Source organism: Puma concolor, chromosome B1 (genome assembly GCF_028749965.1).
Source record: "Puma concolor isolate L17-30 chromosome B1, mPumCon1.1.hap2, whole genome shotgun sequence".
NCBI classification, from domain to species: Eukaryota; Metazoa; Chordata; class Mammalia; order Carnivora; family Felidae; genus Puma; species Puma concolor.
In genome coordinates, this window is record NC_141670.1 from 149,134,045 (window position 1) to 149,206,133 (window position 72,089).

Here is a 72,089-nt window from a genome sequence, read left to right on the forward strand (position 1 = left end):
TAGCAACGTGGATGGAACTGGAGAGTGTGATGCTAAGTGAAATAAGTCATACAGAGAAAGACAGATACCATATGTTTTCACTCTTATGTGAATCCTGAGAAACTTAAAAGACCAAGGGGGAGGGGAAGGAAAAAAAAAAGGTTAGAGAGGGAGGGAGCCAAAACATAAGAGACTCTTAAAAACTGAGAACTGAGGGTTGATAGGGGGTGGGAGGGAGGGGAGGGTGGGTGATAGGCATTGAGGAGGGCACCCGTTGGGATGAGCACTCGGTGTTGTATGGAAACCAATTTGACAATAAATTTCATAATAAAGATATTGGACATAAAAAAATAAAAAATAAATGCCTGGTAGAATTCACCTGGGAAGCCATCTGGCCTAGGACTCTTGTTGGGAAATTTTTGATTGCTGATTCAATGTCTTTGCTGGTTATGGGTCTGTTCAAATTTCTGTGTTCCCTTCTCTTTTTGATAAGGCTGGCTAGGGGTTTATCAATTTTATTTATTCTTTCAAAGAACCAGCTCTTAGTGTCACTGATCTGTTCTACTGTGTTGTTTCCATACCATTTCTTTCTCCCCTAATCTTTATTAGGTCCCTTATGCTGGCTTTAGGCTTTATCTGCTATTCTTTTCTAGCTCCTTTAGGTGTAAGGTTAGATTGTATATTTGGGACCTTTTTTGTTTAAGTTTATTTTTAAAGAGAGAGAATACCAGCAGGGGAGGTGCAGAGAGACAAGGAGAGAGAGAATCCCAAGCAGGCTGCATACTATTAGTGCAGAACCTGATGCAAAGCTCAGACTCACCAACTGTGAGATCATAACCCTGAGCTGAAACCAAGAGCCAAAAGCTTAAATGGCTGAGCCACCCAGGAGGCTGGGACCTTTCTTAAGATAGACATGAATTGTAATATAATTTCCTCTTAGGACTGTCTTTGCTGCATTACAAAGGGTTTGGTTTGTCATGTTTTCATTTTCATTTGCTTCCATGTATTTTTTATTTCTTCTTAATATCCTGGTAACCCATTCATTCTTTAACAGGACACTCTTCAACCTACAATATTTGAGGGCTTTCCAAATTTTTCTTGCAGTTGACTACAAGTTTTATAGTGTTGTGATCTGAAAATATGCATGGTATGATCTTGATCTTTTTGTACTTGTTAAGGGCTGATTTGTGACCCAGTATGTGATTCTATTATGCAGAATATTCTATGGGCACTCAAAAAGAATGTGTATTCTTCTGCTTTAGGATGAAATGTTCTGAATATATTTGTTAAGACCACCCAGTTCAGTGTCATTCAAAGCCATTGTTTCCTTATTTTCTGCTTAATCTTTCCATTGTTGTAAGTAAGGTGTTAAAATCCCTTACTATTGGGGCGCCTGGGTGGCGCGTCGGTTGAGCGTCCGACTTCAGCCAGGTCACGATCTCGCGGTCCGTGGGTTCGAGCCCCGCGTCGGGCTCTGGGCTGATGGCTCAGAGCCTGGAGCCTGTTTCCAATTCTGTGTCTCCCTCTCTCTCTCTGCCCCTCCCCTGTTCACACTCTGTCTCTCTCTGTCCCAAAAATAAATAAACATTGAAAAAAATAAATAAATAAAATCCCTTACTATTATTGTATTAATGAGTTCATGTTTGTGATGGGATGATATATTCGGGTACTCTCAAGTTGGGGGCACAAGTATTTACAATTGTTAGATCGTCTTGATGCATAGACCCCTTCATCATGATATAATCCCTTTCTTCACCCCTTGTTCTGTACCCTAGGACTTTTGATTGGATCATTTAGTCTATTTACACTCAGTGATTATTACAAGCTATGACTTTAATGCCACTGTATTACCTGTGGAGTTGGTCTTTCTGGTGCTATTTTGTGGTCCCTTCTTGTCTTTGTTACTTTGGCCTTTTTTTTCTTTTCCTCCAAGAAGTTCTCCTTAAATTTTCTTGCAGGGCTAGTTTAGTGGTCATGAACTCTTTTAGTTTTTGCTGGTCTTGGAAACTCTAGCTCTCTTTCTATTCTGAATTATAGCCTTGCTGTATAGCCATTCTTGGCTGCATATTTTTCCATTTCAGCACATTGAGTATTTCCTACCACTCCCTTCTGGCCTGCTCAGTTCCAGTGCACAGGTCTGCTGCTTACCTTATTTGTCTGCCCTTGTAGGTTAAGGATCTTTTGTCCCTAGCTGCTTTCAGAATTCTGTTTTGCCATTTTCACTATGATACATCATGGTGTTGACCTGTTTCTGTTGATATTGAGGGGAGTTCTCTGTGCCTCTTGGACTTGAATACTTGTTTCCTTCCCCAGATTAGGGAAGTTCTCAGATAAAATTTGTTCAAATAAACCTTCTTCTTCCCCTTTTTCCCTGCTCTTCTTCTGCCACTCCTAGGATATGGATACTGTTTTTGCTTTATGGAATCACTGGGGTCCCTAAGTCTTCTTTTGTGATCTAATAATTTTCTTTCCCTCTTCTTTTCAGCTTCATTATTTTCCTTAGTTTTATCTTCTAGATCACTTATTTTTCTCCTCTGCTTCTTCAATCCTCATGGTCACTGTATCCAGTCATTTTTGCATCCCAACCCTACATTTTTGCATTTTATTTCAACCCGACTACTTTTTAGTCTTTGATCTCTGTAACAAGGGTTTCTCTGGTATCTTCTATGCTTTTTTCAAGCCCAGCTAGTGGTCTTCTGACTCTTGTTCTAAATTCTTGTTCAGATCTATTGCTTCTATCTGCTTTGAGCAAGTCCCTAGCTGTGATTTCTCCTTGGCCTTTCTTTTGAGGAGAATTCCTCTGTCATTTTGGCCAAGTTTCTGTCTTTTGAGTGGTTTGAAAGCTAGGTTTCCTGTACCTGAGAATAATTCTGTATTAAAAAGGGGTTACACACTGTCCAGGACCTGGCACTTCAGGAAGTGTTTCAGGTATATGCTGCGTGCACTCTGCTTCTTCATTTTGACTGCTCGTTTCACTAGTCAGCCCTCTAAAGAGCTCCTCCTTGCTTGCAGTGGAGAGTGTTTGGACCTTTAACCAGGTGTGCTTTGATCTGTTACAATAAGCTTCACACCTGCTATGCTGCCTCCTTTCGATAGGAGAGATCCTTCTGCCAATCCTAAGATCAATTTCCTGGGTGTTCCAAGTGATCTGATGTCAATACAGCTGTGTTTGAGAGACAAGGAAATCCCAGGGTCCCCCTACTTTCCTGCCATCTTAACTTCTCCTCAAGTTTCACAAATTTGATGAAAAAACATTGACAAAGATACAAGAAGCTCAATGAAACCTTATTCAGGTATAACAAGAACCACCCTGTGCACAAAAACTAGTGAAAACCAAAAACAGAGTACTAATATAGGATAGCAATGAAAAGAGCTACCATTGAGTACTTAGAAGTCAATGAGATAACATGTGTAAAGTGCTAACTAAGGCAAGAATAATTTTGAAAGGAAAGTTTATGAAACATGAATACAAAGTATGACAAAAATAGCACAAAAGTTGGTATGGGTAAAGGGTATTCTACTGTGTAACATTTTTAATTTTTAAATGTATGAAGTGGGAAGTGAAAACATGAAATGAGAAGTGGGAAAGTGTGAAATATGAACTCTCATGTTAAATGGGAAGTGTGACCTAGAAAGTGTGAAGTGTTGGATGTAAAACCAATGAACTTTGATATATTAAAGATAATGTTAGTCCTAGAGAAACCATTAAAGAAATAGTTAAGAAGCTGAAAAATAAAAATATTCAATTGACAAAGAAGAGAGGCAAGAACAAACCAACAAAATATACCAAAGAGAGGGGCACCTGGGTGGCACAGTTGGTTAATCATCTGACTCTTGATCTTGGCTCCGGTCATGATCCCACATGAGGCTCTGAGCTGACAGCATGGAGCCTGCTTGGGATTCTCACTCTCCTCTCTCTCTGCCCCTCCCCTGCTCGTGCAGGTACTCTCTCACTCTCTCAAAAAATAAACTTTTAAAAAAATGCCAAAGAGAAAAATGGAAAAAGCACATAAGATGGTAGACTCCAACTCAATCATATCAATGATGACATCAATGAACTAAACCCTTCAATTGAAGAGATGATGTCTAAAAGAGATTAAATGCCCTTTTCAAGAGATTCACTTTAAATACAAAGACACAAATAGGCTAAAAGTAAAAAATATGATGGAAGTTAAACTATGTAAACATTAAGTGTAAGAAACCTGTCATGGCTATATTAGTATTAGGCAAAAGAGACTTCAAGACAAAGTATTACAGAAAAAAAGGACATACTGAGAAAGGACTAATTTATCAGAAGTAAAAATTATAAGTCTGTATGTATACAAAGCATTTTCAAATTTTAAGAAGCTAAACAAGCACAGAAATAAAGAAAATGGAAAATTTCTCAATTAGAACTGGAGATTGTAATATAACACCCCTCTGTTTTCTTGCCCCCTTTCCAATTTCTAGAGGCTGCCTGCATTTTGGGGTTCATCTATCTTTTCCATTTTGAAAGCCAACAATCACATCATTCCAGTTCTCACCCTCAAATCTCTTCCTAACCTTTTCTAACCTTTTTTATTCTGTTTAAGGGACTCTTGTGATTACATTGGGCCCATCCAGATAATCCAGAAAAATCAACATATTTTATTGTAATCTGATTAACAACCTTAATACTCCCCTTACCACCCTGGCATAACCTATTCACAGGTTCCAGGAATTAGGATGTGAGCATCTGGGGGGGGGGGGGGGAGGGTAGGTAGAAAAAGGGGTATTATAAGCATATCTTGTCTTATTGAGCTTTGCTTTATTGTGTTTCACAGATAACAGTTTTTGTAAACACAAATTTAAGGTTTGTGGCAACCCTACAGCAAGCAATTATGTCAGCACCATTTTTCAAACAGTATTTGCTTACTTTGTGCTTCTGTGTCATGTTTTGGTAATTCTCATAATTACCAGTTTCAAACTTTTCATTATTATATTTGTGATAGTGGTCTACAATCAGTGATTATAACCTGCTAAAAGTTCAGATGGTGGTTAGCATTTTTTTTTTTTTAGCAATAAGGTATTTTTAAAATTTTTAAGTGTTTATTTTGGAGAGAGAGAGAGAGAGAGACGGACAGAGTGCAAGCTGAGGAGAGGCAGAGAGAGAGAGAGAGAGAGAGAGAGAGAGAGAGAGAGAGAGAGAGAGAGAGAGAGAGAGAGATCTGAAGCAGACTCCTGGCTCTGAGCTGTCAGCACAGAGCCCCACACAGGCCTCAAACTCACAAACTACAAGATCATGGCCTGAGCTGAAGTCAGATGCTTAATCAACTGAGCTACCCAGGCACCCCAGCAACAAAGTATTTTTTACTTAAGGTAAATTCTTAGACATAATGCTATTATACACTTAATAGACTACAGTATAATGTAGACATTACTTTTATATGCAGAGGGAAAAATCATTTCATTTGTTTTATTGTGAGATTGGCTTTATTGAGGTGGTCTGGAACCAAACCTACATCTCAGAGATATCCCTATATACTGCCTATTATACTTTCTCAAAATTTCCTATTTCTTGACATTCTAGCCCCCACTATAAAGAAATTAATGAAAACCAAGATAATGTATTTTCCCCAAGTATAATCTATTAGGTTATCTAACATTTTTAATTGTTACAATATGATCCTGGAAATGTTAAACCCAGGTCATCTAATTTAAATATCACTTTAATTTATTCAAATTGTCAGCCTTTCCTTTTTAGAGTGCTGCTTATTAGAGAATGCCTGGAAGACAACATTAGAAGCTTTCAGTGAAGGTTAACACAGGCTATGAATATTAACACCTATTCTATTTTTGAGAACTCAATTCTGTTCTTAGAAAGCATTTAAAAATGTGGAAAAGAAATATGTACATTTTGGGCACATCAATCTGTACTGTTCACAATGGCCATTTGATTATAAATGGGCTAATTTTCTCACTATTTTCTTTCATCTTATTTTTCTCCTCCTGGTCTCATTTTCTCATTATCAACCCCTGCCTCTTCTACACTACCATTGCAAAGTTCTCCAGAAAGTAATTGCACAGTTTTAGTAATTAAGCCTGTTTTCACAAATTACTTGGCTCCACTATTGGAAAATAGTTGAGCAGGAAGTCACTGTAAAGTGGTTTCTTCTTTATTAACTGAACCTAGACATCATTTTTTCTTAGGAATTCTTAGCTGGCACTTCACTAGTTAGGACTATCACTGTAGCAGTGGTGACCACAGAAATCCTCATTCCACTGAGCAACAGAGTCACACAGTTGTAGCTCTTTGTCTAAGGTTGAGGCAATCTCCTATGAAACTTGTTCCTGAGACTTTTAATTCCTTTTTCTTTACTCTTTCAAGCAGAAGACCTTTTTTTTGCTTCTAGTCTGAATAAGCATTTCTCTTAAACATCTGGTGTTCTCTTCAGTGATATTTCATGAACATATTATTGGGAAAGTTATTATTTGCCAACTGACCATAGAAGACTTCTTAGACTACTTGTAGCCTTAGTAAAACCATGGTAGAATTTATCTCTAATTTCCACTCAAATTTTCCTTTTAAAATAAATGAAGCCATCTTGCTTAATAAACCCATATATATTTGTGAGATTTTCTAACTCCTTGTACTCTGTTGAATGTATATATATAATAGCCTCTTGTTCAAAATACAGAGGAGTCATTTTCAGATTCGCATGAAAGTGCAAGTAAAATTTAAAATGAATTGACTCATTCACATTTTACCTGAATTTCAATGAGTAAAAACAAATTATAGACTTTTATCGTATTCTTTAATTTTAAACACAGGGTTGACAAACTCACCAGATATTTAAATTCCTCCATTAAACTGATTATTATTGAGGATTTAGAACATTGAGTTTCTGTACTAGCTGTTGGGAACACTTAGGTGAACAAATCTCAGCTAGAGTAAGAACACTGTGGGTAAAGAGAGCAGTGCAGAAAGACTCAGTGCAGCCTGGAAATTCAGGTCTCTTCTGCACTCCAGAATAGTATATCCATGTGCCTACTCAGCACTTTGCAATTTTGTTTACACTATCTGCCTTCCTAACTAGATTAGAAGGTCCATGAGGACTATGGAGGTCTGCAGGTAATGGTAATACCAACAAGTTTTCATGATACCTTGCAAAAAGTGGTGTGAATTAAATATATGTTAAATAAAAAATTGCAGACACAAAGGAAAGTAAGGTTTCAAGAGCAGACACAAAGGAAAGTAAGGGCTCTTCCAATGAAAACAAAGGGAACAAAGACCTTTGGAGACCCAGCAATGCAATGTGCTCAGTAAACCACAAGCAGTTCAGCTGTACTAAATTTTAATATGCAAGGCAAAGAGTATCTTACAGAGGTGCATAGAATGTAGTCATGAACTTTAAACAGAGGCATTCAATGAAAGGGTTATAATTAGGCAATAATATGGTCTCATTTGCTTTTTAGATAAATAATAGCAACAGAGGGAGGATTGATCTAAAGATAGGTTAGAGAGCCTTGAATTGCAGATGACCGGAACTGCAGCTTGAGTCAACTTAAATAAAAAGGGAGATTGGATATTGGAATTTCTCATGGGAGTCAAGAACAGGAAAATTGTTTGGCTATGAAGACTACCCTGTATGAAAAACAGGGCTTTCCCTGTAAGGTTAGAAACAAGACCAGGATCACCACTCTTACAACTTTTATTCAACATAGTACTGGAAGTCCTAGCCACAGCAATCAGACAACAAAAAGAAAAGGCATCCAAATTGGCAAGGAGGAAGTTAAACTCTATTTGTAGAGGACATCATACTATATATATAGAAAACCCAGAATAATCCACATACACACACACACACACACACACACACACACACACACACACACCTACTAGAACTGATAAATTTAGTAAAATCGCAAGATACAAAATCAATGTACAGAAGTATGTTGCATTCCTATACACCAATAGTGAAGCAGCAGAGATAGAAATTAAGAAAACAATCCCAGGGGTACTAGGGTGACTCACTTGGTTAAGTGTCAGACTCTTAAATTCAGATCAAGTCATGATTACAGGGTTGTGGGATTGAGCCTCATGTCAGGGTCTGCACTGACTTTGGAGCCTGCTAAAGATTCTCTTTCTCTACTGCTCCCCACCATCCCCACTTACAGCACTCCCAAAAAAAAAAAAAAAAAAAAAATCAATCCCACTTACAATTACACTGAAAATATTAAGGTACCTAGGAATAAACCTAACCAAAGAGGTGAAAGATCTATACTCTGAAAACTATAAAATACTGATGAAAGAAATTGAAGAGGACACAAGGAAATGGAGACAATCCATACTCATGGATTGGAAGAAAAAAATTGTCAAACTGTGTATACTACCCCAGAATACTATACGGTTTTGTAATCCCTATCAAAATACCAGCAGCATTTTTCACAGAGCTAGAAAAATGCTCAAGTTTGTATGGAACCCAAACAGCTAAAGTAACTTTTACAAAGAAAAGCCAAGCTGGTAGTGTCAATTCCAGACTTCAAGTTACATTACAAAGCTGCAGTGATCAACACAGTATGGTGCTGACACATACATAGGCACATAGATCAAAGTAGAAAGAGTAGAAAACCCAGAACTAAGTCCACAATTACTTAGTCAATTAATCTTTGACAAAACAGGAAAGGACATCCAATGGGGGGGAAGAAAAATGAAAACAAGCAGTGTCTTCAACAAATGATATTGGGAAAACTGGTCAGCTACATGCAAAAGAATGAAACTGGACCACTTTCTTATACCACACACAAAAATAAACTCAAAAAGGAAGAAAGACCTAAATGTAAGACCTGAAACCATAAAAATCCTAAAAGAGAGCACAGAAAGAATGGTCTCTGACATCAGCCAGAGCAAAGGGTTTTAGATAGGTCTCCTGAGACAAGGGAAATCAAAGCAAAAATAAACTATTGGGAGTACATCAAAACAAAAAGCTTTTGCACAAAAGATTCAACAAAACTAAAAGGCAACCTGCTGAATGGGAGAAAATATTTGCAAATGACCTATCTGAAAAAGGGTTAGTATACAAAAAACCTACAAAACTCAATTAAAAAATGGGCAGAAGACATGAACAGACATTTCTCCAAAGACAACATACAGATAGCCAATAGATGCATGGAAAGATGCTCAACATCACTCGTCATCAGGGAAAGGCGAATCAAAAGTACCATGAGATGTCACCTCACACCTGTTGGAATGGCTAAAGTAAAAAATACAAGAAACCACAAGGTTTTGGCAAGGATGTAGACAAAGGGGAACCCTCTTGCACTGTTGGTAGGAATGCAAACTTGTATAGCCACTCTGGAGAACAGTACGGAGGTTCCTCAAAAAGTTAAAAACAGAACTACCCTATAATCCAGTAATCGTACTACTAGATATTTGTCCCCCAAAATACCAAAACACGAATTCAAAGGAATACATGTATTCCTATGTTTATAGCAGCATTATTTACAACAGATAAATTATGGAAGCAGCCCAGATATCCATCAATAGATAAATGGATAAAGAAGATGTAGTACATGTACACAAAAGGATATTACTCAGACATGAAAAAAAAAATGAAATCATGCCATTTCCTACAATATGGGTGGAGGTAGAGAATATCATGATAAGCAAAATAAGTTAGAGAAATACAAATACCATATGATTTCACTCATACGTGGAAGTTGAAAAACAAATGAACAAAGGGGGGAAAAAGAGACAAGCCAAGAAACAGACTCTTAACTACAGGGAACAAATTGATGGTTACCAGAAGGGAGGTGGGTGGAGGGATGGCTAAAATAGGTGATGAAGATTAAGGAGTACACTTCTGGTGATGGGCACTGGGTGATATATTGAATTGTTGGATCACTATATTGAACACCTGAAACTACTCTAATACTGTATTTATACTGAAATTAAAGAGCTTAATAAAAAAAAATACCCTGCAATCTAGGTTGTGTTCAATTCCTACTCTGCACATCAACTTTAAGGATAATACATACTTTATGCTACTAACATCCATCTCATCAGGCCATTCATCAGGGCAAGATACTGATAATGCACTTTATACTATTAAAGAGAATCTAAATGAAAAGAACACTCTGGGAAATGAAATCATTCTGAAGAAGGTCATTTGTACTATCATACTATACTGGGACAGTTTCTAAACAGCCTGTAGGATCATGAAAATGTTCAAGATACTGCTCTGGTAAAGAGTATATGGCCTAAGAGTTAGTAGAAGAGAATAATAGGTAAAGAAGCAAAGATGGGCTTTGTCTCACAATTTTGCCTAGAACTATTTTTTTTTTTTTTTTTTTTGGTGAAAAACCTACATTCCTTCTAAATCCAGTGACAAGATAAAAAAAAAAGTAGTGTTTAAGATTTTAAGTAGTTTCTATACCCACAATGTAGGGTTCAAACTTATGACCCTGAAATCAAAAGTCACATGCTCTACCAGCTGAGCCAGTCAAGTGCCCCAACCAATTCTTTATAGGCAAGACAACTACTGTAAAATTCTACTTAAATATTTAATAAATCTGTTTAAAAATATATTTCAATAATAAATTTAAGTGGCCACAACTGCTACTATAACACAGTAGCAGATTTCAGTTGGCTGTTTTCACCTTTTGTCCCCATCTGACTTACTAGTAGTCATTGTGACATGAGACTTCTCATTTAAGCCAATTATGATTATTTCTTCCCAGTTTTAGAATAGTTATAAGCAATGAACACTTGAAAGATTAAAAGAGTGATACAAATAATACTGAGCAAAGGCTCATATATTTAGCTATTAGCAGGTGAGAGCTAATTTTCAGTTAGAAAAAGAAACTCAACCAAGAGAATGCTTTTGGCAGCTTGTGTAGAGATTACTCAAGAGGACTCCTAAATGAGATGTTGCAATTCTTGTTACATGTAGTTTGTCATTAAACAGAAGTGATAGAGGTTATTGCAAAAGCAGAGATAAAGTTATTTTTTAAGTGAAAGAACAGGCTGATCTTAAACTCTGTGGCAAATTTAATAGGAAACAATATAGTTTATCTTTGAATGAATCAAAATTGAAATACTGTTAAAGTAAACTAAGAATGTATGTTGTGTTATCTTAATGGAACTTATCAGTTATTCTCAAGTCTGGGCTTCTCAGTTATTTTTAAACTCTTTGGCCCTAATTTAGAGTGGATTTCCAAATAATTCACAGTAAGACTAAAACATTTTTTAATTAACTTACAAAATAAACCAGTAGTTTAGCCAACAGAAAAGTTTAGAAGATTTTGAGGTGGCAGAAAATTCATCTTCCAACAGCATAGAGTTGGTTCTTGAAGTTCAAGACTATCTTCCCATATGGTCTCTAGCAAGGTTTGTAGTATCTTTTAATCTCCTTTACCACATAGATGTCCATTGGCCTTACAGCAGTAACTAAACAAGATCAAAGCAGAGATCTTTTTCCAACTAACAGGACTCCATTTTCTGAACCTAAAACCCTACTATTTTCAATATAGATGGTGGATCAGACTAAAAATGTAACTGTTTAGTGCAGTTTACCAAGATTTGGAAGGAATCTGCCCATGTAATTAATCCTTTGCTACTAAATCATTACTGAAATTCTAAATTACTTGTCTGTGATGGTCCTAAAGCCAAGATACAGTGTTGGCTTTAAAATATTCTGCTGAGTTCCAGTGATCTTCTCAGTTTGGAGAGCTCTGCCAGCAAAGAAATTGGACAACAGCTAAAATAAGAGTAATAGCTAATGTAAACAACAGTAATAGAGAACATTAATGTTATCACGGGTTTGATGTCATAGTAAACTCTGTACATGGATTATCTTCATTAAGCTCACAACAATCTTGTGACAAAGGTACTAAGAGTTATCACTACTTTGCATAGGAGAAAAAAATCAGGCTTAAACAAAACTTCCCAAGGCTATAGGGCCAATAGGAGCTGAGGGAGGATTTGATTTCATAGCTTATGTACCCAACCCTTACCTGACTCAGTTTCCTGAAAAGAGGGCTACTCCAAGACCCAGGGACTGACCTGATTCCAATGATGGGATAATGATAACTATGCCTTTCTGGGTAATTTACAAAACCTATCTGGGGCTTGGTTCCCTCTTCTGCATTCTACAAGGCCACTCTGAACTCTCAAGTTATATTATTCCCAAACATATTAATTGTAGAGTGTTTGTAGAAAGAACTTTAAATGAGCTCCAGGGAGTCCAACATTTGCCACTAACTTTTGTGATTTGGGGCATTTACCACCACCACCTCCATCACCCCTAGTTATTTGCCCTTCAAGGGTTATTTTTAATATGTAGGTCAGTGCTTTAAAAAGTGTAATATAGGACATGAAGTACTATCCCACCGTATTCAATAAAATTTTAAAACATTAAATTATGGAATGGGTGATAAGTTGGCTTCTCATTCTCTCCCTGCCCCCTTAGGACTTAAAAACAACTAGTCTGTGATATTTTAAAGATAATCCTTACTTGTAGTACATTTAAAGAAAGGCAGACCAATAGAGAGAAACCTCCAAGTTTCCATTTATACATGAGAAGGGTAGAGACAGTCCCAAGATGCTTAACTCACAGGGCAGGTGGGAAATGTGCCCATTAATACATTAAGTACATTTTAGTAAAAAGCAGCAGTGGGGGAAAAAATTCTATATATACCCTGACTCTTGCAGTTTGACAAAGTTAATGATTAAAATCTTCTACATTTTCCCCCAGGGTGTCTATTTGTCTTGATTGATATTATTTTATCTCTTATGGTCCAAGGATGACTGCCCTTGCTTCTGTGTAGAGATTAATAATTGATTGGTTCATAGTCAGGAATCTTAGTAAAAGGGAATTGGTTACTTTGGGCTGTCACTTTTACTGGGTGATGTACAGGAGACGAGGTGCTGCAGAACTCACCAGCAGAAAAATGAAGAGAATTCTGGTTCTTCTGCTTGCTGTAGCATTTGTGCATGCTCTAGAAAGAGGTAAGACTTCCATTGGTGTGATCATTTATAAAAACTCTTAGTAGTCTGATTTTCCATTACCCTTTTGAAAAGTTATACAAAAATTAGAGAACAGAGAGTTGGTATACAAGAACAGAGAGTTGGTAAACATGTTGAGAAAGGATAGAATCAAAAAGGCACTAATGTGAGCTCAAATGTGGCATATAGCATTTAATTGAAATAGACAAGAAATCAAGAATCTCAAAAGAAAATTGAAAAGATAATTGTCCTTCTTTGATTTTTTTGAGAGCCAAGATTTGGAGAGAATCACTTGAAATTAGAAATTCAGTTGTTAGAAGATAATGCAAATGGAAGCTGTGGTCAATCAATGAGCACTTTTCCCCCTAGACTTCAAAGATTTATGGTCTTTGAGAGCATAATACGTTCTATCAATGATGCATGAAGTCAGCAAAGATCCTAGATCCTCTTTAAGGAATTCTGTGTATGTTTAATATTTGAAAGTGCATTATAGTTTCTAAAACATCCACATGAAAGAATATAGCTTAATTATCTTGATAACCATGTTTTAGATTTTTCATTAATATTCTTTAAATGGGAGGGGCACCTAGATGGCTCAGTCAGTTAAACGTCTGACTCTTGGTATAGGCAAGGGTCATGATTCATGATTTGTGAGATCCAGGCCTGCATTGGGCTCTGCACAGAGATTCTCCCTCTCTCCCACTCTCTCTCTCTCTCTCTCTCTCTCTGCCCCTCCCCCAATTGCTGGCTCACTCTCAAAATAAACATTAAATTTTTTTTTAAATATTCTCCAAATGGCATCTCGTCTTTGAGCAATGTTTAAAAATGTTTTTAAATGATAGAAGCTGAAATAGAAGCATGCGACTTCATGAAAAGTTTCCAAGCTTCAAATTCATAATCCTTTCCAATTTCCTTCTCTGGCTGATTCTTTAGTGCTTCTAAGGAAATCTGCATTCATCTTGGAGAAGTGAAACTTACATTTAGTGCTATCCGTGAGCAGCCTCACTCAAGTCATGTGGTAGTATTCATATTAACAACATATCTAACCAATAGACAAAGATGTATAACCCAGAAATTACCAGTTACTGTGACATGAACAACTTTATTCCTCTTCTCTGTACATTCACTTTTCCTTGATCTTTTATCCAAGTTATTTTACATTTTAAGTTCTAGATAGATAGATAGATAGATAGATAGATAGATAGATAGATAGATAGATAGTTTATTTTTGAGAGTGGGATAGGAGAAAAGAGAGAGAGGGAAACACAGAATCTGAAACAGGCTCCAGGATCTGAGCTGTCAGCATAGAGCCCCACGTGGGACTTGAACCCAGAAGCCATGGGATCATGACCTGAGCTGAAGTCGGATGTTTAACCAACTGAGCCACCCAGGCACACCTCATTTATATATTTTTAAGTAAACTACAGATCCTATGCTCGACTACAAAGTCTGAGATCTCATGGGGTATAAATTGTGTCCTTTACAAGAGCCCTAAATAGGCCACGTCCCAGGAAACCCTGAAAGCTAACTCCTTTGCCTATGGTTTCCCTGGGGCATATACGAACCTGAGAAATCCTACTGAAATACGTTCACATCAAGATCTTCAAAACACAGAAGATCTAGTAATGGCTAGGTCCTGGGATTGTATGTGGATGCCCAGCATAGGGCAGGGGTCATCATTTTGGACTGCTGACTCTGAAAGTGCATATTGGCTTCCCAAAGGATCACAAATGTCCTCTGGAAAAGGACATTCTGCAACTTCTATTTTGACTTTCAGCACTCTCTCAGGCTCTAATGAAATGGATCCTGAGAACTTCAATTAAGTTCAGACCTTAAAGGAAGCTTAACAATGAACTTCAGATTACTTAGATTCCAAAGGTCAGATGATAACCCCCAAGACCTAAAATACATTTATAAGTAATAAATGTCCAATATTTGGAAATAGTACTCCTGACCCACCAGTCCTGAGCATGACCCAAATGACCAAGTCAATGATTTACCTGGGAGCTAGGTAGGCTCTCTTCTAGCAGAAAGTTACTATATTATATTATATATATACACACACATATATATATATACACACACACACATACACACACACACATACATATATATTTGTATGTATATAAAATAAATGGAGTTGAGAGGAGGCTTGGATAGTAGACAATAGGTATGTGTTGCAGTTCTATTATAGTTCTAGAGAGCTGATCAACAATCCACAACATGTATTTAGAAGACCTTTTTCCAAAGTATATTTCATTCAAGACTCATGTTAGGAAAAATTTTATGGCCAAACACATATAAGAAATAAGCCATACATTAGTCTTTCTTGGTTGGTTTACAATCCATGTCTTTGTTACCCTAAAGTTTCCAAGAAGTCATACAAGAAAGAAACCTTACTTCACCCAGTTTCCTAAACACACGGGCTCTTTCCTAAAGTGTCCAGACACCATGGAAGTATTCTTTGGGAAACCTCAGGTTTAAGATGGATACTGCTGCAGCTCAACATGAATAGCAGCTCCAGTCGGGCAAATCCTGTCCTATCAAATGGCCCTGGAGATTTAGTGCACAAGCCCTTGGGTACATCTTGGGAGAAAAGGGCTTACCAAGTATGCCAAATCCGGATGGAGTCATAAAAATACCTCCACATTAGCTACCCCATGAGAGGCAAGAAGTCTGTGTATGCCAATCACCTCTCCACTCAAGTTTCTTTCTTCAGGACTGAAATCTAAAATCTATCTCTCCCTCTCCCCAAGAAAGCAGCAGGAAGGCTGACATAGCTACACAATTACTAAGGAAATAATGCTACGGGAAATAAACCTCTGCATTTTATAGGAGCTGTTGGCAAGAGCGGGATCTATTATTACAAACATTTTCCTTTTTGCTTGAAGCATCTCATTCTCAACATATGTACTGTTACTAGATGGGGTATCAAATAGCAAGAAGAAAGTAAGTTCTTTGAGTTGTGGGGGAGCTGCATTTATCCTTCTCCCGCTTGCCTGTCAGAACACCCCTAGACAATGTGGGTTATCCCAATCTCCCAAATCAGCACTGAATCACCATTTCTCTTTTCCACAAGCTCAGCCTTCATCAGCAGCCATATTAAAAATAAGTTGCTCTAAGTTTGATTCAGGAGCATCGCTGCGCAGAATGTCAGAGAAGTAATTTAGGATACGTAGAGATCTTCTCTGTTTTCTCAGATAGGTCTTTGTATCCTCTCTGCAAAACCTACATAAATGGTTATTGAGGGGGTGACCCAGGATAGGAGGTCTACATGATGAAAAGGAGACAGCCATGAAAAGATCTAGAAGTGTGTTTCAAGGTGAAGGAACAGAGGTATAAAAGTCTTAGGAACAAGTATGGCCTGAATCAAGTTCACAAAGCAGCCAGAGAAAAAGCACAAAAGAGGCTTAGCTCTTTTTGAGGGAAAAGGAGGAGGAGCTGAAGTCAAAGAGGTAGCTAACTTTATCACAAAGGCACTGTTAACTTCCCTGGAAATTAATAGCAAAGTTACACTCCACTGTTGTTAGGTACAAAGCCAGGTACACACTCACCACCATATGGCTACTATAGGGAGAAGTATGTATGCTTTAAGCAGACATGAGGTTAATCTAGGAGGAAGAGATGAAGAATTTTTTTTAATGTTTATTCGTTTTTGAGAGAGAAAGCATGAGCGAGGTAGGGACACCAGATGGCAGAGGGGGATGGTGGCAGAGGATCCAAAGTGGTGTCTGAGAGGGCACCAGCGAGCCCAATGAGGGGCTTGAACTCACGAACCTAACCATGAGATCATGACCTTGGCCAAATTTGGACACTCAGCCAATTGAGCCACTCAGGTGCCCCAAGAGATGAACAATCCTTAATAGGCATCTATTACCCTTCTCCCTGGGTGTCTATGGCCACTTAACCTGTTTTTTTCTGCCCACCACTACACTGCTCTGTCCCCCACCGCTTCCAGTTCCTCTGCTAAAGTCACACTGACATCCACACTATCCCACACACTATGTGCTCTGCACCTAAGGAGCTTGTGCTAGCTCCCCCCCCTCCTCTTAGAACACTGATCCACCTGATATCCACATGGCTCCCTTCCTCACCTCCTTTCAAGTGTCTGCTCCAAGCTCATGTACATAAGCGGCTTCCCTGACCAACCTATCTCAAATAGCACTGACTATTCCATTTTTCCTTATCCCTTTACCTTGATTTCTTTTTAGTACTCCTTACCTTATCTCATCACCAGCTGTGTATTATAATAAATGTAAAATGTAGAACCCAACCTCTAGGAAATCAAGGAGTTTATTTTTGTTCCTTGCTTAATTCCAAGTTTTAGAAGACTACTTGACATGTAATATGTGTTCAACAGATTTTTTGCGTAAAATCAGAAAGTTAGGATTGTTAGGTAGTTTTGATTATTTAAGGAAAATTAAACGTCAACTAGGACATATCATAGATATCCTGGAAGTAGTAAACTCTGTAAAATTATAAGATTTATAAAGTATCCAATGTGAAACATTAGAGTCTATGCACTAAATATAGCCAATATTCATAATGTGTCAGCATGTTCAAAATCTTTTGAATACATTTCATCTTTACAACACCCTGATCAACTCAGTACTATTATCCCCACTTTGAAAGTGAGAGAAATTATCCAAGGAAAATAAGCTAATAAGTGGCAGAATCAGAATTTTACCTAGATTAGTTAGGTTTACAAAGATAATGCTTGAAATCATGGTTTTGTTGCCTCTCATGGGACAGATATCTGAACAATCACTAACCTAAGGACAAAAGAGAAAAACAGTTCATTAGCACCTGTTTAGGGGGAATTAAGTCAAATTCACTCTGCCTACTATGGTCATCCAGAACTGATCCAAACTCTAGTTCATCCATACTCCATAGGACTGGCTCTGTCTTCTAACTTCCCTGTTTTCCCAGTACCATAACCTTGGAATTGCTTGATGTCCAATCCTGCAGAGACTTCCTGAGTTTTGTTGTTTTCATTTTTGTTATCTATATTCAATCATGTCCATATTCTACCAATTTCAGCCCTGAAGTAAATCAGCCTTATACAGAGCATTCCACTATAGGAACCTCCTCCGTATTCCCTTTTGCCTCTCTTTTACCTCCTATGTGTATTTAAGCTCAAACCCTGTGAACACTACCTCTCATATCTACATTTCCATATACGGTCTTTGTCCAGGCCCTTGTTCCCCTTTGCATGGTTATTGTAATGGCTTCTGACCAAATCCCTACCTCTTATCTCTTCCCCACTTGGTTCATATTAGAATACAATACACAACCTGACAATCTGATAACTGGAGTCCAAAAGATGAATTACATAAAAGTCAGGATCACTACTGAGAGATTAATGAAATGATCAATTTGAGCTTGTACAGCCAGCTGGTAGGATTTCAGGGATCAGGCTATCTAATACAAATCCACCCCAATTCTAGTCTGTTTAAAGCCACCTAATGGTAAGTACAACTTCAGGCTGAAATAGGAGTGAGCAAATGGTAGGCAGAATGGAGCCCTCTAAAAATGTCTAGATCCTAAGGTCCAGAACCTGTGAGTAAATAGGTAGGTTATATCACAAAAGGGAATTAAGGTTGCAGATGGAAAAAAGGTTGCTAATCAGCTGACCTTCAAATAGAAAAATAATGCTGGATTACCCGGTGGGGTCAATGCAATCACAAGGTGCTTATGGTAGAAGAAAAGCAGAAGAGTCAGAGGAAGGGGTGACTAAGGAAAAAAAGATGCAGAATTCTAGCTTTGAAAATGGAGAGGACGGCCTGGTCCCAAGAAATGTTGACTGCCTCTTGAAGCCAGAATAGAAAAGGAAACAGATGATCTCCTTAAACCTCCAGGAAGAACATAGTCCTATTGACACTTTGATTTTAGCCCAAGGAGACCTTGGCCAGACTACCCAACAGAACTATAAGGCAGTAAGTTTGTGTTGATTAAACCACTAAATTTGTGGTAATTTGTTACAGTAGCAAAAGAAGTCTCATATAGCAGGTTTCTGGGCCCTGTGACGAGTTGAGACTTCCCAGAGAAAAGGAGAAGTGAGGCAAGGCATCTCACGGTTGATGAGCTACCATTTTATTTGTCAGATCCAGTGAAAGCTGGCCAGGAGATGACTGGGGTGCACGTTGACTCATTTCGCTGATTTCTTAGAGTTTCTATTTTTATCTTCTCTTTCATATTCCTTTTACCAGAAAGTAACTTAACCTATCTCCTGCAAGGAGGACTGGAACAAATCACAGAATATCTATATCACCAGAGTAGAGAATATCTGATAATATATACCATAATTGGATTTTGCTATGAAAAGTTGAATTTTGCTATAAAAAGTTTTTAACACTGAGCGTTTAACACATTAGGCAGGAGAGGTGCTAAGCATTTTTACATAGATTAATGTAGAAGAACCTTATGAAAAAGATACTATTGATTACCTTAAGCCCAAGATTACTCTTTCTTGAATTCCCCTACAGGAATAGATTTCAATGGATACCCCATACCTTAAAATTAAAACTTTGACTATTAAGTCTGTGTTTAAGTCTCATACTTCGGTTCTCTTATTGGACTATTCATTTTCCAAGTAGGATTTATGATTTTCTAACTTAAGACAGCTCTTCAAGTTGTACCCTCCACACAAATACTTCTCCCAATTCATTTACTCCTGTTAAAATCCTGCCTATTATTCATGATTCACTTCAGGTAATAGTTCCTTTCTTGAGGCTTTCTAAAAGCTCTCCCTTCCATTCTCAAGTTTCATAATGCTTTGTTTCAGTCTCTTCTTGGGCAATGATCACTACTGGTATGACATGCTTATCTCTACCACCAGACTTCAGTTCCTTAAGTATCGGGGTCTTCTGAGTTTTGGCATAGCACCTTTTTATTCCTGTAGGCTATACAATGCATTCCAAATTTCCACATCAAGATGTAGAACATATCGCCCTCAAGTATCCCAAAAGTAGGAATATGAAACTTGCTCCCTGATCTTCACCCCTGCAAAAGCATTTGTAGATGACAAGGTGCCCAACTTATAAAGGGAAGGGGCAGTGCAAGGAGATGTAGAAAGAATGCCCTCCTTTGAGACTTTGGTGAGACCACTACAGTAGACCCATGGACGTTAAATATGAGTGAAGTCCATGAGGCCACTCTCTACCACAACTGTCGTTTCTAGAGAACTGACTCACTGACCCCATATCTCCTACTGTTTAATTTTCAAAATATAAAATGAAGCTTTATTTGTTCTTCTGATGGCATCCTAAGAAGGACATTTCATTTCCTCTAAATTGTTTAATCTATAGAGGTCATGTAGAGTTCTAGGTTTAGTATTAGAAGGATTGAATTTCTTTCTATGGACTCAAACCCAGAAAACTGCACACTGGCCTATAATCATTATCAATGTGAAAGACCAGATCAGTGTTTTACGATTAAAAAAAGCCATAGAAATGAGAACCAAAAAAGCCTGAAAAAATGAAATCAAGTTTTAATTTGCCACTGCTTCATTAATAGGGATTCTAGCAATAAATCAGTAGTTTTATCTCCAATAACTAGGGAAGCTTCCTAAACCTGTCCAGCAAGGCTCAATTTCTCAAGTAAAATCACTATTCTGAAATCAATATATAGTCTGCTTAGTTTAAATAAATGCTACAAATCAGATTTCTAAGTTCACACTCACACACCTCCCTCCCCCCCCAAATATATGGACATTTTCTGACACCAATGAGTCTGTCAGTGCATGATGGAAATGAAAATGCCAAAGGAATAAAATTAAAACAATATATAATGCTCCATGGAGCTCTGAATACCTATGATTCTCCAAAACAAAAAAGGAAAATAGCAACATTAATACGGTTTCTAGCATCCTACATAAGCATTTATTCAATTCAATGTTATTTAGGGTACAGCCATTGCTCCTGGTATATAAATGGCTTTTATAGGGGACCGAATTTGTTTTAGAGAAATACTGTAGCAGTAGTTCAAGCATTCCAAGTACATTTTTTAGCAAAGTTTGTACCAGGACAGTAGTACCTTATGGTCTATTTTCAACTAGATTGAAAATTCCATGAGGGCAGAAGGAGTATTTTGCTCTCCATTGTATATTCACTACTGAATCCAACCACCTAGTACAGAGTAGGTCTTCAAAACATATCTGTTTCATTTATTAATACTATTAGCTCTGTTGAGAGAGAGGAGGTACATAAAGCAATACCAATTTCCTGAAAATAAATCAAGTTTTCAGAAGTCTAGATAGAATTAGACATAACTTACCAGAATATTTCACAATATAGAAAGAAATGGGACAGGCTATTGCAAAAAGCAAAAATTCCATTAATTTGTAAACATTTAGTACTTAGGGGTCACTTGATGTCAAAGTGATTTCACCAGAGTCACTGAGATTATGCCAATATTTACTGGGGCTGTATCAAAGTCCAGATTGCCTTCTTTATAACCACATGGAACATTCAAGAACAGACTGTCATTTATCATTCATTCTAGATAGTATTTAATTACATGAATCAAAGTGGGTTCAACTGGTATGAAAACATTTAGCAGCACTCCCTGGAGTAAGGAATCAATTTGTAATAATCATATTGCAAGTTAACTTCAGTATTTGTTTTTTTCAACCATTAGAAAATGATTAACATCTGCTTAGGCTTATAAGATATAGGTATTCTCTGGATAAATAAGTGAACAATTTTTTTTTTTAATCAGAAACATATTTTGAGTAGTCTATCTGTAAGATACATGGTACAACAGCTTCCTCTACAGGTTATTTCAGAGCTTTTTACCCTTAATTCTAAACTTTTTCAGTTGACTCTTTTGAGCTGCCTCCCTTGCTTCTATCAAGCCCAAGGTTGAATTTCTAGAAAAAATGGTTCCAAAACCATTTTAAATCTTATGTAGTTGATCTAATTTCCCTCCCTTTTTTTGCATCGTTATTTTGAATTTTTTTTTAATTTTTAAGTTTTATTCAAATCCAAGTTACTTAACATATAGTGTAGCATTGGTTTCACGAGAATTTAGTGATTCATCACTTGCATATAACACCCAGTGTTCATCCCAACAAGTGTCCTCCTTAATGCCCATCACCGATTTAGCCCATCCCCCACCCAACACTCCTCCAGCAACCTCAGTTTGTTCTCTGTATTTAAGAGTCTCTTATGGTTTGCCTCCCTTTTATTTTTCCTTCCCTTATGCTCATCTGTTTTGTTCCTTAAATTCCTCCTATGAGTGAAATCATATGATATTTATCTTTATTTCACTTAGTACCTAACACCTGTGGATTCTCATGCATTTCGGTACAAACACCAGTTGATTTAATTAAAGCTACTTAACAGGGGCTAATCTGTAGTGTCTGCTTATATCACATGTACTCACATTCCCATAATGCACTGAGTGAAACTTTTTTGGATGAAGTGAGAAATCTGAATCTGGAAGGCCAGAAAAAATATTTCTTTAAATGTTCATCAGAGGTATGCCCTTTGAATATAGGCTCTCACTTTGCATGTTATTGAATGTTCAGCAATATCAACAAAAATGGACTTCTGTATTTTTATAGGGAACATTAAACAAAATTAGCCCTTATGCATTAAACAGAAAAGTTCTTATTGGAGTTATTTTTTGTGGTTCAAAACACGGTAAGTTCTGGGGGGCAGGGGAAGATTCCATTTAATATTTCTAAATATTAAAAATATTATTATTATTTCTAATATTATTAGAAATATTCTTAATATTTCTAAAAGGAATTCTTTTGTAATCCCTTGTATGTGATCTTATAGATACGAGGATATAATCTTGTACTAAATTTAGGAATTTAATACATATGGTTATTTAAATTCCATTTGATTATTTCCAGGAAAAACTCCCCTCCTCAAAAAGATATTCATCATTTCAGTTATCAGTCATGGCTATAATAAAGTTCTCACACATTGAACTAAAATCTGCCACCAGTTTTTCTTAGCTCTACCTTAGGAACAACATAAAAGCCTGGACATCCTACCTCAGGAACAACATAAAACAACTGTGGACATCCTAATGTTATATCCTTCATTATAGGATGGCAGCTTTCCCCTAGATTCTTTCCCCCATGCCCTAATGGTCAGTCTCATTGAATATCATTAATGATTAATGGAAGCTTTCAGCCCTTTGAAACGGTGACAATATCTGACCTTGCAAACTTGTCAATACATTTCAGAAAGTGTACTAGATGTGAAGGTTCTCAGCTGTAACAAGTTCACTGCAAGTGGCTTTTTATACTCCATTGACTGTTTATCAATCCTACTGTCTTGTCCTGGTTTCCAAGAGGATGTGAGATTTGAACATGTAGTTTCTTTCCCACTCTGATTTTGATGGTATTTGTAATAAGGGGGCGACTCAAAGTACTGCTTAGCAATGTCTCTGTCCCCCAGTTCTGACTCTTCCCACTGCAGTAATATACTTTGAACAGTCCACCTGAAAGATATAGGGGGCAACAGCTTCTTCTGCAGGAGGTCTTTGCCATTAAATCTAAAATCCTAAAGAGAACTTTTCAAAAGAAAAAATTTTCCCTAGTCTATATCCATGCACCACCACCTCCACAGCAAACCATAGAAGACCAATTTCTACCCTGGCTTCCTTATGTTCATGCTTTCAAAGCCCTAACTGAGAGGAAAGGGCATGTGGGAGGGTAAATGCATGACAGAAGTTGCCATTGTATCACCTGAGATGGTTTGCTCAATATTTACAGTCCAGGAGAAGTTGCTAACCCTTAACACACTTAAAACTAGGCAGTTTATATACTTCCTACATTTCTTTCCAAAAGATGTATCATTAAATGTTGAAGGTTTCCTAGACTTACTTGCATAAATGAGTCAGGGAAGGACACCATGGACCACTTCCACACATCTACCCTATTGTGTTATGTAGTAGGGATGTTGAGCAAGTGGGTCTTAATCTGTAAAGAACTCTTCTCCTGTGGGAACGAGCTCTTCCCAGCCACTTGAATGGACCTGAGAGTGGGTTCATTTGATTTTTCTGTTCCCTTAAAGAGGTCCCTCTGATCCTTTTGAACCTCAAAACAACTACCTCATAAAAGTCATGGGAAAGGCTGGTTTGTTTAATGGTCAAATATTTGTAAGTTCTTTTGAAGTTGAAACTACTCCCCCCCAGATCAGGACTGTTTCAGTCCTTTTGCCTCTGGTGGCAACAAGAGACATGTACAGTTTCTTCTCTGCTTATTCTCTTCTTCCTCATGCTCACTCAACTGCTTTTACCTCTTCCAAGGTTAACAGAAAAGGGACAAGCTAGCAGGAAAAGCAAGCAGCAGGAACATTAATTCAATGGACAGTTTTGTGAGCTAGTGTTTCCACTAGTTATGGGAAATATTCAAAGTTGACACTTTATGGGTTCGTTGGAAAGCTCTTTGCAACATTTCTGGAATCTCTGACATCCAGCTGGCACCTTAAAACTTCCCCTTGGGCCTCTGACTTTCAAGTTGTCGGACTCCACACAGAGATGTCCCACTGTTGGCAGCACACTGCCCTCTAGACAGGCCACCCCTTCCTCCCCCCAAATTAAGACAACTCCAGGTCAGATTGCTCTCCTGCTTGATCTATAGAAGGTCCACAGACCACAACACAGCTTCCCACTCAAAGCCCTCACCTTTGCTGCCCCAGGCCACTTCACTAGCCCCGCTCACCCTCTAATATGCTCTAGTCTGAATCAGATACCTGCCATTGTACCCCAAACCCCAGGGGTCACTATCAAGGTCTGACTGTTTTCCTTTCTCACCCTCTAATATTCTCTAGTCTGAATCAGATACCTGCCATTGTACCCCAAACCCCAGGGGTCACTATCAAGATCTGACTGTTTTCCTTTAAGCCTCTCTCAGTGCGTGAAGCAAGGGAAGTGCTTTCCACCATTTCTCCAAACCCACCTCACAGGCTAATCTTTTTTTTGGGGGGGAGAAAATTGCCAAATTTCCATTTTCCCCCCTAAGCTGAATTCCTAGCCTTCCCTGATAGAATTTGAAGTGGGTAATGGAGTTATGGTGGCAACACCAAGCCACAAATCTCCTTTAAAGTCCTGCATTAGAGGGGCTAGCTCTTCACTAAGTGTGTATGGGCATATGCTCACCATTTATGTTTTGTTCTTGTTTCTTTCCAGACCGTAGTGAAATGGAGACAAATAAGGGAAGGATTAAAAGTTACATTTTTAGCATTATTATAAAGAAGTGACATAAGAGACTGATTGCCCTATCAGTAAGTTCTGACATTTGACTTCTCTGCTTTCAGTATTAGGGCGTTTGTTCTGCTGTTCATTACAATGCATAGCAGGCCATAAAATTGATCTGTAGGAACCCAGCTAGAAAGGCACCCCAGGGGCGCCTGGGTGGCACAGTCGGTTAAGCATCCGACTTCAGCCAGGTCACGATCTCGCGGTCCGTGAGTTCGAGCCCCGCGTCGGGCTCTGGGCTGATGGCTGCTCAGAGCCTGCAGCCTGTTTCCGATTCTGTGTCTCCCTCTCTCTCTGCCCCTCCCCCGTTCATGCTCTGTCTCGCTCTGTCTCGCTCTGTCCCAAAAATAAAAAAAAATAAAAAAAATAAAAAAAAAAAAAACGTTGAAAGGCACCCCAAAACGAAATTGTATATAGATATTGAGAAAATGCTACCTTCACCATAGATGCATCATGTGGAAGACCGATACATATAACGTTACATTCATTAGAAAGGAAAAGATACCAATTTTTATATTTCTGGTTCCTAGGCCGAGATTATGAGAAGGATAAAGTTTGCAAGGAACTTGCCAATCTAGGAAAAGATGACTTCACATCTTTGTAAGTACGAGGTATTCACTCACTCTCTTGGTTACTTGACCTTGAATGAAACCACATGTGAGAGAACTTCAATTCAGCAGGGAGGGCTGAACCACTCTCTGCACATTGTGAGAACCCAAGACCAATGTGGGCACAGGTGTTAGGCCAGTGGAGGACATCCAAAGAATCCAGTTGGATTATTGTTACTAGAGTCTAAGAATTTGTTAGCAGTAAGGTTATTAAGAGAACAAGCACAGCTTAAGATAAAATAAAATGCAAAGAGTATATACAAGGGCTGTGGCAAACAAAAACAAGACATAGAACAGGATTACTGGGGAGGCTTGAGAAAGGAAAGAATAGAAGACTCCTTGATAAAACCCCCAAATCCAACTTCCATTTTACAAGGAACATTTGCCTAGAACAAAAACTATTTTTTAAAAGTGAACCTCAGGTTCTTTTCACTTATCAATGTATGCAATATTCTGGTTAAAGACTGAACAAATTTCATGTTTTAATATGTGCAAATGTGAAGTTTCTTAAAATTCTAAATATATCAACCTACTGTTTTCCTCAGATCAATGGTCTCATACAGCAGAAAGTTTCCCAGTAGCACATTTGAACAGATCAGTCACCTTGTGAATGAAGTTGTCTCCTTGACAGAAGCCTGCTGTGCTGAAGGGGCTGACCCGGACTGCTATGACCTCAGGGTAGGTTCATGTGGCTGCCCATGTCCTTACGGAGTCACAGAAAGAAGCCAAGATAGGCCTTTATGCTGTATCTTGGGGAAACCTTAGACATCAACTCCACCTACTCCAAGTTTGAGAGAATTACCCCCAGCCCAGACCTATTCTAGTATAATCAATCAGTTTTGCCCATTAGTCCTACAAGGTTCAAATGAAAAGACTGGGATATCTATTAGTTCATGAACCCCTTGAAATAATGCATTCTGTGTACCTTAAAAGCCTACCCATACCTATACATTTATCATGTTAAGACAGGTACAACTGTCCCAGAATAGTTTAGTGTTGGCCTCAAGTTATTTTGGGTTTCAAAAATTGCCTTATATACATACACTAGGTTCTGGGTTTTCTCCCTTTAAGTATAAATGCAGAAGTTAAAATGCTGAACTGACAAGATTCGAAATGTAGACAGGACCCGAAAAAGGTAAAAATACAGGTGTGTCTAGCAATTTACTAACACAGTTATCAGGCCTCATGCAAAGGACATTTAGATGCATCTTGATAGAGGCTTCTACCGACCAAACTCTTTGTTCAAGCCTGCAGAAACCATGCTCCAAAGATCTGATTTGAATATATCCTAAACAGGGGTGCCTGGGAAGCTCAGATGGTTCGTGGGTTCTAGCCCCACATTGGGCTCTATGCTGACAGCTCAGAGCCTGGAGCCTACTTAAGATTCTGGGTCTCTCCTTCGCTCTCCTCTCACCCACTCATGCTCTGCCTCTGTCTCTTTCAAAAGTAAACAAACATAAAAAAAAATTTTTTTTTAATCCTACACAATGATTATTAGTCTTACCTATTAATTGCTTCATTGGGCCCTTGTATATGTTCTAAGAATTTTAAATCAATTTTTCCCCCACTATCAATTCCATAAATACCTATCATTTCAACCAGACCTTCTATACCACTGTAAAATAAACTACCAACCATGATCAATAACAGAACACATTTTTATCTTATTTACATTTTATTTCATGCATTAGTTAACTGACCCCTTGACCTGAGATAAGCCCCAGGATTATAGAGACAGATCACATGAAACAGAGATGGCATTGCCTTTGCCAGGGATGGGAAGCATTTTTAAAACCATGTTGATACTTTCTTTACAAACTTTTTTTGGAAAGGAGATAAGAAAAAAAAAAAAAAAGGACAATTGCCAGGGAAAGAAATGGAAAGGAAAAAAAAAAAATTCACCAACAAGAGATAAGGATGAAAAGGAGTTTCTAAGAATTCCTAAGTTCTGAGAGTCTGAGGAGGAGATAAGGAGGAGAGGTTTACTTTTGGCTTATGTAGTTAATTCATCATGTTGCTTTGCTTCATTTACAGGAAATGATCTTTCGAAGTTTTTAAAAAGATGACCAACATAAATTAAGTGTAGGGATGTCTAGGCAGTTTTCCCTAGTAAATCCTCAGAAAGTTTTTCCCATGGGGACTCTATTTTACATTTATTCCAAGTATCAAAGTCTTTCCAAAAAGAACATTTTGCTGCTGCAATTGCTTTAGTGGTGCCCTCACTATGGGCTTAGTCTGCCCACATGTTATCAGTGCACAGTGTTGAGGCAGTAAATTAAATTGCACCAGTGGTGTTCAATCTGTACTGCACAGGAGAATAAATATTGGGGCTTTAGGAAACAGATCCTCAGGCTGCCTCTTTGAATTAATGAATCAGTTTCTGCCTTGTAAAACCCAGGCATCTGGGCTCTGATCCTGATGCAAAAGCAGGCTCCAGCACCAGCAGGTAAGAGAATGCAAACAAATGCAGAAGACAAACAGTCAAGAAGAGTCTGCTCATTTAATAGAAGGATGTGACTCTTCTCCCTGGGGTATTTGCAGCAGAAAGCAGGTGGGAGATCATAGCAGAATCACCAGCGAAGTTTTTCAAATGACCTCACTTACCCCGAGGTATGTTAATATTTACGTATAGAAACATTGAGCTAAAAACAAAACAAACAAACAAAAGAAAACCACCTCTAACAGCTGCAAACACAGTCCACTTGTTAATGAAGGTTCTATTTCCGTTAATGAGTAATTAACATAAGACCCTGTATTTGCCTGTAACTATGTAAATTGTCATGTTGATAAGTCATCCAGCAGAGTTTTTGGCATGGACAGTTTGTTACCGATGAGAATTTTTAGATTTAAAGACTAACAGGTCATGCTCCATGGAGAATTACAAGCCTGGAAACTTCCATATAGAAATTGACTTGTTTTTCTTTTCTCATTCTAGACCTCAGCATTGTCTGCTAAGTCCTGTGAAAGTGACTCTCCATTCCCAGTGCACCCGGGAACTGCTGAGTGCTGTACCAAAGAGGGCCTTGAACAGAAACTCTGTATGGCTGCCCTGAAGCACCAGCCACAAGAATTTCCTACCTACGTAGAGCCAACAAATGATGAAATCTGTGAGGCATTCAGGAAAGATCCCAAAGACTTTGCTGAGCAGTAAGCTGCTTTCATAAGTAAAACTTCAGGGCATAAAATAATCAGAAGTGTGTCAAATCTAACCCCCTAGTCTATATAAACGCCTCTTCTACAGCAACCAGGAAATTTCCATTAAGAACTTGACTCTTCCCTAAGACTTCTCATTTCAGTCAGTGCTGATTATTATAAATGCCTTTCTCAGACAGAGATAAAGTCAACTTTCTAAAACTTCCAAACTTAGTTCTATCACCTGAAGCAGAATCACTTGGATCCCCTGTCTATGTGACATTTTCAAATATTGGACAGCTACCGTGATTCCCCTTATGCTAGGGATCCTTGCATACTCCATCAGATAGATTTTTTTCTTTCCATTTATGTTAATTTTTGTGATCTTCCAAGACTAATAGAAGAATCAATATATCATCTGGCTCCTCATGAATGTTAATCAAGGAGATCATCAAATTACATGTTCACTTATGTGGTAGAACACATCATGTTCGCAACTGTTTCTAGGGATATGAGAATAAAAAAACATGCTTTTCTGAAAATTAAACATTTAAAGTGTACACAGCTATGCAATTCTATTTAGGATAATGGCAAAATACATGTCCAAGAGTCAAATGCAACGTGGCTCAGATTGGCCTCAGAATTGAAATTAAGGTCATGATTTTATAAAAATTGGTTGGCTTGCTCATCCCTGTAAATAATCAGGATTTTGCCCAAGATTTCAGAGTCTCATATAGACCCTTATGGCTTATACTCCTAACAATTAAAAAACATTTCAAGAAATAAGCCTACAAATAGCAATTGTGGAGAATAAGTCAACTGGGATAGATGATGAAAGGTAAAGGTGTTTCATTTTAGTTTGTTCAATATTAATCAGCAACTATCATGGGCCATGCACTTAGTAGACACTAAACGATAAAGAGACAAATGGCCCCTCCTCTCAATCCACTTGGAAATTTAAGAAACTGCTTTACTAAAAATACTGATTAAAAGGGACTAGTATCCTATCTCTAAGTCCTTAGTGAGCCTTAGATATTGAAATTGAGCTAATGTAACACATCCTTTTTCCACCAAACTAATGAAAAAGTAGATTCTGCTTCCCACAAATGTTGACCAATACTATTTTCCCCTCCCACAGATTTATGTATGAATATTCCATTAATTATGGACAAGCTCCTCTACCACTCTTAGTCGGTTATACTAAGAGTTATCTCTCTATGGTAGGGTCCTGCTGTACCTCACCAAGCCCAACAGTATGCTTTTTGAAAGAGGTAGGTATCATTTTATTATGTAGTTATGTTCTATTTTTTCCTCTATTAATGCCATTGAATTTAAGTAATAGTAGTTCAGATTCTGGAAGGAGAAACTTTCTAAAATGCCTCCTTTGCATTTCATTCATTGGAAAAAATATAACCACCTCTAGGAAAGATATATCAGTAAGTTCCTTTGGTCAGAATTCAGTTTTATAGTCATATAAGATAGTAGTTTCTTTTTTCCATTTCTGCAAACTGCTTTCAATGGATCTTGACCATCTAATAAGGTTCTGTCACTTATTTCCTAGAGACTCCAGATGAAACATTTATCACTTCTCACCACTATGTCAAACAGAGTCTGTTCACAATACGCTGCTTATGGGAAGGAGAAATCAAGGCTCAGGTAAAGATTAAGCACTAACAGTATGTTTAGCTGTTTGTGTCTACACGATCTAGAATATTAGAATTCTCTAAGAAAATATTTGTGATAGAATATATAGACTATAGTCCTATGTTCCTGTAATTCTCAAAAATATAATCCGGTTCTTTTTCTCTACATGAAATATGAATCAAGAACAAGTATACATTGTCAAATATGACATTTACTTTAAAAAAATTTTTTTTTCAACACTTATTTATTTTTGGGACAGAGAGAGACAGAGCATGAATGGGGGAGGGGCAGAGAGAGAGGGAGACACAGAATCGGAAACAGGCTCCAGGCTCTGAGCCATCAGGCCAGAGCCTGACGCGGGGCTCGAACTCACGGGCCGCGAGATCGTGACCTGGCTGAAGTCGGACGCTTAACCGACTGCGCCACCCAGGCGCCCCAAGACATTTACTTTTAATCAACCTTTTCCATATACTTCTGGGAAAACTGGTAGACCACTAGAAGTGGTTTCTTCAGTATTCATATTAGTATATATTACAAACACAAAAACTCTTTTTACTCATCACCTGTTATTTCCTTGACCTATTTTTTTCTTGGGATGAGACTTCCTGAATTCTTATTATATGAAGCTTTGTGCTATATATCATGCATGTCTCTTAAGTTTAATGAATATATTCTAATTAGTTAGCTACTTTATTTATAACCTTCACTTTGATTTTTGTGTGGCTACTGTTAACACTATATTTTAATTGTGACAGTTTCTAGGTTAACACTTTTCTCATCTCCCCAGACTTCTAGACTTTGCGGTTTATCTTTTCAGTATTTACAGTCTATAATTCACAAGACTTTTTTCTCTAATGGTAATGAAAAAGCCTATTTTGTGTTGGCATCACATCCTAAGGTTCTCTAATGGTAATAGAAACTACTTTCATGAGTCCTTTAAAAAGAATCTTCCAATATAAATATTCAAATACTAAATGGCATTTTCTCTAGACCTTCCCTTTAGTTTTCCTTTTGCATTAAGGTAATATATTTAGGAAGTAGAACATAAGGATTTATAATATAAAACCACCTATAATATATATTATATATATAATATATATGTATTAGATCTTAATCATTAGTTTATACTTGCATTTGTGTCTAGGAATTTATCCCACAGAAATAGCATTGAACATGAACAAAGATTTAGTAGATATGTTGCTGCAACATTTCTTTTTAAATATGAATAGATTAGAAACTTCCAAAATTTCCCTAAAATAGAGAATACTTATATCAGTTGTGGTATATCCATAGGAGAATGCCATAGTTTGGATTAAATACCTTATTACAATATAATTAAAACAAACTATAGATTACTAGTAAAAGATATTGAAGATACAAATAAATAGAAAGATATTCCATGATCATTAATGTAAGAATATGGTTAAAATGCTCATACTATTCAAAACAATCTACAGATATAATGCAATCCCTATCGATACCCCAGTGACATTTTTGACAGCAGCAGAAAAAAAAAAGGCATCCTAAAATTCATAATTCATATAGAATGCCAAGGGACTCTATACAGGCCTAACAATCTTAAAGGAAAACAAAGTTGGAGGCCTCACACTTTATAATTTCAAAACACACTAATAGCAATAATGATCAGGATGCTATGGTACTGGCATAAATACATATATATAAATGTATAAATATATAAATTTATAAATGTATAAATTTATATATATGTAGGTAGATCAATGGAACAGATCCAAATTGGCCAAATTGTTTTCAACAAAGGTGCTGGGACTACACAATGGGGAAAGGACACTCTCAAATAGTTCTGAAAAAATTGGATATCCACATGCTAAGGAATTAAATTGAACTCTTACAACAGATTTGAATAATCAAGATGGATTAAACATAAGGCCTAAGACTACAAAACTCTTAGAAGACAAAAGGAAAAGCTTCAGAACACTGAATTTGACAAGGATTTTTTGGAAATGACCAAGAATAGACAACAAAAGCAAAAATAGATAAATGGAACTACATCAAACTTAAGCTTCTGTTTAAGGAACTTCCATAACTCAACAATAACAAAGTATTCAATTCTGTCTAATCAAGTTATTTAAACAGTTCTCCAAGAGATATAGAAATGGCCAACAAGCACATGAAGAGCTTTTCAATATCACTAATCATAAGAGAAATGCAAACCAAAACCACAATAAGAGATCATCTCATACCCTTTAGGATGGCCACTTTCTAAATGAGTGTTGGCAAAAATGTGGAGAAATTGAGATCCTTGTGCACTATTAATGGGAATGCAAAATGGTGTAGCCATTATGAAATACAATATGGAGTTCTCAAAAATTTTAAATTAGAATCGTATGATCCAGCAATCCCACTTTTGCATTCAAAGTAGAATCTCAGGGAGATATTTGCACACCCACACTCATTGCAGTATTCATAATTGCCAAGAGGTAGAAGAAACCTAAACGTCTTATGCTAAGCAAAATAAGCAGTCACAAGAGGACAAATACTGTGATTCCACTTTGTAGTATCTAAAGCAGTGAAAAATCATAGAAACAAAAGGAAAAATGTGGTTGCCACAAGATTGGAGTGGAGGCAGTCAATTTTCAATGGGTACAGAGCTTCAATTTAGCAAGGTGAAAAGATTCTGAAGTCTGCTGTATTTACAGATATTTACTTACAGTAAATATACTTAACATTACTGAATTATATGCTCAAATAGTTAAGATGCAAACGCTATTATGTGTTTTTGCCAAAATTGTAAAAGAATACTTGTAGATCAGGAATGTTTTCTGTATCATTAAGTGAAAAAGGCAAATATATAAATAGTGTAGCAGAGCAGAATCCTTTATGAAATACTTGGTAAACCTGATGAAATGCTTCAGGGTTATATACCAAAATACCAGCATTTGTTAATTCCGTGATCTAGGGCTATAAGTCTTCATATTTCTTTTATCTGTAGTTTCTAAGAGAATTTATAAACTATTTTTAAAAGTACAATGAGGGGCCACAAAAATAAGCTATTGGTCTTATGAATAGGGACTTAGTGCTTTATTGCTGTCATAGATCTAACATTTTAAAGGCGTGCTTCGAGTAGGGGATGGGACGAGAAGAAAAGCTACGTATCGGTACTAAAAATACAAAACGATTTATGTAGGATGACTGAATTTTGATTAGCAGCTCTAGCACATAGGAAGCATTGCATAGCAGATGTGTTCCACGCAGCTATCAAGGACAAAGGGTTGAAGCCATGGTAATTTTCCTCCAGACTGTATGTTCACAGGGAAAAAGAGAACAGAATACGGGTAACCTAACAATCCATTTTTAACTATTTAGCCATCTCGTAAAATTAGCCCAGAAAGTGCCTACTGCTGATCTGGAGGATGTTTTGCCACTAGCTGAAGAGATCACCACAATCCTCTCCAAGTGCTGTGAGTCTACCTCTGAGGACTGTATGGCCAAGGAGGTAAGAGAATCATCATCATGTACCATGTACTGTGTGGCAGGCACTCTAAATTGCTGGTTACATACATCAACTCAGTGAATCCTCATGAAATTTAAGTGTGTCATTAACTCCGTTTTACAGATGAGTAATGATTAACAGGGATGAATAACTTGAAGTCTTGCAAATAGTAAATGGCAAAGTCCACACACAAGGACAAGATAATCTAATTCCTAAGAATTCCTTACTCTTCCTGCACAACCCAATGCAGTTTAATTATCATTAAACTTCACTTATTTAACTTAATTTTAATGTCTTAAATAATATTTAGACTTGAGTTCCTCAATACACTAGCCACATAAGAAAAAAAATTTTTTTAACAAAGTTTACTTAATCTATATACCCAACATGGGGCTCCAACTCATGACCCTGAGATCAAGAGCCACATACTCTACTGACTGAGCCAACCAGGCACCCTACTAGCCACATTTTAAACGTACAATAGCATAAGATAACATAGATACAGATCATTTCAAAGTTCTACTGAACAATACTGCAACAATTATTATTCAAAGCTGCTCATGTTTATACCTGTTATAACTTGATGGTCAATTTTTTTCATCATTTTTTATTTACATAATCCTTTAGATAGGAATTTGAACTGGTGCTTTAGATAAGGGTCACCCCAAGTCTGGACAGCTTTAGAAATAATAGTGGGAAAAAAACAGATGATAACAACCTAAGAAAACAGGTCTCCATTAATAGGTGTTTTTCTATAACCTGACTTATAACTTTTCATCTATATCATGCCAAGGTTTGTAAGCCTACATAAGACTTCCTCTTTTTTTTTTTAATATTTGTTTTTGAAAGAGAGACAGATAGAGCATAAGCAGGGGAGGGGCAGAGAAAGAGGGAGATCTAGAATCTGATGCAGGCTCCAGGCTCTGAGCTATCAGCACAGAGCCCAACACAGGACTTGAACTTGTGAACTGCAAGATCATGACCTGAACCAAAGTCCAACTGAGCCACCCAGGCACCCAAGCCTTGTTTTTAATTAGGCCAACCAAGAAACTAACAATGCACAAACTCACAATTGCTTTTGTAGCTGCCTGAATACACAGTAAAGATCTGTGACAACTTAGCCACAAAGAATTCTAAGTTTAAGGACTGTTGTCAAGAAAAAACGCCCATGGACGTTTTCATGTGCGCTTACTTCATGCCTGCTGCCCCAACACCAGAGCTGCCAGCTGTCGAGCTGCCCACAGGTCAAGACGTATGTGATAAAGGAAACACCAAAGCCATAGATCAGTAAGTAGAGTTAACTGGAGTAACTTTTCTTGACAGTATGGATATTCACTAGCATTAAATGACAAAGAAATTAAATGGAAGAAAGGGTAAACCTTTATCTGTTTTGATCCAACAAAAACTAAAAATACACCCTTGCTGCATATACCCTAAGTTGCATAAGCTATAAGTATATGCATATTCATTGCATAGAAATACTTCACAAATAGGTTGTATTAACAGGTCAGAAAATTATCAATATTAGAGAGCAGAATGGAGACTAACTTTAGGCTGGAAGTCTGTATTTGTCCAAGTACGATTTTTATAAATGCATAGATAACAATGGAATAAAACAATGGAAGAATTTATAGAAATCTGTTTTCATAGAAAAGCCAATTAAGGCTTTTACTTGATGCTTTATGTGAGATTCGTGGTGTTATAGTTGCACAAAAGCTAGTTCCATGTTATTTTGAAATAGATAGGTTTATATAGAACATATACATATGCATATATAGTACACACAGAGCTTTAATTCATTATGAACTAGTCAGAATAGTTACAAAGCAACCGCTAATAATTTGCATTTCAATGAGAATATTAATCCAAAATCTGTCAATTTGGAGTCACATTTACTTAAATCTTTTATTTTTAGTTAAGATGCAGAAGTCAGGTGATCTGCCTTTTTATAATACAGAGAACATTTACACAAATCTACACATGTTAAAGAGCATTCTCTTTCTCTCTCATACCAGATATATATTTGAACTAAGTAGGAGAACTCCTCTTCCAGAAGTATTCCTCAGTAAAATCCTTGAGCCAACCCTGAAAAGCCTTGCTGAATGTTGTGAGTCTGAGGACTCTGCTGCCTGCATTAATACACAGGTACTATATGCTCTATTTTCTTCAGCAACCTTGGTTTAGGTCAAGAGTTGGAAAACTGTAGCTCATGGGCCAAATCTGACCCCATATCTGTGTTCACATGACCCATGAGCCAAGAATGGTCTTCTATCTTTTTTAATTTTATGACACATTAAAATGTGAAACTCAAAATTCAGGATTCATAGTGTTTCATTAGAACAGCCTCACTCCTTGTTTACACATTGTTTATAGCTGCTTTTGTGTCCTATTGGCAGAGTTGAATAATTATAAAAGAGACTATCTGGTTTACAAAACCTAAAATATCTACTATCTGGTTTTATGTAGAAAATGTTTGCCAATATCTGGTGTAGATAATAAACACACATAATAACACATTACACAGAATTCTGATTAATGCCTCGTAGAGCAGTGCTTCAAGACAAATAATTTTGTTATGTAATTGTTTTCTTACAGGGCCCTCAACTGAAAAAGGAATTATCTTCTTTCATTGACAAGGGACAGAAACTGTGTGCAGATTATTCAGAAAACACTTTTACAGAGTTTAAGAAGAAGTAAGGAAATTTTCTGTTTCCTCCACATTTATCAAAAATATTAGCATGGTATTATGATTTGAAAGTATAGTTGAAGGCTTGAGACTTTAAAAAGTAGAATCTGATATTTATATGGAGTTCTATCTAAATGGAGTTCTTTTTGGAGGGGAAAAATGGTCATGTGTATCAGGTGAGATATCAATTAGAACACAGCCCACAAAAGTATATTTATAAGACCTATAGGAACTTCATAAAAAAAAAACAAAAACAGATTAGCCCACAGTTCATCAACATTCTTGCCCTAAAGCCATATGTAGAAATTGCTATCAATAATTGAGGAACTGTAAAACTACTGAAGTTATCTAACTTCATGGCAGATGGTCTGACAAACAACCCAAACTTTCGATCAAGGGTAGTACCACCCATGACCAGCATGTATTCTCTATAAATTGAAGATACAAATGTTAATTAATCATCAATAATGTTGTACAATAGTCAGTAGTCCTATTTCTCAAGAACGGCCATAGAAGTGAAAGAAATTTTGCTGGGTTCCTAAAGACCCATTGCATTCCTAGTTTCATTAAGTAGATTGCTCACATCCATTTCAAATCATCTTGCTCAACATAGGCCTAAAGCAAGCACAAATGGAACTCCACAAAAAGACCAAAGAATCCCCAAAAGTAGGACCCTAATGAAGTCTACTTTAGCAAAGTTCTAAAATGAAAAACTGTGAAAGCCTGAAGTTCAAAATATTTCCCAATTATAAAAAAATAGTATAGAATAACATAAAACAGATAATCCAAGTTTTGTACTCCAGGGTCGCATGGGGCAATTACTGATATTTTTAACATACTGAGATTATAGAAATTATCAATACAGTGGAATTGACATGTAGGGTTATAAAGTCACAAGACAGACTACAGAGTCTAGGTATTTGAAACACTGCACCAGCTTATGCACACACGCGCGCGCGCGCACATACTTTCTCCATCCTCGGAGTTCCTCCTGGTCTGACTTGCCTCCCCTTCCAGCTGGGACCAACTCATTTCAGTAATGCTTTTATAAGCAAACCAGCCCCCCTCATCTTGTGCTTTCCCAGGATCCACCTTACCCCAACTAGATAAATTCGGGCTTCTACTACCTCCCATTGCCCACAACTGGGCTGGCCAACAGTTCCTGGAGGTCAGAAAACCAGACTGAATTGCCCATTATAACAATAGAGAGATACCAAGATTATAGACCATTCAAATTGGGAGAGAATCTAGAGAACTCAAGTCCTAGCACCATCTTGAAAGTGAGGTGGAGACATAATGGATAGTAGAGCTAAAAACAAGAGCCCGTTTCTGACCTTCTTTGTGTTTTCCAACATAGCCAGTTGGAAAGTAGGCACGCTGAGGGGGAAGTTGTATAAAGTGAGTAAAGAGAAAAAAGATTAAGGTGGCATAAAGTCCTGACAGGGAAAGTCTTTTTAAGGAACTTGAAATGTAGTACAGGAGAGAAGATAGAACGTCAGCAAGAATAGGAGAAGAAGTCTTCTATGTTGATATAATGGAGCAAATGAAGGGGGAAAGCCTGGAGTTCAAATCTAGCAGCAATTTGTAAATTTACTTTTAGGATCTGAGAAGAGCTGGAGATTTCATTTTCTAACCTCAAATTGAGTCGCTAAGAATCACTCCACAGACCCGTAATTTAAGAACAATTATTTCCATCTTTGTATTGTAAAAGACCAGAAGTGGGTTATCATTTTGTATGAGAAAGGTTTATAAAATACAAGTATGGAAACCTTACATAAATATGGTTTTTCAGACTAGCAGAACGATTAAGAGCAAAATTGCCTGACGTCAGTGCCCTGGAACTCCAAGGGCTGATTGACAAGCGTTCAGACTTTGCCTCCAAGTGCTGTTCCATAAACTCACCTCCTCTCTACTGTGATTTAGAGGTAAGAAAATTTAACCCCCTCCTTATCACCCAACAGTATTTTAAGAACTTGTGTACTCAGATTTACTCATTCCTTTGTTATTGAAATGCTCGTATGTGGCAGACTTTTCCTGATACTTTCATTGTAAAGACAAAAGTTGTTTCCTGGTTATGCCAGTTTAAAAGCAAATGAGGCAGTTAAACTTTTTTAACAAAAGGTTGGTGAATACAACAAAGTACAGTGCAGGGTTTTTCCCAACTGTAGGTGGTAACATATTAACGCTTTTTAATGTTTATTTTTGAGGGGGGGGGGGGGCTGGTGATACAACAGCTGCATTAGGTTGCCTTATCCCAGGAAAATAAAGTTACCTTACCTAGGAGTTGTTATCAGCAGATTTTGCTCTGAGAGTCTCATTCAATTTTAAGAGATATTTTTCTTTTACATTCTGTCAAAAAATAGCAATTCTACAACCCTTTCCTAGTCCCTCTTATCTGCTTATCCAATTACACTTTCCTTTTTGACATCATCCAAGACAAACTGAACTGCACACAACACAGGCTTCCTTCAAGTCTCTTGCTTTTCATTTGACTTGCTTTTCCATTACTTTCTATAACATATTGCCATCTAAAACCTTTGTATTTTCAATTACAATGATGAAAAGGCAGGTTTGTAACTATTTTCTTGCTTTATAACCAGTAAGTGTGGAGCAGTGCTGCTGAGCAACCAGTCTTTCAGTAATTGCTAGCAAAGAGGGAGATAAATGGAGTTGAGGCACTTACGCATATTTGATGGTCTGGAGCACTCAGATGAGACCTCTGCTATTTGTATGAGCCTTTTAGATGGCCTTTCCACACTCATCTCACAGCTGGGTAACCAAGCTGCCTCTACTTTCTGACTTCAGCTTACAACAGCATGTGCTTTGATTCTCAATGCTTGGTATGCATATTTGTCCTGTGACTCTGTAATATTTGGGGTATAATTTATTAAATCCCCTTGTCGTATATTTGACAAATTTTTTCCTGAAAATTAATGCCTATCTACTACACTGACTCCAAAGTCATTTATATCCAGGGATCTGCCTCTATCTGCCATTCTAAATATACTTGGCACAGCCACTAGAAGAACGGCAAAGGGGCTTCTGAACCAGACTAAATTAACATTAGGAGTTGACCTATCCCTACCCCTCACCCTGATCTTGAAGTGACCAGCAAATAGCCACCAGTGTAATTTGCTTTTAGCTTCACCATGGTACCCTCAGAACTAGTTCTATTATATTATTATCTCATAGAAACTCATTAGCTGCAGAAACAGTTGTAAAATTAGACTCTAATTTTTTTCCTCTCCACCCATCATTCAGTCCAGGCACTACCATGGATTCTTCTGAGAACTCATTACTATGCTCCTCTAAGATCCCAACAGAGTGCTAGGGACATTAAATATGGTTTCAGAAAGTTTCAGAAAGGCTCTGTTACATGCTGGAGTTGGTCATTACAATTTTGACAACAAAGACAACCACAAGTGGCCAAGTGGGAGCCAGGCAAGGAGGAGACAGACTCTCTCCTCCCCCTTTCTTTCGCCCGTACTACAGGGGAGACTGGCATATCCACTACAGCTTATCCTAGCTCTTAGAAGTAGCTTTTATGATCCTCAACATCATAGCTAGCATTTATTAAGCCATTATTAAATGTGAAGGATAATAGCCTTACGTGCATGTATTTATAAAATAATCTAAAACCTTTCTAAGTGAAAGGTACTATTTTTAATTTCCCTTTTACAGATGGGTCTAAGGAAATATGCAAAGATTACCAGATGTTAGGAAAATCATGTTTATTCCTTTGCAGTCCATTACTCTCACTCCAGGCATGGTCATAGACTTCAGCCCCAACTTAGCTAATAATGATAAAAAAATCAAAGTATAGATACCAAAAGACTTAATTATTGACTGAAATCCAAAATTATTTCTGAAGTTGGACAAAAATTGTGCTGGGTCAGCTTTGTCCATCTGAATGCCACCCATCCCACTACCTTGCTCTTCTTCCATTAGTTATACTTATTTTGCTTCAACAATCCTTTTTTACTGGCTTCATCCAATTTAAAGTTACTTCTCTCCTGACCTTAAATAAGACATTTTAGACACTACTCCCTCATTATTTTTCTTTTCTCCTCCCCTTACAGCCGAGATTTTTGAAATAGTATGTTCTCTTTCCTCACACCTGTTAATTCTTTAGTTCTTCACAGAACTTCTGATGGTACCATAACAATAACATTACACTGACCATCTCCTTCTTGCTAAATCTAACCAACGTTTTTCAGTCCTTTTCTTACCTGCTTTCTCTGCAAAAACACTTGACACCCACAACTATTCCTTCCTTCTTGAAACAATTTCTTTGGCGTCTGTATCATCATTTTCTACCTTTTGTCCTTCTAGGAGTTTTCCCTTCTCATACTGTTTTATACTGTCCTCTTCTAGCCATCCTTTACCTCCTTTCCAGAGTTTTCTTCCTTGATCTTTATAGTACATTTTCCTTGAGCATTCTCATCCAAAGACATGCCTTTAATCTCCAAATCCCTACCTTCAGGCCAAGATCTCTTCCTTCAGCACTGAGCATTTTATCCAACTTTATGGGGCTCTCTTGTTCCAGAAGAAATTCAAATTCAACGTGCCCCAAATCTTCCCCCTAAAAACCTCCTCTTGTATTTCCTAAATTTATGAATATCACAATTCACCCACTGTCTAAGATAACAAATACTACTGTATTTCACCTGTTTTCCATATTCGTCCAAATTCCAAATCCTACTGATTCTATGATTCTAACACCTCAGTATCTTGGTCTCCCTATCTACTTCTAAGTTACTGGTACTTAAATTGAGGCAATCCTTTGCCTGGATTACAGCATCCCGATTGTTTGTATCCCCACCCCCCTTCCTTTTCTTACACCTAACCTCTTCTCTATACAGAGATCAGAATAATCTTTGTAAAATACCAAATAGTTAATACATTCCTATAATTGCTCTCCATTGCATCTAAAGTTTTGTTTTGTTTTTAAATAGCGTTTGGACCTTTGCCCCTTCAGTCAGATCTACCATTACTTCTTGTTCTTCCTCCTTTGACTCTCCTGAACTATTTGCAAGTTTTCAAGTACCTTAAGCTTGCTCTTACCTCAAGGATTTTGCACATTATGACTCATCCCCTATTGCCTAATCCTTCTACTTCATCCTGACTAAATTTTTCAAGTTTCAGGATACAATTTAAACCTCACCTCCTCTGGGAGTCCTTCCCTGACACTCAAGCTCTTCTGTTTTCTCTTTGTACTCTGTGCACACCCAATAATTAGATCTTATTAACTATTGACTTTTTTTCTGGTCTGTTTTTCCTGGGACACTGTAAATTTTAAGAGCAGGGACAGTATAGAACCAAACGTGAATGATGGCCAATAAATAAATATGAAACGACATTTTGACAAGAATCTTTTCCCCAAGCAAGTTTCACATTTTTGTATACCATCTGCAACAGTCTACAAAATACTTTATGACTTAGAAGACATTTTTTTCATTGCAGATTGAGGCTGAAATGAAAAATACCCTATAGTCCTGATGCATGTGTATTGTCTTAGGTAAGTATAGTTTTTGAAGGCAGCAAAGAATGTACATTTACACAATGTATTTTAAAAATCAGCATTTGAATAGTCTCCTTTCTATTAGCTATTCAAACTGATTTTACAGATGAAAATCTTAAGTATGTAAAAAAGTTAAAGAGCTTATACAAGCATACACAACCAACTTCTGACCTGTCTAGGACTAGAAACCAGGTCTCCAGCTTGATACGTACCTATTACAACCTCACATCTAAGGTAATGACAGCATAGAGATCATTTCAAGGATTTTGATGAATTAAAAGTTTAAATATTTAAAGACCGAGTTCATCAAGTCTTAAAGACCACAGGGCTCTTAGGAGGAGAAAGGCATTTTTCAAATTAAAGCATGTTTGAAATATTCTCACTCGCTTATTACCCATTAAAAAATACATGAAGAGGCTAAGAACAGAAGCTGGAACCCCATACTTTAAACTGAAGGTGACCTCAACTCTGCAAATTAACAAAATTATTCTCTCCAGATTTAATTATATTCATTTTAAAGAGATTACTTCTGAGATTTAAAGTGATGAAAACAATCATTTGGGTCTATCTCAGACCTTACTTGAACTGAGGCTTTTCACCACTGTAAGATTTTTATTTTGCTAATTTACTGACAACATTCCTAAGAATGATGTGGAAGCAAAAACCATTGACTAAGGAAATTAAATTCTTCTACCACATTCAGGCTTTCAATATAAACTATTTGCATCTGAAACAGTAAAAAAGAAAATTAACACTCAGAGGCAGTACAATGGAGGGGGTCACAGAAATTTGGGGAATTACCCAGTCTACATTAGAATCTCCACTCCAACTATCCATCTCTGTGAGCAAGTTATCTATACCCCCTAAAGCTCGGTTACCTTTTTTGTAAAAAGAAAATTACAACTGCTCCTCCCAGCATTGTTGTAACGATGAAGGTGAGGTGATGTGTATAAAATGCCAAGAAATACTAATAGTAGGGGCGCCTGGGTGGCGCAGTCGGTTAAGCGTCCGACTTCAGCCAGGTCACGATCTCGCGATCCGTGAGTTCGAGCCCCGCGTCGGGCTCTGGGCTGATGGCTCGGAGCCTGGAGCCGGTTTCCGATTCTGTGTCTCCCTCTCTCTCTGCCCCTCCCCCGTTCATGCTCTGTCTCTGTCTCAAAAATAAATAAACGTTGAAAAAAAAAATTAAAAAAAAAAATACTAATAGTATTTCTAATAGTATTTGCTAATAGCAAAGTTGCTACAGTTGCTTCTATTACAGATGTAAATCTAAACTAAAACAAGTTTCCCCCAGAGAGTCTTTTCAGATTTTAAATTGCTCTAGAATAGATCCATTTTCTTTTGATTTTTCTCTTACTAGAACACATCAGCTCTCCAATGACTGAAGTGGCACATATTGTTTAGTAGGAAGCAGTTCCTACAACTGTTAAACCAACTGGCTAGCCCTGCCGGTCTTCTCAGTGAAAGCCTTCATCTCGTCAGAGATTTGGCCTTGTAGAAGCAGAAGCCTTTGTCTCAAGGTGTTCTCATCCTCAAGGACACCTATGATTCAGGTCTTCCAGTCAACAGTGTGATGCTATTTGATTAACTAAAACCATTGTAAACCTGAGTTGTCATCTGGACAGTTAGTGGTCCCCTTGATCACTTTCTTTCTTCAAGCCCCAAAATTGATGGATTGTGGCCACATTTGTAGGTCTCACTGGAGAATTATGGTCTCTTAATAAATCCCATAAATCTAGTTATCTTTTTCCTTCAGCTTTGGAAATGGTGTTCCCCGAGTTGCCAACAGATAAAGGATTTGGTCCACATTGAAGATTCAAGTTGGGTAGAAAGCACTACCAGAATTACACTCAGCAGGTGCTTACATGAGAGAAACCTAAGAACTCAGCATAGCCAGGTGCTTACACTTTGAAAGAAACAAGTGAGGAAAACACAGGTGTGTCTGTCTCATCCTCAGACATAACCTCACACAGGACAATGAAAGGTAGAATTTCTTGCACGGTGCAAATAGAACTATGGTATAACTGCTGTAGTATCTTGGGGGGGGCGGGAATCAAAACGGAGACACATTTGGCTCATTACAATGTAGAAGGGGATTTGATAAGAACTTACACTAAGTGTTTTACTAAAATAAAAAACTATCATCTCAATCCCATGACTAAGAAGCCTCATGGTTACTGTGTTTTTTGCTATGGCAGAGAACATTCTCAGAGCACAAAGCTACATACATCCTTAGTTCAAAGAAAAGAAAAGCTATGATATACCTTGGCATAACAGTGATGGCCTTATGTACAGGTTTTGGGAATTTCTTACATTTTTATTCTGGACCCATCAGGTGGGTCACAGTGGATATATGGGTCATGCTAGACAGGTTTCTCTTAAAACATAAAAATAACCTGATCTTATAAACTTCTGCTGAGCAGTATTATGATTGTGCCCATTAGCTGTTTGTCTAACATTTATTTGCCTTGTTCTCATAGATCTAGTGCTGGAACCACCCTGGGAACAACATCTGATGGCCTTACCTAAGCAAAACCAGAGCTCCTGGGGAGACCAGTAGAATACTTCCTGCTTTTTATTAACTACAGTATCTTTATACAATGAGAAGTATGATAATTTGCTATAAAATAAAAACAATGCAGATCATAAATGTCACCAAGGATGTCACCACATTGATCTTCAGCACTGTCCCTGTGATTTTCACAAAAATGCTGAGATAGGCAGCCCCCACCTTACAAGCACCTGTTTTCTATCTATTTCTAGAAGATTCACAACGTTAAGTATCCACTTTCAAATTCCCAGTACACGAAGTTCCATTCCTTAATTGCTCCTCAGGCCTAATAGGTACCATTAAGGAAAAGTTAGCCAGGCTTCTATCATAAATAGCCTGGGATTACTCACTTCCTTAAGAACCATCACCACCACCTTCTGGAGAAAACCTTGCTCCCAGGTGCAGGTTGTATGGGATTAAGTAACATCTACCTTACAAAAAGAAAGTCTCTGTGGCCTGAACAAGTTTTTGTTAATGACGACTCCTCAGAGCAATTTATTGGGTCAAAATTCTAAAAACCTGATTTCAGCTTAATCCAATTTATCATGTGTACACTGTAGAGAATATTTCTATGTGCCTTCTTTGCTCAGGGAAAGTGAAGGTGTTCTAACTCAACATATTTAGTTTTGAAAAAAAAGATCATACCTTTCAAATAAATACCTCTCAAACCAATACAAGCCAAGGAAAACGTCTATATTTATAATTAATTACCTGAAGGACTTTACATTTATCTCGTGGTAGATAGAGTTCTATGGTAGAGATATAGATTTTATAGCAAATGTAACTGGAGTCACATTAACCAAAATCATCCCTGGTCACTCCTCAAGATTCTAAGTCCCAGCAGGGAGAATTTCATTAACTAAGTCAAGGTCAAATGCTCAAGACTTTAGCTGCCAGTATCTGGGAAGTAAAATGCCTGTCCCTTTGCAGTGTCGGTAGAAGGTTGAGTCCTACCTTACACAAATATTCCCTAATGTTAGGAAATTAACCTCAAATGAGTTCTTCAGATACAATGAAGAAAAAAAAAAGAGGCAACCAACTACATGCTACATACTTAGGCAGTATTTTAGATTTCTTAAAGTTCTTTATCATTTCTGAAAGTACCTTGCTGAAGTTTCAAAACCAATTCTGATATGTAAACATCACTGATAAAAATGAGAGAATGAAACTCCAAAAAGGCAAATGAATGGCCCAATGCAACAATAAAGAAGAGACTTCGTTTTCAAGGTCCAGTATGCCATGCAAGATTAGTGGGCATACTTGAAGAATGTGTTCCTTAACTAAACTACTTCTGGAAACAATCTAGGTTAGCGCCCTTGAAGAGTCACAATTTACTGTGTACAATTCAGTATTCCCTAAATTTAACCACAGACCCCTTTTTCTTTGGATGTCACCCAGAATTATCTCTCTGTAAATTTAATCTTGGAAAATTCTACTCTGTTCTTACTTGAGAAATTACATTCACAAAATGTTCATTAATCACTACAAACAAGTCAATTTTGGTCAAGCATTTTTATGCCTGACCAAGCAGCACCGGGTGTTTTTTTGCCACTAAGTATTCAATAAGTATTACATGATGGGCTGAAGTAGTGTTTTCAGGGCTCCTGTGGATAGATTTTCCAGCCAACTCCGAACACCTTTCATTATTTTTTTATATTAAGCATATCTGACCCAAATACACCATCATTCTAATACAAGAATTTTAATTTTAGACTTTATATGCATAATTATGCCTGTATTTGTTCCACTTTATGGGAAGCAGAGGTCTTTTGAGAAGATATTGCCAAAACTTACACTTACTTCCTAAGTGCTTCTCATCGTTAAAGACATGCTTTTGAATTTCCATCTACTGTCAACCATAGCTGAATTTACTTGTGTCTATTAAATAATCCTCAGTTTTTTATGCATTGCCTATCACCTTCTTCCAGAAACCAGATACTCACCATGATAAAACAAACAAAACTGTGTATTTCTAAAAATGGCATTTACACACTATATTGATAAGGGTTCTCCAAGAAAATAGAACTAAGAGGAGACAGAGAAATGAAGAGATTTTACAGAATTGGCTTACATAGTCATGGAACCAGCAAGCCTGAAGTCCACAAGGCAGGCCAACAGTGTGGAAACCACAAAGGATTTGTTTCCGTGCTGCAGCTTTGAGGTAAAAGTCTCCTCTGGAAAGTCTCAGTTTTTCCTTTTAAAGCCTTTGACTGATTGGATGAGGCATTTGCATATCATCAAGAGTAATCTCCTTTACTTCATGTCAGCTGATGGTAGATGTCAATCACATCTGCAAAATACATTTACAGAAATGTCTAGACTAACATTTGACTAAACAAATGGCCCCCATAACCTAGCCAAACTGACACAAAAAAGGGTAGCCATCACACAAAACTTCTTTTATTTGCACTGTCCTTTATCAGGCTTACTGTCTTTCAAATTGTAGTAATAACCCCCTGTGCTTTTCTAGATGCCTAAGTCATTTCACAGGTGATTCTCGAACTGTCACCTGAGAACCATCACCTTAATTGGTCTACCCCATCAATACCTTTTCCTGGAAATCCTTCAACAAAAACAAAGCTCTTTTTTATGGAGATTTTAATTTAAAAACATAGCAAAGGGATTGTGTCTATGATGTCATTTAATTCAACAGCAATAAACTCTCATGAAACAAGAATTCGGTCAACTTGACAGTGTACTCAATTTCCAAATAGCTAAAAATAAACCTGAAGGCTTAGAAGCTTGTGTTTTTATGACTCTGATCTTCCCACCACGAAAGCCTCACCTTCACCCAAATGAGAGACCAACAATTCCCAGAGACCCAGATTTAACTAGTCTTTTTTTTTTCTTTTCTTTTCGAATTTTTATTTAAATTCTAGTTAGTTAACACATAGTGTAATATTGGTTTCAGGAGTAGAATTCAGTGATTCATCAAAAAGACAAATACCATATGATTTCACTCATATGTGGAATTTAAGAAACAAAACAGATGAACCTAAGGAGGATTGGTGGTGGGAGAGAGCAAGGAAAATAAGCCACAGGACTCTTAAAGATAGAGAACAAACTGGGGATTGATGGAGGGAGGTGGGTGGGAGAGGGGCTAGATGGGTAATCAGTCTTGAGTGGAACCTGAAGTGCAAAAGCCTGCAAATCACTGCCTTGGAAGCTTGACACCCTCACCCACATTAGGAAAAGGGAGACATCTGAAATTAACCAGTTAAGGACCTTTTGGCTAAGGGTAAATTTATTTGTTCTTTAAGTTTATTTGAGAGAGAGAGAGAGAGAGAGAGCAGGGGAGGGGCAGAGAGAAAGGGAGAGAGAGAGAATCCCAGCCAGGCTCAGCACTGTGACTATAGAGCCCTACTCGGGGCTTGAACTCACTAACTGTGAAATCATGACCTGAGCCGAAATCAAGAGTCAGATGCTTAGCCAACTGAGCCACCCAGGTACCGGGGGCAAGGGTAAATTTCTAACATCATTTTCTCTCGGTCTGCCATTGCATTAGGAAAATGTTGTCAAGTATACAACGCGGGGCGCCTTAGTGGCTCAGTCTGTTAAGCGGCTGACTTTAACTCAGGTCATGATCTCACGGTTCCTGGGCTTAGGCCCTGCATGGGGCTCAGTGCTGATAGTGGGGACACTGGACCCTGCTTCGGAATCTGTGTCTCCCTCTCTCTCTCTCTGCCCCTTCCCCTGCTCACTCTCTCTCTCTCTCTTTCTCAAAAGTAAATAAACATTTTTTTTTTTTAATTATTCAGTGAAATTTTTGTCTCCCATTAAAGAAACCCAGTCATGGGGAGGATTCTTGGTTTCTGCTCAGGTCATGATCTCACAGTTCGTGAGTTTGAGCCCTGCGTGGGGCTCTGCACTGTCAGTGCAGAGCCTGCTTGGGATTCTCTCTCTATTCCCTCTCTTCTGGCCCCTCACGGTTTGTGCTGTCATGTGTTCTCTCTCTTTCTCAAAATAAATAAATAAACTTGAGAGAAAGAAAGAAAGAAAGAACGAAAGAAAGAAAGAAAGAAAGAAAGAAAGAAACCTAGTCATAGATAATCAAGTCAAAAGATGCCCCTTTCCAGAAGCTATTCCATCCTTCTCCATTTCTTCCAGGATCTGAGCTTTTTTTTCCCTATTAGGCCAAGAAAAGTACCTAATTATTCCTTGCACTGCACCCACCACCACAAATCTCCCTGTTGTATAACTAATGCTTTTCAGCAAATTCTAGTTTGCAATTAACAATAGTACCTACTTACCCATCCACAGATGAGCGGTTTAGAAGTCCTGTATTGTTTCTACCCCAGTAAGAAAGTTTCCAACAATGAACTAGTGTCTCTTCCCACGCTTCAATATCAGAAATATGGATCTTTGTCACATTGTGTGTTGCACCATGAAAAGCCTCTGGAAGGCGTGCCTGTTTCAAATAAAAATCTTTGCCTCCACCTTGTGGTTGACAGGCCTAAAGACAAATGGCCGTGCAGAAATCTATTCTGAAATCAGATTTTCATAAAACGGACAGTACTAATCACCTGGAATATGCTTATTTTGTGCTACAGCTCTATTTAGAACAACATGAAAAGCCAAATTAACAAGATACAGAAGTTTTCAACTTTTATTCTCAGAGATTTTAACAACTGTGTCAATTTGGCAACTTTGTACACAACACAACCAAATGATCAGTCTAATTTTTTCATTTAGTTCCTGAGAATGTTTAAAATTTTGAGAAAAAAAATTAAGCCATTTTTCTCTCTTTAAATATAGCATAAGTGATGGAGTAAGAATTAGGTAAGAACATGTAAAAAAAAAAAAAAAAACTAGTATGATACTTCACTTTTTACACACTGTATCGTTGTCTATAACTGACCTGTGTGCTTCGGGGCCAAAATATAACTCGAAAACAGAGTTTGGGATAAAGAGGAACAAGAGGTGTATTGCTTAGTGGGGCAAGGAGACTGAAGCAGGCTAAGGTCTTCAGAAACTGCAAGCCTACCCAGAGGAAGGGGCTTGACGATGCGGAGGGGTGGGTAGGGAAATACAGGACCTAGTCGGTTTCTACACGAATTGTGTGTGTGTGCCAGCCTCCTTAGTGGTTTTTCAGGCTGTGTGGTTCCTGAAACAAAAGACCAAAAGAGGAGGAGAGGTTTGGGGAAGACAGGAAAAAGGTTACTTTAAAATCAAGCTCCTCTGAAGAATAGTGCAGCCATCTTGATTTTTGTTCAACTTCATGCTTTTAAGCAGTTTTGATGTTACTTTTTTGGAAACTTTCCTCTATGATCTCATCTAATCTTCACATTTACATGAGGCAGATAATCCAGATCCTAATACATCTAATTTACAGGTAACATGGGTTTGGTGAGATGAACACAAGCTAACAGCAAAGACTGATCTAGCAATACTGAACATGCACTAAGCACTTCCCGTAAGTCAGGTACAGCATGTACTACTTGGTAACTGTGCCACTTACTATGGCTTAATCAAAAGCCACCCTGACAGAGCAGCTGAAGACAATTGCAATCATTAAAAGTTTGCTCACGTCTATCCGAGTTGACTGAGCTCAGGGTCTCTCGTGCAGTTGCAGTCAGGCAGCAGTGGGGCCTATCCTGAAGGTGGTTCCATTCACATAAGCTGGACTGGGCCCAAAAGGAACCAGAGGGCGGGCTCCAGGTAGTCTGGTCAGGTGGTCTTCTCAGGCAGCCTCAGGACAGCCAGACCTTTCTTAGGTGGCTACAGATTCCTGAGTTTCCTAAGACATAATGGTGGAAGCTGTCCTTTCTTTCTTTTTTTTTTTTTTTAATGTTTTTATTTATTTTTGAGAGAGAGAGAGCTGGGGAGGGGCAGAGAGAGAGGGAGACACAGAATCTGAAGCAGCCTCCAGGCTCTGAGCTGTCAGCAGAGTCCCATGCAGGGCTCCAACTCGTGAACTGAGATCATGACCTGGACTGAAGTTGGACTGAGCCACCCAGGTGTCCCTGGAAACTGCCCTTTCTAATCAACCCTTCGATGTCAGGCAGCATCCTTCCCACTGCATTTTTTTTTTACTTATTTTTTTTTTTTATTTATATTCATAACATACGGTATAGTCTTGGCTTCAGTAGTACAACCCAGTGATTTATCACTTACATATAACACCCAGTGCTCATCCCAGCAAGTGTCCTCCTTAATGCCCATTACCCATTTAGCCCATCTCTCCACCCAACACCCCTCCAGCAACCCTCAGTCTGTTCCCTGTATTTAAGAGTCTCTTATGGTTTGCCTCCCTCTCTGTTTTTATCTTATTTTTCCTTCCTTTCCCCTGTGTTCACCTGTTGAGTTTCTCTTTCCACTGCATTCTATTTTAACAGGCAGTGCTTCAAGACAAGATGAGATAGACTGCATTTGTTGTTGAATGAAGTATCAAATAATTTGCAAACGTTTTAAAACCACCCTCCAGATAAAATTTGTAGATCAAACTATTTGTCATTGGCAATGGCTATGCAGAATATGACAAAGCACTCCTAAGGTTGGAGAAATCATGTAAATAGGAGTCTAAGCCAAAGATAGATTTGCTGAGCAGAAAGAAAATCACCATTTTTTAAAAATTACTTTCTAGATCAGTAATCTGAGAAGTAGTGCATAGAATAAATTTAGATATTATAAAATTACTCAGATGAAAATAAGAAACTAATATAAACTCAGAATAAGGTCAAAACTACTACAAACTTACCATCGAAAAAAGTGAATTACAGTCTACAATGAGTTTTTCTCATCCAGTTTATCATATTTGGCTCATTGTCATTCATATGTTCCCAATTATGATGTCTAATATATTCAAGTCAAGCTGACAAATACACTCAGCTATTAATCTAACTTCTAATAGAATGTCTCTATGTAAAAAGCACAGAATTATATAGTGAAGCATCATCAGTTATTAACTCAAAAGACTGCAATAATGAAATCTGTGATTAATTTTGGTTCAAATAAAATCAACGTCACCAATTAGCAATTATATATAGTCGATTATATAATTTTTAATTAGCACAACTGTATTTCAAAATGGTTGCTCTAAGCACTTCCATGGCTATATCACGCAAACATTGAGTAAAATTTTCTGACATGTTAAAAATTTTAGAACCGCATCATTCTTGCCGTAAATTTAGACCAGATCATTGTTTGTGAAAATAGACCTCCCAGATCTTTCTTCTATTTCTTAGCTGTTCCTGGAAAACAGCCATGAAGGCAGGATGTACTGTGGTTTAATACATAACTAAAAAGAAGACACTTCCCTCAGGAGCACCTGTCTATGAAACTGGTCACTGCCTCCACTCCACTGCTTACATTTACGAGCCATACGTAGAAAACATGAAAGGACTGGACTTCTACCTAGAAACTCAGGTTATCAGAGCACACCAGTGGCACGACCTAGACCCACCCATCCCTTGTGCTGCAAGTGCGATGAGGCCATCACTATTTATCATTCATCGACTTCACGAAGATTTGAGATACAACAGGAACCGGAAATAACCAGTCGTTTAAACTCCACTGTCTCTCTGACTTGTGTACCTATGAGATTTGCACCTTTTCTGCTACTTTATGCAAAATACAGTACTGTTCACCCCTCCCAAGCAGAGATTGATTCATGACTCTGCCAGTCCAGAGCACAGTCCTTACAAAAGAGGAACAAAGATTGCATCTTGTCCTCTTCACCCTCCCCTCCTTAATAAAAGACTGTTTTTATCCCATTACATAAAATGCTAAGAACATCAGTGATGTGGACTTTTCAGGATTGAGCCCTTTTTTCTATGCACAGATAATTAAGGAAACACATTATTTGATTTTAATCCTAACCATAACACAACTTCAAAACAACTATATGATCCATTGTTAGTGAAGTCTCATTAAAAGCAGGCTTGTTGGGCACCTGGGTGGCTCAGTCAGTTAAGCATCTGACTTTGGCTCAGGTCATGATCTCACAGTTTTTGAGTTCGAGCCCCCCGTGGGGCTCTGTGCTGACAGCTCAGAGCCTAGAGCCTGCTTCGGATTCTGTGTCTCCCTCTCTCTCTATCCCTCCCCTGCTCATGCTCTGCCTGTCTCCCTCTGTCTCTCGAAAATAATAAATAAAACATTAAAAAAATTTTTTTAAATAAAATAAAATAAAATAAATAAAAGAGGGCTTGCTTTCCCAAGTCACCATCCACACTTCCCAGCCTCTGTTTTAAGTCAGTCCATGCTCTTTTAGGAGCCAGGCTAAGAGCAAACTTGTGATTCACATCTACATTCTGCAGGTAGAACAGGAAGAAAAGCAATTTGGGAGGAGATGTCTTTCTTCTCATAATCCATAGTTCATTTTAACCCCAAAACAGAAAGTTCTCCCCTACATCAGGTTAGGCAACAACTATACCTCTTCAGAACTGAAATGGAATGGATGATATTTCTTCAAAGCCTAAGCCTAAAAAAAGTAACAGTACTTGACCACTACCTCCCTTAGACCTAGGCACACAGAACTCCAGCTCTGGGCACCACACTTTAGGGTACCTTGTTCTTGCCTTTGCCTAGCCAGGACTCTCCCATAGCATCATGGAGCCAGACATCCACGGAGCCAAAGGAATATGCCAACCCTAGAATCTACTCTTCCTCCTTCCACACCTCATTCTAGTACCCAGGATGCCAGAATTCCATTCCATTGCAGCACCTGCACAGCCCTCCTCACTAGAAAGACCACACTGTGGTGGCCCAAGAGGCAGTTGTCTCTAGAGGATGTGGACAGGGGTTAGATTTGTGGACCAAGGTCTGCATATGCATATGTGTGAGATCACCACGGAGGTGGACAGAGACAGGCCACTGGGTAGATGCTGGCTTTTTGCATTTTACCAAGTTCTGTTACAGAATTCAGAGGAATCTAAGGATTTTAAGCTTAAACCTGGATTTTCAGGTTGTTATAAAAGTATGTTTGCCAAACAAGGAGGATACAACATGTTTTATTTATTTAACAGTTTGTCAGATTGCTTTCAAACCTTCAAATATTTAGACATATGCTATGTGGGCCTCCATTTGTGCTCCTCCACGTGGGCCTGCAGTTTTTCAGGTCAGGTCTGTATTTTACAGGTACCAAAATGAATCAAGTAAGAGACTTCTTCCCTCCGCCCCTCCCCTCCCCCCACACACAAAAGCAATACACAGCCTTATTCAGGCCCCTTTAACAACAAAATTGCACCAGGCTTATCAGGATGGTGACTTAAAGCAAGCTGCTGACTCTTTCCTCCAAACCTGAACAACTATAAATGTGAAAGGGAACTAAAATGATTTGAAGAACTAACCGCCATGATAACAATAATTATGAGAACGTTTGGAGAGTCTGAAGGCTGGAGAATTCTCTAAAGGCTGTCTTGAACTTGGGAACATAGTAGGGGAAGAAGGTTGAATTGTAGTGGATTCAACCTCGGGCAAAGTACGCAGAAGAAAGCTTCTAAACTCTGCTCATGCATTCAGAAAAGTTTAAAAGTCTGATAAAATCATTAAAGGTGGGCTGAATAAGTGAAAAGACAGTCCATGCTCTTGAAGTGAATGACTGTCATAAAAATATAAATTTTCTTCAAATTTATCTATAAATTAAATGCAATCCCCCATTAAAATTCCAGGTGAATTTTTTTAAAGAATCATTCAAAATCCTTGTTGGAAAATATATGTAGAAAATTTTAAAACATCTATAACAAAGAAGCCTAAAAAAAGAAGAGTAATGTCCGGGAATGTGCATAAGCAGATATTAAGACATAATACAAAGCCATACAAATAATAAACAATATAATAACATACAAATAGTTAAGCAGAGTAGAATATAAATCCAGGCATATATGGGAACTGAAAACTATAGTAATGGCATCATAAATCAATGTGAAAACATTAGATTATTTTGTACATGGTCTGGAATTTTTCTTCAATGTGTAGAAAAATTAAATCTGAATGCTATCAAACAACATATGTAAAGATACAAATGGACTAAAGTCTTTAAGATAAAATTATAACACTCTGAAGTTGATAGAGAAAAATGTAAGCAAACATATTCATAACATGATATCAGGAACAGCCTACTTTAAAAAATATTCAAAAAGGACAAATCATAGGCAAAATAGTGATGGATTTTATTACATAAAGGTTAAAGAATGCTGTTCAACAAAGTATACCCTGAGTAAACTTCACAGACACATGCAGACAAAATGCATAAAGGAAAAAATAAAAATCTGTCAATCAAATGACTAGGGGAACCACAGGGCATTTTTAGGGTAGTGAAGCTGTTCTGTATGATTCTGTAATAGTGGATAAATGACATTATGCATTTGTCAAAATCCACAGAACTGTACAACCCAAATGGTGAACCTTAATGTATGCAACTTTAAAAACATCATTTACGAGGTCAAGGACCACAGGAAAGAATCCAGACTATGACAAGAGAAGAAACAACTTCACCAACATAGTTAGGGGAAAAGGTGTCAACTTAGATAACTTTAGAAACAAAGTCTGGGGCACCTGGATGGCTCAGTCTGTTAAGTGTCTGACTTTGGCTCAGGTCATGATCTCACTGTTCATGAGTTAGAGTCCCATGTCGGGTCTGTGCTGACACCTCAGAGCCTGGAGCCTGCTTCAGATTCCATGTCTCCCTCTCTCTCTGCCCTTCCCCAGCTTGTGCCCTTTCTCTCTGTCTCTCAAAAATAAGTAGACATTTTTTTTTTTAATTTAGAAACAAAGTCTGTAAAACTAAGGGCAAATATATACATATATATATACATATATATATACACACATATATATATGTATATATATATTTGTATATACACACACATGTGTGTGCTTGTTCTGTCAGCTGAGAAGGCCTAAAAGAAACCATAACCCAGAAGCAATGAAAATACCTAGCACTCTGATCTTAGTTTCTAATACCAACCTCCAATAAAAGGAGCTAGGCACCCTTGGAGAAATGGCTATCCCAAAACCAAGGGAGAAAATATTCAAAGTGAGAAAATCTCCAGAAAGAATGGAAGTGCTAAAAAAAAAAAAAGGATGGTGGGTGGACCATGAACATTGGGATAAGTTAAAAGGACACAGGAGTCAATGTAAGGAGTTTCTAGTGGTCAAAACTAGAACAAAATAGACACAGTAGTATTGGATTATAGCTCAAAGTATAAATAAATGTCGATAAGTTAGTCCATACTAATATAAATAAATTATTGTATAAATTAGTAAATGAGGAGAGACAAACTTCCTTGCAAAAGCATTACAATGAATTCTGTAAATATTCTCCCCCTAAAAGAGGGGGAGCATAACTCCCCACTCCTTCTGTATGGACTTTGAATAGTGACTTTCTTCCAAAGAGTATACTATGTAAAAAGGGGGAAAAAAAAGAGACTTTACAGGAAAGAAACCTAAAAAACACTGCTTCAGCCAAGTAATAAAAATCAACATCAATAGTCATAAGTCATGTAGATAGAATGTACTCTTGATAATGATCGAATGAACATGAAACTTTACTTCAGTGGTCTTTCTCCTAAAAATCCATAAACTCAGTTTATTAATGAGAAAAACATCAGACAAATTCCAATAGAAAGACGTTCTACAAAATACCTGGGCCAGTACTCCTCAAAATTCTCAAGGTCATCAAAACCAAGAAAAGTCTGAGAAGCTGTCACAGCCAAGAGGGGCCCAAGGAGACATCAAAATTAATACAATGGGGTACCCTGGTTGGCATCCTGAACCAAGAAAGTGTACTAGGTAAAAACTAAAGAAATCTAAATAAACTATGGTTCACTAATTGTAACCAATGTATCATACAAATGTAAGGTGTGAAGAGGGGCAACAATATGGGAGTTGGGGAGGAAGTATGGGAACTGTACTATTGGCTCAGTTTTTCTCTAAATCTGAAACTGCCCTAAAAGATAAAGCCTAGTAATAAAAAAAATTTAACCTATTAATAAAAAATTAAATAAACAAAATACAGATGAGGAAACCCAAAAGACTTGTGAGCATATAAAGAGATAATCACACTCATTAATTATCGGAGAAAAGCAATCAATGAGATATCAATGAGATATCACAATGAGATATCACTTTACCTCTGTGAGACTGAAGAAACTTGGAAAGCTGTGTAATGACAAGAGTTGGTGAAGATCTGAGGACAAAGGACCCCTCATGCACTGCTGGTTGGAGTGCAGTCTGGTGTATATGTTGTGGGAGGAATCTAGAGGCCCTTAGCCAATTACTCATAGACGTAAACTCTGACCCCACATTCTGTACTTGGAGATAAATACATAAACATATAAATACATTTAAAATTATCACGTGGGTCTGAAAAAGAACATGGAGGAGGATGCTTTTGTAGTGCTGTTTGTGGAGGTAGAGAGTCAAACAAAAACTGCCTATCCAGCCCTAGCCTAGAAGAATAAACAGGTAGAATGTAATGGACCCACACCATGGACTATTACACAGACATGAAAAACACCAAACAATGTGCATATAGCAACATGGATGGATCTTAAAATCATAGTGCTCACACAAAAAAATAAAAAAAAAAATACAATGACATTTTTTTACACAATACCATCTATTCCAATGAAAAATACATACCTGCAAAACAAAATTTTTATATTTCACAAGAACAGATACATAGTGAAAGTATACATAGGAAGCACATAGAATGATTAGTCATAGGCAGAGGGATATGGGGTTATGGGGATATATTAAACGCTGAGACTTACATGAACCAAAGATGATAATGTATGTTAACTGAAAAGTATGATTAACATCATTAACTACCTTCTATCCTTGAGATCCAATGAGAAAGCATAAAGATTCCAACTAAGATATATAGTTGAGACCTGAAATCTCAAAATGCAATACCAAGACTTCCTCATTCCTATAAGTGAAATATAGTCTAGCTCCATACTATCCATGGCTTTTCCAAGAGCTCTCCCATGGTCTGTGATAATTGTGAGGGAGATGAGGAAGATATTATGTGTATTCAAAATATTCTCCAGTGTAAATCATCCAGGGCCTCAATACCCATGCCTCCTTGGCACAGGCCCAACATTCCATAAAGATATCACTCTCGGAGATCAGGTGTGTCCATAGTCTCCTGCCCAGGGACCAGTAAGCCAATGAGTAGGCCAAAACTTAGCATCTTCCATGTGCTGTTGAAGAGTAGCCTACATTGTCATTTACTCTTGTAATACCAACCAATTCTGACAACTGCTGAGAAAGAAAAGGGATAATGACTTCCCCAGTTGGAGTCCTGCTGTAGTATCCTAGCCCCCACATTAAGTACAGAGTGGAGCCAGATTCAACACATTCAGAGGAAACTATGATCTTTTCAAGACACTGAAGAACTATTCTCCAAGGAACAGAATTAGTTCGAAGTGGTTAAAATGGAGATTGGTCCAAGAGAAATGTTATCTGATTCATGGTTCCACTGAGTTAAGCCTAGACTTTAATTTCTTCAAGATCTCTGGAGCCATTAATAACAATTATTTTAATAGCTGAAGATTAGTGTTTACTATGTGCAAAGCATTGTTCAAAACGCTTTAACTGCACTATCTCATTCCAACACACACACAAAAGCTCTATGAAAAAGCTACAGTAATTATACCAATTTTATAAAGCAGAAAATTGACACATATGAGATTAAGTGACTGGCTAAATGGTACTTTAGTAAATGGTGGTGGAGCTGGGATTCAAAGCTAGGCAGTCTGACCTCAGAGCCCATGTACTCAACTTGTACACCTCATTGTCTGTGTCCACTGGGCATAATGGTTAAGAAAAAAGCAGCTTCTCTAAATTATGCCCAAAGTTATGATAAAAGAAACATTTATGTTTGGCCAGAAAGGCATTTTCTCAATATAGTCTTTTTTTTTTTTATGTTTATTTATCTTTGAGAAAGAAACAGATTGAGAACAGGGGAGGGGTGGGGTGGGGGGTGGATACACACAATCCAAAGCAGGATCCAGGCTCTGAGCTGTCAGCACAGAGCCCAACGTGGGGCTCGAACCCATGAACCACAAGATCATGACCTAAGCCAAAGTCAGATGCTTAACCAACTGAGGCCACCCAGTCTATTCTACCTATATATTCTAATAGCCAGGTACATTTTATATATTTTTGTTTGGGTGTGAAGATTTTAGTTTCCTTCCACCATCTCTCCCTTCTTTCTTGCCTCTCCAGTACTGTTATAACATTGCTAAAGATATGGTGGAATTTTTTTAATGTGTCAAGCATTTTGCAAAATTGAAGATGATACCAAATAATAAACTTGATGTTGTTTTCCACCTGTTGGAGAATTATATCTAGAACATATAGTAAAGAGGTAAAAATCAAGAAAATCTCTAAAATCTCCCCTATGGCCTAGATCATCCAAAAATGACAAGAACTCCTTTTTCCAGATAGAAGTCTTTTTTTCTCTGTCCCAGCTCCCATACAGTTTTTCAAAAACAATATCACCAAATAAATAGTTCTTTCTTCCCCAGATACTCAGTACATTGTTTTAGGTAAAAGAATTGAAGAAACAAATGAGGAAACATGACAAAGAGAGAAGGAGTCACCATTTTCACTCACTGTCCATTTCATGCATAGATTCAACAAACTAATTATTAAAGAATATTTAAAGGCTTATTGTGGTAGACCTTGTATGGTACCTGATATGCAAAATGAACTTATCAGAAGTAGAAACACAAATCTATTTTTGAAATAAGCATCTTTGAAATTTGCTATGAAACTCCTCTACGGCTATGCCCATAATGGCATAAAATATATTTTATTAATTTATACTGTATATTCTATTATGTGTGCTCTATTAACCTTTTTTTAATCGAATTAACTTTTTAGAAAATGCTGACCAGCCGTCTACTGCCATCCAGTGTACTTCTAGGTTATCATAGGTAATCAAGTGCCCAAGAAATGGAAATTTATTCTAGTGTTAGCATAAAAAAAAAAAGATTATAGTTCTAGATCGAGGTAGAGACATAGCCATATATAGAGATATGGAGACGTAGATGTATGTCCATATTACATACACCAGTTTTCCCTTATATATTTCCATATATATTTCCCACCATATATTTCCCTTATATAACTAAGAACTGATTGCCAAAAGAGAAAGTTGACTGATCTTGCATGTGCTGAAAGCCTCACAGCACTTCAGGCAAATACACGGATTTTGGATTCTGTAAATTGAAAGGAACTTTTGTTTCCCATTAGTGGAGTACCAGAGGAAAAGAGCACTGAACTAAATGAAAGTGAAGAGACCAGGGTTTTACCTCAGTCTCCCCATCACACTGTGCGACCTTGGAAGTTTCATTCAATCCTTCCATACTCTCATCTGCAAAAATGTTCCCAGCACACTAGATAGCCTCTACAACTCCTTCTTCACCTTGTATTTCAGACAACAGTATATACTGTGTGTGTTTGATGCAGCTCAGATCTGAAAACTGTGAAAATATTACTCAGTTGACCCACTAGATGGTAGCAGAATCCTGACTACTGTAAGATTGCAGGCAGCCAAGCCAACTTTCACATCATTCTGAATTCCACTATCAGAAAGTTAATGGAAGGACTTTGGTTGTTGAAAGATTTGAGTTTTACTGTCACCTCTGCTATTTATTAATTGGATGACCTTGGGCAAATGAGCCCATTAAGGTTTCTGATTACCTGCCACAAAATCAAAGGGCACCTTCCAGATCTAACACTATGATTGAATTTTGTTTCCATAGCACAAACATAATACCTTTAAATAGTAATGTTCTCTTATCCTGCTTTAAGCCATTCAAACCATCTCCATTTGGCCTAAAGAAAAATTCCATTTTCTCTATTTAAGTCCTTGGACAATTAACAATATTTTTGCTTCCTCATCTGTAAAGTGAGAAAAATAGTATCTTTAAGGGGTATTGTAATGAGTAAATAGATATGACATAAACAGTAGTCATAATATTTTTTTTATTATTATGGTTTTGTTCCATGGCATCTGGATTTTTGCAGACCATTTCATACTACCCCTTTCTCCTGATATTTGAGTGTATACACCAGTGCTTTTAGCCTGATTCTCACTCACAGGTTCAGAGTCTGCACAGAACAGCACATGTGTCCAGAAATACCTTACAGAATTTTCTCATGTTAGTGTAAGTTGCTACAAAAAGTTCCAGGCCTTGGATCTCTAAGTCCTGAAGGAGTCTAGGTGTTCTGTCTCAGTCAATCCTCACTAAAACTTCTTGAAAGAGTCCTCTAAGGGCCCTCTGATATGGAGTTGTAACCCGTAGTCTCTTGGATTCCTCCTTAAGAAATGCAGTCAACCTGAAGGTCACCAGGCAAGCCCAGTGAGTTTCCAATCTTAGCAAAAACACTGCAAAGACTAGTAACTGAAAGATACCTCTAACCTAGATCACAGACGCCAGTGTATCTGGTTCCTCCTTAAACTGGCTCTCTTTATTCACCACAATCATCAATTACATTACTTCTGTGTTAAAACATTGTGTTATATATTATGTGACAAGAGTTGCCACATTCTCTCAGATATTGGTTTATGGCCTTGAATATATAAAATACTGAGGATACCAAACGCATCAAGTCATTGAAACTAAATTCCCAAGAGTCACTGTGCTTCTTTGACCTCATTGGCTATCATCACTTTGAAAATATTTAATGTAGGGGTGCCTGGGTGGCTCAGTCGGTTAGGCATCCCACTTTGGCTTAGGTCGTGATCTCACGGTTGGGGAGTTCGAGCCCTGTATCAGGCTCTGTGCTGACAGCTCAGAGCCTGGAGCCTGCTTCAAATTCTGTGTCTCCCTCTCTCTCTGCCCCTCTGAGAGAGACACACACACTCTCTCTCTCTGTCTCTGTCTCTCTCTCAAAAATAAAAATAACATTAAAAAAATTTTAAAGAATATATTTAATGTTATAACCTAGCAGAATTAAGGTGGAAAGCAAAGCACAACTAGTTATAGTTACTACCAGGAACCATCCCCTAACTGCCTCATCTCTTTTTCTAAAGAACTACACTGTCACAAATTTCTGGGTTTTTTTTTTTTCTGTAATTCTGTGTTTGATATACATAATTTATTTATATATATCTCTATATACAGATATATGTTGATAGCTTGTTCTGTGTAACAGGGTGAGTCCAGTCAAGATACCAGTGCTAACAGGCAGTGGTGAATTACAGAACATGACCCAGCCACCCAAGACCAGAGTAGGTGATGAGAAAGCAGAACTAGGCATGAGCTGGGTCTAGAACACCCAGAAGGGATGAGGACAAGAACCTAGAGCCTTTGGAGTGTTCCAAGATCTGAAGCTGCTGGGCTATTGGAGAAACCATAAGAAGATTGGTTATACTGTCAATGAGGCAGTATTAATAATCTATCTGCTTACACCAATGATGCCAAAGGGCCTTCGAAAAGGCAAGTTGAGACTGAAATAGTTCAGTGCATATCCCACATTTAGAAAGAATAATGAGCACAAAATAGAAGAGAAGGGGAGGGGGAGAAAAGGCCCACCTCCAATTACATGTTCTTTAGCTCAGAAAACAATTCTTCTGGTACAGACCATACTACACTGATCTCATTAAGGGCAGAGATCAAACCTAGCCTGCCCTTTTTATCACCAGAGACCAGTCTGGTGCTTTGCACTCATATGCTCTCAATGACTGTTTACTGTTACTTTGTTACTGTTGTAGATGACCGACCGAGTATACACCAAAAGCAAAAGTATGTGGTGGTGTCCTGCTGAGTGACCAAAGTGTAGAATCATAAACTCTCTGATTTTTAGCCCTCTGCTGTTCTTTAAGCTGAGTGCATATACAAGTATGCAAAAGAATGCAATCGCCCCAAACAAGTGAAATCAGGATATAGGCTTCAAAGGACATAAACTCCCTACATGCCTGTTACAACTGGGGGCCGCTGGCACCCTGAACACCATTCCCACTAGTGGTGAATTCTTTAGAATTGCTTCATAAACACGATACAATAGGCTGCTAGTCCAAAGACCTATAGCCCACACCTAGTCTTGGCATCCACTAGCTGTGTGACCTGAAGCAAGTCATTTAATTTTTTTTTCATCAGTTAGACTAACAGTCTAATTTCAGCAATAATAGTCCATTTCAGCAATAATATTCTGACTCTAAGCTGATCATGAAGAAGAGAAAATTGGATTCAACAAGGGCCAGCCAGCATTCCTGATTTGTATAAATTCCCACACAGTCTTTTACTCTCCCTAATCCACATACTTTTCAGTGTGTGAACGACTAAACTGCTTACAGGAGATTTACTAGTGACATAAACTCAAGGAGGATTCCAGCAAATTCCATGTAATCATCTTTCTGTGTGCTCAAGAGCAGTGTGAACTCTCACCGCTCCAACATGTCCCTGAACTGGTTAACCAACAGGCTGGGGGCACGAAACGTAAAACAGTTTAAAGTGAAGCTATAAAAATATAAGGATCCTTATACTTGTTCCAAGGTATGTTATATGTAATAGTCTTTAAGTTTACCACAGATGTCACATGAGAATGATGATGAATTGGGCAAATGTTGACAACTGAAATCATCAGAAGACAACGGATGCGGGGAAATAGACCCCTGGAGGGGGAATTCTGGGATGCTCAGTTTGCACTCCTGTGACACAGGGTCTGATGGTAAACAGTGTCCCAGGGCTGAAAGGGACTCCTACCCTTTAAGGTGGGGCCTGCAAGGAGGGGCAGGGATAGGGGATGATGAATTTGGAAACTGAGGCAGCCTGGGTGAAGTCATGAAGAAAAGCCATTTAACGTTCAGTCATACCTGCCCATCACCACCATCCCATCAGGGCACGAGTGTCCTCCACCAAATTTACAACTGCAAACGTTCATTGCTTTATAGTGTGCTACCTTCCAGTCTAATAAAAGCTTTCTAGCCAGTCCCAATTTGGAGTATGACAGGATAAACATTCTGTTCTGTTTCTCCTACTGAATGTAGCTAATAACCAAGACAGGATTCGTTGAGGGGCTCCTTGAAGAACAGAGCAGGTAGATTAGGAAGAAAGACAAGATTTGGAGTACCACTGAAACAGTAGTGTATTTACCTTTTTTTACCACTGCTGTCACCATGCCTAACCACCAACCTGCCTAAAACCTAGAAGTAAGCACCTGTGAAGGCAGAAAAGGTTCCAGAAAAAGAGCTCTAGTTTAGGCTTACGTAGTGGTTAAGGAGTCACCTGGCAGTACAGTGCAAGAGGTACCACAGAGGCCTAAAACTCTGAAGGAGAAAACACTTCCTCGCCAGTTGAAAAGCTGTGGTCCTAAGACCTAAGAAAGTGGGGTAAGAAGGGTAAAATCTTACAGTTGTTCTCCCTATCGTTCAACCACCAAGCCACAAACACTGCTGGAGTCACCAGAAATGTTGGCAGAACAGAGTAAGTCAAATTTCAGATTTCTGGCGGCAGGACTGAAAAGAGGGACCTTGGGGAAATGGAAGTAATGGAGAAATTACAGAGAGGGAGGAGCTCAGGGAAGCAATCCTACAGAGTTGGCTGTACACTGCTGGGCTCACCTCCAAGCTATGCGTGCATGGATCTGACCTCAGGTGGCCTAGGAAAGACACAAAAGACTCAAAAACTAAAAGTTAGATCATTGCCCAGGTCCCAGACTTGCAAACATGGTAAAGGCACAGGTCAGATCCAAACAGGACTGCAAAGACCTAGAAAATAGGACTGAAAGAGGGGATGTCACTACAGACTCTGTAGACACTGAAAGAAGAATTAGGGGATACCACACAGATGTCTAGGCACACGAAATTGACAACATAGATAAAGTAAATTAATTGCTCAAAAACCACATACTATCTAAATTTGTCCAAGATGAAGCCATTCTGGAGGTCAGAAGCCAAAATCATTGGCAGGTCTGTCTTCCTTTCCTAAACTCAAGAGGTGAATCCTTTATGTAGCCCCTTCCAGCTTTTAGAGGCCACCCACATTCCTTGGCTCATGGCCCTTTTCCTGCATCTTCAAAGCTAGCCCCAACCTTGTATCTCCCTGTGTCTTTGGTCTGTAATTACATTTCCCTCTGACTCTTCTGCTTCCTTCTCAGTTTTTAAGGACCCTTGTGATCACATTGGGCCCACCTAGATAATCCAGGATAATCTCCTATTTTAAATCCCCCTGATTAGCAACTAATTCCATTTGCAACCCTAATTCCCCCTTGCTATGTAATTTAACATATTCACAGGTTCTGGGGATTAGGACATGGACATCTTTGGGGGGCCATTATTGTGTCTGGCATAGCAGACCTTACTAACATGAATTTTAAGAATCTGGAGGGGCTCCTGGGTGGCTCAGTCGGTTAGGCATCCGACTTTGGCTCAGGTCATGATCTCATAGCCAGTGAGTTCAAGCCCTGCATCAGGCTCTGTGCTGACAGCTCAGAGCCTGGAGCCTGCTTCAGAGTCTGTCTCCTCTCTCTCTTTCTCTCTCAAATATAAATAAACATTAATTTTTTTAAAAAAAAGAATCTGACATGGAATTGAAAAGATTTTGGGAGAGTTAAGGCAAAGCTGAAGCTAAGGAAGAGTTTCATACAGCCAAAGAAGCTGATTAAAAACTGATTTTTTTTTATGTTGTTCTTATAGATTCTCCATATCTCATTAACATGACCCGAAAGATCAATAACTATTTTAGGTCAATAACTCCATAAGCATGAGGTTGAATTAAAAGTCCATTTGGTGTTCTGTGTGGTTAGGAAACTGAATGAGTGCATCACATATTTTAAAATATAAGCCTAAACTGAATTTAGAAGTGCAGCTTAACATGATAAGTGTAATCAGAGAACACAAAAAGGCATAACGTATTGATGTACCTGAAATAAAATGAATATAATTTCATTAGTGGAGGAAAACTCTGAGAAGAAAATAGGATAATGGATAGAAAAATACCATAATTACCAAAATTATTTTTACACAATGTGTGTTTTTGAAGAACAATCATTTGATTAAGCATATAATTACAACCATATAGGATGAATGGAAGCAATGTTTACAAGGACAGTACCCTAGGGTTGAAAATAAAAACATCTCCATCTGGCAATAGCTAATGAGAAATGTAATCTAGAATTCTATTAGATAAAGGACATCTATGTTACTTGTCAATAAACTATATTGACAAGTGACAGTTACTCCATATTAGTAAGTATATTCCTGGGGGGCAGATACACCAACGATTCTCAACCTTTCTTCCACAGAGGTTACTCATGAGACGTGACAGCATTCAGACATGAAATGGACGTAAATGAGATTTAAGCTCAATTCCCTGTACGTTATTTCTGACGCCACCTCTTTCTTCCACTCCAGGTAATATGGTCAACAATTTGAGAATTAAATTCATGTTATTATAGGCATAACACAGGAGCTCACTACTCTATTGGATTCTCTCTCTTTCCAATATTGTGATAATTACCATCTGGTCTCCATTATGTGTGACTACCCAAAGTGCCCCTTTAGAAGCTCTGAGAATCCACAAATGGAGCTTATATTCTTCTGGTTTGGGCTATGCCAGGCTTCCTCACCACTTTTCCCCACCCCCACCATCTAATAACTAGTCTCCATACTAGTGAAGTTGTCTCTGCTCTGCCTTACTCCGAAACTAGAAACTGCCTTCCTTTCTCCAAAACACAGCTGACATGAGACTTTATTCTTCAAATGGCGTGACTAAAGGAGTCCTGCTATGATATGTTACCCTCATTTGGAGATCTTTGTATTGTCCATGAGGTATCTCAAACACCTAGAACGTTACCTGACCCATAGTAAATGGTTGTAAAGGCCTGTTGCAAAGTTTATGGAGACTTAAGGCAATTACGGTGCAAAAGAGCAGGAAATGCTACTCCTAAACTCTGTAAGTCACTCCTCAACTCTCAACTGAATTCCTAGGACCCATTCATTCTTTCCACTGAGGAAAATGCCACCTTTACTTTGTTCTGGCCACTCAGGAGAAATCAAACCAGTTAACCCCATAATAATCTTACAGAAATTCTCTTATTGACCACAGAAAACAGTCATTGGCGTTGCTTTGTAGAGCAGTTGGGTTTCTTTTATTCCAAATCCAGTGTTCTCAAATAGGATCTTATTATTTTACCTTTGTTTAACTACAGGTTCATGCAAATGTTTACTCCCCAAACCAAAATGACATCTATCTATATCTACATCTACTTCTACACCTACATCTACCCCTACCCCTACACCTACACCTACATCTACGCCTACATCTACATCTATAATTATATCTATATCTATCCCCAAAATGATAAGAAACTTATCTTTAGCAACACAAAGTACCAATGAGAGCTTTGAAGTTCCAGGATTTTTTTCCTTTAACACTGCAAAGAATCCAGATGAGTTCTCTGCCTTCCCCAGCCCCACCCCTGCACACACACAGCAGCCTTGCCAGTGGAAAATGTTTCCCAACTCATTGTTAAGAGAAGGGAAAGAGATAATTTGTCTGTTTCTGGAATCGCAGCGGTCAGGCTTCTCCCCAGCCCCTGACCTACCACATACATGCAAAAATAATTTTGAATATCCTCTAATTCTTTTTATTTTTAAAAGTAAGTTGTATACAAACTGCCATATGAGACTGTTATTAGCAACCTATTCACCACTGATCTTCCCCCAAAACCAATGGTCCATCCAGTGTGTTATGACATTTCAGCTGAAAGCACAAGGCAGTCCTTATAACCTAAGATCTTCTCTCTCCTAGCTTTGTTTCCAAACTTAGTCATGCTGTGACAGGAACATTTTCCAAAATATATACAGATTTGGAATAGAAAGCACATACATGTATATAATCAAAGCAATAATAACTGTATATTGTAAGTGAAGAGAGCTTACACAATATAGCACAGCAATTGGTAGCATAAGTAGTGCTTCACACTATCTAAAACCCCAAGAGTTTTAGTGATGATACAAGGCATAGTTAAGTATACAGATCTTGGAATCAGAAGGATGTGGGTTCAAATCCAAGCTCTACTTCTTATTACTGTGAATATGAGCAAGTTATATGACCTCTCTGAGTCAGCTTTCAGACCTGGAAATAGGCACATTAACACAAGTCTTAGAAGGTTATCGTACAGTGATAGAGATATAGTGGTGCTTCTAGAAAATCAAACCCCAATTCAGTTGGGCCTGAAATGCCATCTTACAGCCTTTTTGGCTCTAGTCAGCTTATTCTCCATCCTCCATAGCTACTACTCCATACCTTTTCCTTTTCCTCGAACCTGTGCCCACACCTCACCTCCAATGCTACTAAGGAAAAAAGAAGCCAACCTAAGTAGGATGACTATATAATTTTTCATCCAAAGTGAAACAATTTTGAGAGTAAGCAGGAAACTCTTATAATTACACCAGGACAATAGGTATCAACCAAGATTTTCCAAAACTAAGACACACAGTTACTTTAATTATAAAGACAGTCCCTCAATTTCCAATCACCAAGCTGAACTAATGCCCACCTATATCTGCACCCATCTCTTTTTTCTTGGCTTCTGTTAGAGTGAAAAACGTATTGCCTCTTCTATTAATGGCACATCCCTCTGCTTATGCTCTTGACCCATCTCCTCTCACCTTGTCAACTTTTCAGTCCTTTCTCTCTTGTCTCCAACTTCTCTCTCTACTGGTTCCTTTTCATTGACATTTAGATATTCTTCAATCTCTTCTCATTTAAAACAAAAGTCCTTCCTCAATTCTGTGTCCTGCTCTGACATTATCCTATTTTTGCCTCTTATTTACAGAAAAATGCATTGGAAGTTTCCCACTTGTTTTCTCAATTTTAGCTACGCGTCTACACTCTGCAGTCTGATTTCCACCCCCACCATTCCACTGAGGTGCTTTTGACAAGATCACCAGTGCTCTGAACAAGATCTCAAGCACTGTTTCCAATGTATTTTAGTCCTCGTATTTCTTAAATTCTCAACAACATTTGATAATTTTGAGAGGTAGTGCTCTCTTTCTCCATACTTTCTCCCCTTTTATGATACCACATTCTTTTTTTTTCAGTTAGCTCCCTAACACACTCTTTTTTTTTTTAACTTTATTTTTTACTTTTTAAAATTTTGCATCCAAATTAGTTAGCATATAGTGAAGCAATGATTTCAGGAGTAGAGTCCTTAATGCCCCTTACCCATTTAGCCCATCCCCCCTCCCACAACCCCTCCAGTAACCCTCAGTTTGTTCTCCATATTTATGAGTGTCTTCTGTTTTGTCCCCCTCCCTGTTTCTATATTATTTTTGTTTCCCTTCCCTTATGTTCATCTGTTTTGTCTCTTAAAGTCCTCATATGAGTGAAGTCATATGATTTTTGTCTTTCTCTGACTGACTCATTTCACTTAGCATAATACCCTCCAGTTTCATCCACGTAGTTGCAAATGGCAAGATTTCATTCTTTTTGATTGCCGAGTAATACTCCACTGTATATTTATACCACATCTTCTTTATCCATTCATCCATCGATGGACATTTGGGCTCTTTCCATACTTTGACTATTGTTGATAGTGCTGCTATAAACATGGGGGTACATGTGTCCCTTCGAAACAGCACTCCTGTATACCTTGGATAAATGCCTAGTAGTGCAATTGCTGGGTCGTAGGGTAGTTCTATTTTTAGTTTTTTGAGGAGCCTCCATACTGTTTTCCGAGTGGCTGCACCAGCTTGCATTCCCACCAACAATGCAATAGAGATATGATACCAGATTCTAAGTTTCTGGTTATTCTTCCTCCATATCCTTGGTAGGCTTCTCCTCCTTTAACCATCCTTTATTCATAAGTGTTCTTTAAGGCTGTGTATTAAGAATTTTGCTGTTCACACTCTCCTAACCTTTCCTACATAATCTCATCTACTACCATGGCATCAATTACCATCTTCATGCTGATGGCTTCCAACTAGATGTCTCCAACCCAGATTTCGTTCCTCGTGTTCAGGTCAGAAGACTACCCTTTTTTAAGTTTTTTATTGAAAACTGAACTTCAGTATCTTCCAAACTAAACCTTTCTTCTTCAAAATATTCAGACTATCTTCAGTATTTCTGGTCTCAGCAAATGGCTTACTGGTTTTCCTGGTTGAAAACCTGGAGCCATCCTAGAGTTTTCCTTCTTCTTCCTCTGTATCCAATCAGTTCTATTTTGTAAATATTGTTCAAATCAGTTCACTTTTTATCATTCTCATTGATATTAATCCAGTTCAGATCATCATTATCTCTCATCTCTATCACAGCCACCCTAGAAAGAGGCTGCAGTCACTACCTAAATGTATGTCAGAAGTATAGTGTAGGGCTACTGTTTTCCTTCCTTGCTGTCCTTTTAGGGTAGCCTACCTAAAAATAAAGCTGTCACAAAGAAAGCAGAACACAAAAGTGAAGAGCAAGCAGATACCTCTCGTAGTACACAAACCTCTTAGTAAACCCTACCTAAAGCCACATTTCTCAAACTTTCCAGCTACCTGAGCCAACGCATTTCTTCTTTTTGATTAAGAAAGTTTATTGTATTTCCATCACCTACGATTGAAAAGTTATGACTTAAAAAAATCATGTGACCAGGTCACAATCTATCTTTAATCCTCAGTTTCTAGCGCAGTGCCTGGCCAGGTGATTAACATGTTGAGTAGATAATGTATGCAAAATGCTCTGCATTCATCTTTACCTCCTTACCAACAAAGAGCAATGTGTCTTCCCTCGTTCAGCAAGTATTTATTGAACATATTCTATGGATCACTGTTCTAGATACTGGGAACACAGCTCTGAGTAAAACATACAAAGCCTTGCTCTAATGAAATTTATATATAGTATATTCAAAAATAAGGAGTAAGAAATTAAAGTGTGCTGTTTTGTGTAGGATATTTACTATTCTTGTCCATAGATCTTAGAAAAGCCCCCTGGATTTTGTACAGCAAGATATCATGTCTGAATCAAAGAAATTCTTCAGTGTCTATTGGCATAAGATATTTACATACAAATGAAGTTAGGACATGGTATCCATTAAAAATTAGGTCCAAACAAATGTCTGGGCTTAAAATTTCATCAGAAACAAATTATTTCTATAGAGCACTAAAGATCCTGGTTACAGAAACTCAAGCTCACTAATCCTTTAGCTCAGTATTCAAGGCACCATGGAAAAAAAATAGAATACTTAGAGTAGGAAGTCCTAGAGTTGAATCCTAGATTTAAACAAAAGCCAGGTCTTCTTCCTATGCACTATTTCCTCATGTACAGAAAAAGGATTATAACACCTATTTCATTAAGCCTTTTCATTTCACTTAGAAAGTTAGTCACTGATTTTTACATGTTAGTTGAATGAATGAATGCTAATACACATATTAAGTGAGAACATATATTTGAAAGCATTTGTAAGCTGTAACGTGCTATATAAATAGTAGTTGCTTTAGGCATTATTATTATTGTTGTTGTTGATTAGATATCTAAGTGTCTAAGAGGAGAGTGAGCAAGGCCTAGAGTAACAAGCAACCTTTCCAAATAGGGGTAGTTTGCTTCCACTGCCTCCAGTCTCTGGGCTCCCTTCCATGGCACATTCACGATTCTATCCATAAAAATTCCTAATCCTGGAATGCTTGGGTGCCTCAGTCTATTGAGCATTCAGCTCTTGATTTCAGCTCAGGTCATAATCCCAGGGACGAGGGATTGAGCCCTGTGTCGGGCCCTGTGCTAACAGCATGGAAGCTGCTTGGGATTTCCTTTCTCCCTCTCTTTCTGCCCCTCCCCTATTTGCACTCCCTTGCTCTCTCAAAATAAATAAACATTTTTTAAAAATTAAAATTAAAAAAATGTATCCTTATAGAAAAAAAGATTCTTAATTCTATACTCTGTCTGCCTACCAAAATTACCTCTTTACTCATCAACACTTCCATATTTAAGGGCTGGTTTTAGGAAAGCAATCTGATTGAACGGTTGTTGACAGTGTTGTAAAAATGCTATTTTTGTGCCCTGCATCTTTACTGCATCTTTATTTCCCAATGACATGTCACCTCCTTCTTCAGTTCTTAAGATTAAAATTCCCCACAACAGTAGTACTCTGTGCATGACAGTTTCCTTTTTGTTTTTGTATTTTCTAATTTTTAATGATAATTTGAAATTACAATCAAAATGAAAACATTACTTTTAAAAATAGACTTAAATTTGGCTATTGTTGAAAGTGCTGCTATAAACATTGGGGTATAAGTGCCCCTATGCATCAGCACTCCTGTATCCCTTGGGTAAATTCCTAGCAGTGCTATTGCTGAGTCATAGGGTAGATCTATTTTTAATTTTTTGAGGAACCCCCACACTGTTTTCCAGAGCAACTGCACCAGTTTGCATTC

At 37.9% G+C, this 72,089-nt stretch overlaps 1 protein-coding gene across 1 annotated transcript; it reads left to right on the top strand.

Moving 5' to 3' along the window:
- Positions 1-12,724: 12,724 nt before the first annotated feature.
- On the top strand, positions 12,725-44,880 carry GC (GC vitamin D binding protein). Its single transcript, XM_025922145.2, has 13 exons — positions 12,725-12,946; positions 25,693-25,762; positions 26,316-26,448; positions 28,706-28,917; positions 30,041-30,173; positions 30,464-30,558; positions 33,892-34,021; positions 35,103-35,305; positions 36,034-36,163; positions 36,614-36,711; positions 38,497-38,629; positions 42,168-42,222; positions 44,706-44,880. The coding sequence occupies exons 1-12, from the start codon at positions 12,847-12,849 to the stop codon at positions 42,195-42,197; spliced, it is 1,467 nt and encodes a 488-aa protein (XP_025777930.1). The 5' UTR covers positions 12,725-12,846; the 3' UTR covers positions 42,198-42,222; positions 44,706-44,880.
- The last annotated feature ends 27,209 nt before the right edge of the window (positions 44,881-72,089 follow it).

Coding starts and splice junctions, on each gene's coding strand:
- GC (XM_025922145.2), top strand. CDS start 12,847: ATGTACAGGAGACGAGGTGCTGCAGAACTCACCAGCAGAAAAATGAAG. Junction 26,449..28,705: donor CGGACTGCTATGACCTCAGG/GTAGGTTCATGT, acceptor TTCTCATTCTAG/ACCTCAGCATTGTCTGCTAA. Junction 36,164..36,613: donor CTGCCTGCATTAATACACAG/GTACTATATGCT, acceptor GTTTTCTTACAG/GGCCCTCAACTGAAAAAGGA.